Below are 54275 nucleotides of genomic sequence, written 5' to 3'. Positions count from 1 at the left end.
ATAACCCCCAGAGGTGTCATAGCTGATGGATGGATCCTTCCACTGGTCTGGAGCCCTGCATGGGTTTTCCTGAAGATTACTCCTTGTTCCCCAGGTTCTCAACGCTGTGCTGAATGAGAAAGTTGAATGATAATCTGATTTTCTGTTCTTCCTATGGCTTGCTCACAAGATTGGAGACTGCTTCTTTCATTAGACACCACAAGCAAAGAAAGGAGTAACTAAGATCCAAGAGCCTGCAGAAACGAAATCAGGCAAAGAGCCCCTGGTTGAATTGATAAGTTTTTGAATACCTTCACAGCCAGTCCTCTTAGGTCAGCTAGTCATGGAATGTTCTCTCCAAGGCCCTTCCCTTGCCAGTCTCCAGGAAACAGTTCCTTAGATTCCCTGGAAGCATCTTTCATATGGAGATGCTGTTATCAAGCTGATGGGTCTTCACATGTAACAGACTCCCATTACAGAGTAAATCAATACCTCATCAGGTTGCTCTATCTTTTACAAACTACTGACCCTTTTATTTCTTTTTTGTTATTGACACTTTGGCTAATGGTGCAGAAAAAAAAAATTGTGTATGGATTATTTATAGAATTAGATAGATTGAAAAGAAATTCAGGCCCTCAGATAAAAATGCCGAGAGATGTAAACTGTCTTGAGAACCTGAGAATAAACTGCCCCTTACATTAGTGGACTAATCGTGCCTTTTTGAAGGCAAAGCATTGTTTCAATTATAGACGACTTGACTGCAGGGACTTGTGGTCTACTATTTGGCCAGTAGGTGGTGCAGTGGCTAAAGGTCTGGGGCTAGAAGAAGATTTGAGTTCATATCTAGCTTCACACTTACTAGCTGTGCGACCGTGGGCAAGTCACTTAACCCACTTTGCCTCAGTTTCCTCATCTGTAAAAATGAGCTGGAAAAAGAAATGTCAAATCACTCCAGTATCTTTGCCAAGAAAACTCCAAATGGAGTCATGAAGAGTCAGATATTTCATTTGTCAACGTCTGTTTTCAAAGTTTGAAGGTTATAATTGAGAAATTATAAATTAAATAAAAGTTTGGGGCCTTTGGGAATGTTATATAAGAATATGGCAGAAAATGGAGTTTTTTGAGTTATGAGGAGGCTCTGATTTGAGACATTCGTATGGGAGGGAAGCAACTCAATTGGTGATAGACTATTGTTTCTCTGAGCTAGTATCCCCTATACCTAGAGTTTTTAAGCTTTGGGAGGGAAAGACTTTAGACAGATATACCTCTTTTTCACCTAATAGCTAGAAAAAGGCATTTACAGAGTGATACTCTGGAAGATGGAGGTGGCATATATACTATACAACAGAAGAAAATAAAATGCAACTGTGGTAAGGTCACAGGGAAACAGCCAATAGAAATGGAGTGTAGAGAGGAGGAAGAAGCACTAATGTTTATGGTGGAAACGCTATTTACTGATCTCTGTATTAAACTTTTTTTGGTGCTATAAGAAACGATGAGTAGGATGCTTTCAGGAAAACCTGGGAAGATTTACATGAACTGATGCAAACTGAAGTAAGTAGAAACAGGAGAACACTGTTGTAATGGGAATGTAAATTTTGAAGATCTTCCCTGCCCCTAGGCTAAAGTGCACCTGGAGCCTGGGGTGGGAGGCTTGTTTTTCAGTAGATACTTCTTGACTGGCCAGTGAGTCAATAAGGTTGTTACATTCTCTGAGCCAGGAGAAGGCTATATAAGCCCTGATGTGTAACTTTGTTTTGGGGCTCACTTTGAGAAGTGTTCTGTGATTTGATCTGGATTCTAGGAAGCTATTGTCCAGAGCCCCCCCTCGGCTTTGAAAAACCCAGATGTTGAAACCCAGATGTTGATTGGGTATGGATGTAATGGTTGGACAGTTTGGAAATCTGTCTACTTGATCTGTTTCTGTCTTGGTAATTCTGTCTGTATATTCTGAAGTTCGGGGTGCTGACCTCTTTCCCCTGAACTAGATAAACGATATATGTTTGACTGATTAAAGTAAGCTTGTTAACCCATTTTGAGTTGCTTTCCTTTATCAAAGCAGATCCAAGAACCTGTATTGGCAGACACCCCGGGGACGCTGGGGTGCTTGCTGCTACAACTGTACACGGTAACAGAAATATTGTATGATGAAGAACTGTGAATGACTTAGCTATTCTTAGCAATACAATGATCTAAGTCTATTCCAAAGAACTCATGATGAAAAATGCTATCTACCTACAAAGAAAAAACTGATGAAGTCTGAATGGAAATTGAAGCATTCTTGTAAAACTTTATTATTCTTGGGTTTTTAAAATTTTTGGTCTGTGCTTTCTTTTGCAACATGGCTAATATTTCATGACAGCACACATAGGCACTATGTTAAAAATTGCTTGCTTTTTCAAGGAGGGAAGAGAGTACAGAATGAGGGAGAGAATTTGGAACTCAAAACTAAAAAAAATGTTAAAAATTTTTGTTTACAGGTTTACATGTAATTGAGAAAAATAAAATAAAAATTAAATTACAAACCTCTTTCTATGTGTGCATAGTAAGGAAGGGAAGAGAACAAGCATTTATTATACTATGGGCCAGGCGCTGTGTTAAGCACTTTACAAATAATAGTTTAATTATTTCCTTGAGTGGGTACTGCACAATGATTGGAGATAATTTTTTCTTATCTTACTAAATCTTTTCTTACTGATTCTTACGGAATCTTTTTCTTACCTTACTGACCTCTGGTCTGTAAAGATTAGACTTCTTTATAGCTAGGCTGTGAAGGAGTACAGATTTCCTTGTGGTTATACTCATTTCTCTGATGTAGAACAAATACAGAAATGTGTTTGTAGAAAGTGACATCTCTTCCTATTCTTAAAGAACTTTATGCATACTGAGTACATGGGATATATCTTTTTTTATAACGAATTTGAGCAAAATTTTGGCACAAACATTATGATGCTATATTATTTCTCAAAATTGTCAGTGTATTTTTATGTCTCCTCCGGTAGAGTGTAATTTCTGCAAGAAGGAATTGTTTTTTTTTTTATTCTTGTATTCCCCGCAGCTAATAGTAGGCACTTAATAATTTTTGTTGTTGATTGAAAAAAACCTTTAGTGGGGAGGTTAAGAAGCAACTAGATGAAGATAAAAGGAGGAGAGTTGGAGCATAGGAAGAGCTGGGGACAGAAGTCACAGGAGGTGACAAGAAAAACTTATCAGGTCTAGACCAGTATCTACCACCATATCACAGGATAGGTCCAAATGGGTACATGTCTTAGACATAAAAGATGACATTATAACCAAATTATCAGAGCAAAGAAGAAATTGCTTTTATGATCTATGGATATTGTTGTTATTCAGTCATTTCAATCATATCTGACTCTTTGTGATCCCAGTTGGGATTTTCTTGGCAAAGGTACTGGAGTGGTTTGCCATTTCCTTCTCCAGATGAGGAAACTGAGGCAAACAAGATTAAATGACTTGGTTAGGGTCATAGAACTAACAAGCGTCTGAGCTGAATTTGAACTCAGGAAAGTGAGTCTTCCTATTTCCAAGCCCAGTGTTCTACCCACTGTGTTGCAATATTGTAGTCACTGTATAAATTGTTCTTCTACGTCTACTTACTTCATTCTTTGTCATTCACACTACTAAGGATTCTCTGAAATTCTTTCACCTTTTTTTTTTAATGGTACAGTATTGTTCCGTTGCATTCATATATTATAATTTGTTCAGCCATTCCCCGGTAGTCTAAGACACAATATCAGGCATTCCTTTAGTTTCCAGTTCTTTTTCCCCCTTTTCATTCCCTTTTCAGAAGCAGTAAATTTTGTTTTGCTTGAGATTGTTTCCTCCTTAGTATTTTCCCCTTTTCTTATCCTCCCTCCTTCCACCCCCACCTGTTCCCCTATGGAGTCTAATGTATTTCTATACCAAACTCTTTGTATGTGAGTTCAATTTTCCCTTTCATCCATTTCAGATAAGAGTGAGGTTCATTTGATATCTACTTCCCCCTTTTCCCATAATTTTCTTCTTGGAGTTTCACCTCCTTCTTCCTCCTTTCTTCACTATTCTCTTCTTCTCTTATTTCTCTTAAAATGCTCAGAACAGAACCAAGCCATGAGGACACCTGCTTTTCCTATTTATACCTGTCAAGACATGAAGGTTCTGAAGGGACACCTGTTTCATCTTTTAGTGTGAGCACTGCATAGGCACATAGGCCCCTCCAATTGTTTAAACAGGTCTGCCATACTAGGTTTTCTCTGGAATGTGGTGGCATTGTTATATTCTACAAATCCAGGAATGAATTCAGACAAGTGTGTCGGTTTTCAAATTACATTAGAAACCCAAAATATCTTCACATACCAAGTCTCAAACGCTTTTCTATAGCTAACATACCTCATAAACGATTTAAGATTGCTATGAACTATAGTGATTGGACAGTGGGGAGGGGAAACAATGAGGATAAATTTGTATCTATCCTGTCAGCTAGATTTTCTCTTTTGTTGAACCAAGTCAATAAGCATTTATTATATACCTACTATATGCTAGGAATTGTGCTAAGGGCTAGAGATCCCCCCCCCCAAAAAAAAGGCAAGAAATAGCTCCTGTTCTCAAGGATAATGGTTGCAAATAACTATATATAAATATGATACAGACAGGATAAATTCCAGATAATCTCAGTGGGATTCTCAGAGGGAAGGCATTAAGACTAAGGGTGAAGAGGATGAAAATGATTTTATAAAAAATATATTCAATTGTTCATCTTTGAGTTTTTCATTTGGAGCAAAAGCAATTAATAACTTTTGTAGCAATAGTGTATGGTAAAGGACATTAGGTTTCAAGTCAGAATCCAGATTTTGACACAGGCTGTGTATGTTTGAGCAAATAACTTAAGTTCCTAAGTATTAGCTTCTTCATCTGTAAATTGGAGGTGATACTTACATTACCTGTTTTGCAGGGTGGTCTTGAGGTTCAAATGGTACATGTGAAGGGCTTTGTAAAACTCCCCAAACTACAGGCATTATTATTAATAAAACTTCCCATCCAAAGAACACTAGTCCAAGCATCAGCCTTAGTTTCTAAAGTTTAAAATCCTACGCTTAATAAAAATTTGGATTCCTACAAAGAAACTCTAAAGATATTTTAATAGCATGCACTTAAAATATTATATTTAATTATATATGGTAATAATTTATATTTTTAAATTTATTTTTAAAATAGCTAGCATTTATATAGTACTGTAAAATTTGTAAAACATGCTAGCTATGCCAACTCGTTTAATCCTCACAACAACCCTGAGAGATAAGTGCTATTATATTGCTCATCTTAGAGGAGCAAACCGAATTAGAGAGAGGTTAAATGATTCACCTAGGATCAAATAAGAGTGTGAGGATGGATTTGTTTTGAGGATGGATTTAGTTCTAACTCCAAATCCAATACTAACCAACTGCGCCACCTAGCTGCACAAGTAGTTGTTACAGAAGATACCTTTTCGAGATGTTTTAGATTTTAGCAAGGTTCCTCAAACGACATATGAACTCATTCAAAAATTATACAAGTGGTTAAAGAAGTAACAAAAATGTGAAACTAGTTTATTTAGAATAATTTTGATTAAAAAAAGAAAATAGAAGAAACAGGTGGCTGTCCAAGATATGAGACATACTTGGACATTTTTCATAAAAAAAAAATCAAATTTGCTATTTTGTAAATCAGCAAAATCTACCCATTCTCTCCACCCTAATTAAAAATTAAAAATAAATCTCTCTACCCACTCCACCCTAATTAAAAATTAATAAAAACAACTCCCCCTTTGCAAACATATATATTCAAGCAAAACACATTTCCACATTATGTCCAAAAATTTTTTAAAAGCACCTCATTCTGCACTCTGAGTCTTTTGCCTCTGTTTTTTTCATCAGGAATTCTTGGAAGTCCTCTATTTCACTATAGACCTATTTCTTTTTTAAGCAATTGGGGTTAGGTAACTTGCTCAAGGTTACAGTTATTTCTGGGTGTGGTGCTGAGTATCTGAGCCCAGATTTGATCCAGGTCATCCTGACACTGAAGTCGGTGCTCTTACTCACTGAGCCACCTGGCCTCCCCTAAGCAATTGGGGTTAACTTGCTCAAGGTTACACGGCCAGGTGTTTCTGGGTGGGTGCTAAGTGTCTGAGCCCGGGATTCGATCTCCAGGTCATTCCTACATTGGAGCCAGTGCTCTTACTCGCTGTACTACCTGGCCACCCCATAAAGACCCATTCTTTATAACTATAATTCTTTATAATTTCTGTAGGATTATACTCAGTTTTTTTTCCTGTGGAAATCATTCTTGGCTGTAAGCTCATATCTTTTGTCTTTGAGAATATTATATTCCAAGTTCTCCATTCCTTTATGATAGTGGTTGCTATCTGTTAATATGGGCTATATGATAGTGCATAATCCTGACTGTGACTCTTTTGCATTTGAATTCTTTCTTTGTGGATACTTGAAATATTTTTTATTTGACCTGGAAGCTCTAGGTTTCGGCTATAATGGGCCTGGCAGTTTTCATTTTGGGGTTCTTTTCAGAAGGTAACCAATGGATTCTTTCTGTTTCTATTTTAGTCTCTGGTTCTAAGAGATATGGGCAGTTTTCTTTTATTATTTCTTGAAATATGATGTATAGACTCTTTTTTTCATCATAGCTTTCAGGGCATCTAGTGATTCTTTAATTTTTCTCCTCAGTCTGTTTTCCAGGTAGGTTGTTTATGTTATGAGGTCCCTTACACTTTCTATTTTTTTTCTGTCTTCAGACTTTGTTTTAATATTTCTTACCTCATGGAGTCATTATCTTCTATTTAGTCCATTCTAGTTTGGGGGGAGTTTATTGCTAGGACAAGATTTTGAGCTCTTGTGCCAAGTTGTTAATTCCTTTTCTAATTCTTTCTTCCATAAGTCTCATTTCTACTTCATTTTTCCCCCTTCATTACTCTCTTTTCACTTGTAAAGACGTTTTAAAATTCTTGCCTCATCTCTTCCAAGAAATTTAATTGAATTTGTGCCCAAGCTGGATTTTGTTTTGAGGGTTTGCTCATATACGTTTTGGAGTGGTTATCTTCTTCTAGGTTTGTGTGTTGAGTGTCCCTATCACCCTAATAACTTTTTATGGTGGGTTTCTTCTTTAGATTGCTCATTCTTCTAGCCTGCTTCTTGAGTTTGGACTTTATTTTAAGGTCAAACTTTTCCCCCTGAACTAAGTGAATGATATATATGTTTAATTAAAGTAATTCCTTTAGAAAAGCAGATCAAAGAACCTGTGCTAGCAGCCATCCTGGGTATGCTAGGGTGCTTGCTTTTACAATTTGTTCCTTGATGTTGTTGCTTGCTTGGTATCTAGGTCCAGGTCCTCTACTTAGTTCACCCTAGACCTGTGTCTTGGCACTTAGTAATGAGCAGCAAAATTGCTAGTTGGCACTTGTTCCTGAACCCTGTACCAAGTTTAAATGTCTTCATGTTGGATCCAGGACCTCAGATTGCCCTGGTGCATAGCCTCTCCTTGTATCAGCATTCTCTTCATTGTGTACCCCCAGCTAGACCACATCCCCAGAGTCCCTCTCTCTGGCTCCCTAGGCCCCAAAATGGCTCACTATGATTTCTCCTTAGATTTCTTGATCAGTATTAAGTCTGATCTTTTGGAGGAGTTTTTTTGGGGGGAGGGGGCCGGGATGATGGAGAACTCACTGAACTTCCTGCTACTCTGCCATCTTGGCTCTTGGCCATTGGAGGCTCTTCTTGTATAAGCATTTTATAAAATTTCTTAAGGTTTCATTTTTTGAGAAGAATTACACCAATAACATTAAGGGTCCATAAATTATTTTATTAAAAATATGAAAATATAAAAACATTCACATACAAAATTTAGGCTCTTTGTAGCTTTGAAGTTGGAATCCTGTTTTGATATGTTATTCCCTCAGACCCAGTCTCTGTCGCTTGGAAGCTTTCACGCAATAATATATATGGGGATATATTTTGCCTGACCTCATAACACTTCAAGTTGTGCTTTACATCTGTCATTACTCCTGAACTTCATCCACAGGGTTAAATTGATCAGCCTTCACATTTTAGATGCAAGTGACGACTTTAGCATTTAGTACAACAAAAAATCCATATGAGAAAGGTGGTAAAGTCAATGGACAACCAAGGCAGAGGGGTTTGCCAGTTAGTTCTGGCAATGTTTTGTCATCCACCATCTTGAGAATGTGGCCATTCAGTTTCACAGATCTGAAAATAATGGAGGGAAAGGCCAATTTAGTCAAGTAACTCATGTTTCATCTACTCAGAAAAGGTTTATTTGGAGGTTTTTCTTCAACAAATTAAAATTTCTGAATATGAATATAATCTAATTACATATGTGTGACACTGTATTTTATGTTAAAAACCACATATAATTGTTAGCTATCATTGCTGGGTTGTTATTTAAAAGTTATTTCTGTCATTTACAAGGCAAGAAAATCTAGCTGGTTTTATTTTCTAAATCACATTCAACTCTAAAGAATATAAATCCATAGTAAAGCAGATATTAGAGCTAGGTGGGGCGATGAATAACACAACTGAGCCAGGGATCAAGAAGACCTGAGTTCAAATATGGCCTGATGTGATACTGTGTAATTTATTTAATCGCTGTTTGCCTCAGTTTCCTCATCTGTAAAATGGGAATAATGGTAATAATCAGGATAATAACCCAGGGTGGTTATCAGGATCAAAAGAGACAACATTTGTAAAGCACTTTTCATAGTGCCTGACACACATATTGTTTAGTGGTGGCTGACCCTGTTTGTGGTTTTCTTGGCAAAGATACTGGAGTGGTTTGTCATTTTCTTCTCTGGTTCATTTTATAGATGAGGGAACTGAGGCAAACCGAGTTAAGTGACTTGTCCAGGATCGCACAGCTAGTTAATGTCTGCGGCCAGATTTGAACTCAGTATGATGAACCTTCTTGACTCCAGGACTGGCTTTCTATCCACTGCACCACCTAGCCTGATACAAGGTGAATACTATATAAATGTTGCTGCTGCTGCTGCCATAATGTAGTTTATTGGCCCAGTGATAGTGCTTTGGGGCATATATCCCCACAGAAGTCAAAGAGAGGGAAAAGGTGCTGTGGTTATGAAATATTTGTAAAACCCCCTTTTTGTTTGATTGGCAAGTGACTGAACACTGTGGTATGTGAACGTAATGTAATTTTACTGCAGGTTGGGGAATGATGAAAATAAAGAATTGAGACAAGAAGAAATTTTTCTTTGGACTTGAAGCTGGGTCTCCCTGATTCTAAGGTTCTCCATATGCAGTATTCCCTCACACCTTAAACAAAATAGACGCTTCCTAAATATTTGCCATATTGAAGTGAATCTAAACACAGGATATGATACCCTGAACCTGATTCCATGTCATCCAGATGGACTTTTCTTCTGTTCCATACTTTATAGATAACCACTGTTTTAGCCATCCATCTATGGAATTATAAATTATAAATGTTTTGACTTAATTTTCTTGACTGTATTTATTTGTTACATGGAAGGATTCTTTTTTTAAAAAAATGTATGGATTTCATTTGTTTTTAATCTTATCTTTATTTCCAAATGTAGCTGTTCCATTTCTCCTTCCCTCCTAGGGTCACTAATAATGGAGAATTTTCTTGGAAATGACAGAGAGGGAATTAGGAGTAGAGTCGGTGGGAGTTGATTATAATATTTAAAAAAAAATAAAAGGCATTTGAATAAGACATTTAGAGTGGATAAGAGAATAAAACCAGAGCTCATTAGCTTATAATTCTATGTAATTAAAGTGCTGGTTAAAGAAATAGAAAACTTGACCAATGGAACAGAGTAGCTTAACAAGATCTATAAACAACATATTTAAAAGAATGAATTGAATATGTTCTCCCTTGATTTTTTGTAAGAAGTAAAAATGTGTATGTTCTTTGGGAAGAATTTTTAAAATTCTAACCGACGTTGTAAACAGAAAATACTCAAACCTGCTCTTCCCTAGTACAAATACTGGTTTAACTTAGAGTCCCTATTTCCAAAAGGATCTCTTTTGCCTATATTTTTATTATACTATTTAAGATTTGACACAGCAAGTCTGTGGCATCCAAGATCCAAGATGAGGTCCTGAGGCTGAGATGACAATTCTGCTGTGATATCATTTTTGTTTTTAGCACTTACATCTCATGTGGGATGGGTATAAAAGCAAATACTATGACCACCGGCAGGAAACCACAAGCACTAAATGTCATCTCAGCATAAAAGACATGACAGGCTGTGGCTTCACAGAAGAAATACTTGATGAAAGCATTTTGCTAAAAGTTTCAATTTCAGGGAGATGAACATAATTTTTCTGTCTAGTTTCCCAGCAAAGGTGAATTAAACAATATGACTGACAGCATTTGACCTCTATTTAGGTGAAGAATTGTATCTACAATGCATCCCCAATCACCACCACCACCATCATCATCATAACAGCTGTGTGGGGGATGAGATATAGTCTATAGGAGGTGAATAAGGATTATTGTGCAGCAGGGTTTGCTCAGTTGAGATCAAACAGCACACATTCCTAGGCAACCCAGTGACTCTCTCCAGCAATGGCCTATTCCTACAGAGGAGGCAGCTGGGAGTCCCCTAACAATACCAGCTCACCTTCCCATAGTGAGACTTGCAAGGCTCACGCTGCATTTGCTCTCCACAACAAACTTGAAGCAGGTGCTATTAATATCCTCATTTCTAAAATGAAACAGGCTTGGTGAAGCTGTGACTTGTTCAGGGTCACAGAGAAGGCGTCCGAAGCGGACTTCAAGCCCAAGGCTTCCTGATGCAAAGTCCAACACTGCATCCACTCACTGCACCACGCTGTCTACTCAAGTTGCTAATTGTTGTTGTTAGTTTTTTTAGTAGTTAGCATTGATCTAGAACTTGAGGTTTGCTCAATGCTTTACAAATACTATTGCATCTGATCCTCCCAATAAGCCTGGAAGGTGGTTGCTATTGTGCTCTCCATTTTGCAGGTGATGAAGCAGAGGCAGACAGAGATTAGTGACTTTCCCAGGGTCATGCAGCTAGTGAGTGTCTGAGGCTGGATTTGAACTTGTGTCTTTCTTCCTGACTCCAGGTCTAGTTTTTGGTGTATTGCATGGTCTGGTTGCCTCAAGTTTAGGGTTCAAAGGCTGAGAATGAAAGAAAGACAAGGGACTTCAGGCTGAAGGAGAGTACGCCTCTGAGATGGTTCATCTGTGACTAGAAGCTCAATAGAAGAGATAATGAAATCAGAGCAGGGTTGAGTTTGCTCAATTGCTCCCCACCCTCCTCTTCCTCTTCCTTTTTTAATCTTCATTACAAGGGAGTGCTCTCTGGGTAGAGGAACACGAGGGATATATTCAGAAATAAATGTGATGTAAAAGCAAAAGACACAGAAATTATTTTTGTTTGCTTGTTTTTTGGTGAGGGGCAGCTAGGTGGTACAGTGGATAGAGCCCCAGCCCTGGAGGCAGGAGAACCCAAGTTCAAACCCAGCCTCAGATACTTGCTAGCTTCACGACCCTAGGCAAATCACTTAACCCTAATTGACTAAAAAAAAAAAAAATTTTTTTTAAAAATAAAAGGCTAGCATAGACTTAGGCTGCTTTAATGGAAACAAGGTGCTGATAATAGTTTTGTCATACCCAGTCATGATTGAACCACATTCCACTGACTGAGTTTCATTCTGAATACCACATTTTAAGAACAAAACTAAAAAAACCACAGTGGGCTGAATGTAACGCACAAATGTCTAGAATGTATCACATGAAGAAAGTTGTAAGAAGGATGAACGTTAAGCCTGAAGATGTGAAGACTTGGGGGACATACGATGACTGTTTTTAAATGGTTATCACATAGCAGAGAAAGTGAATTTGTTTTTTTGTTGTCCTGAAAGAACCAAGCTCTATAGGTAAAAGTGAAAGTTACAAGGGAGTAGGTTTTGGCTCAGTATTAAAAAAAAAAAGAGTTCTTGCCTTGTGAATTGTTGGGCTATCAATTAAATTGGGTGCTGTAAACAGAGGCTTTTTTCAAGGGTTATATAAAGAACATGAGATAGTAAGAAGAATTAATCTGTAAGACATCTCTAAAACTCTATAAAAACACTTAAGAAAAGTTCTTTCATTAGTTCATTCAGGGTCTTTGGTAAAAGCCATAACTAGTTGCAAGATACTGTTTCAGTCTCTACCACACTGGAAAAAAACAAAGCAGACATACAGCTAGCACTTAGAAAGCATCTGAAAGTGTGCAAAGTGTCTGATTATTCTAGAAAACAGTTGCTATAATTATCCTCATTTTACAAATGAGGAAATTAAGGCAGACAGTGGTTAAATGACTTGCCTAGGGTCATAGAGCTAGTAAATATCTGAGGCTAGATTTGGACTTAGGGCACTGGACCTGGAAGCAGGAAGACCTGTCTATTGCCTCACCTTGCTGCTTAGATGAAAAATACAGAGGTGCAGCTAAGTGGTACAGTGAATAAAGCATCAGCCCTTGAGTCAGGGGGACCTGAGTTCAAATCCAGCCTCAGACACTTGACACTTACTAGCCATGTGACCTTGGGCAAGTCACTTAACCCCAATTGCCCTCCAAAAAAGCAAAAAAAAAATTATTGACTTATAGTCAACAGAAACAACAAATGTGAGGAAATAAAAGAAATGTGGTATGACTTTCAGTGAGTGATGCAGAACAAAGAAAGCAGAACCAAGAGGAAAACACTCACAATGACTTCAAAATGTCAAAGGAAGACACGAAAAGACATAAGGATTCAAAATGAAGCATGGTCGATTGCAGGGGTGGGCAGCCTGTGGCCTCAACCACATGTGATTCTTTAGGTCCTCAAGTGTGGTGCGACCCCAACCATATGTGGCCCTCTAAGTCCTGGAGTATGGTGTGATCTCGACCATATGTGGTCCTCTAGGTCTTCAAGTGAGGGCCACACTTGAGGACATAGAGGGCCACATGTGGTCAAGGCCGCAGGTTGCCCATCCCTGGTCAATTGAATGTTGTGCAAGGCTTTTAGTCAAGAAAATCTGAATTCAAATACTGCCTCAGTTGCTTACTAATTGTGTGATGCTGGGACAGAATCTGAAGCATTTCCATTTCTTTAACTATAAAATGAGCATATTAAATAGCTTTATCTCTCAGAGTTTCAAGGATCAGATAAGAAATTATTTTTGAAGCTCTTTATCTACTTGAAAACTCTTGATAAAAGTAAGTTGCTAGTGCAATGATTAACTGGATCACAACTGGTGAAACATATTTCCCAATAGAGGTGGTGGACTATGGATGTCAAAATCTAATATGCTATTAGATATCGCTTACGCATAATTTTGTTTTGTTTAATTATTCCTCTTGGAAAGAAAGTTGAGTTTTGGGAAATGATTATGTTGTAAAGAAGGTATAAATAATTATTTTAAAAGATTTGGGTCAAATCATATAGCAACTGTAAGAGATAACCATACAATATCAATGCTAGAAGAGGGGCTCTTTGTAAAAATTATTTTTTATTTTAATTAAATTTATTTACTTATTTATTTTGCTTTTTGGAGGGGGGAGGGGAGGGCAATTGGGGTTAAGTGACTTGCCCAATGTCACACGGCTAGTTTTTTTGTGTTAAGTGTCTGAGGCTGGATTTGAACTCAGGTCCTTCTGACTCCAGGGCTGGTGCTCTATTCACTGTGCCACCTAGCTGCCCCTAGAACAGGGGCTCTTAACCGGAGATCCACAGACCCCCTCTGCCTTCCTCTAAGAGGCTTGTGGATAGATTTCAGTGGATCTGTGAACTTGGGTGGGAAAAAACCCACATCTTTATATTCACTAACCTCTAACTAAAATTTATCATTTCCTTCAATTATTTAAAAACATGCTTCTTCAAAAAACATGCTTCAAGTCCATAGGTTTCACCAGACTGCTAAGGGTGTCCACAACATAAAAAAATGTTAAGAATTAGTGCTCAGGAAACCCCCAACACACAAAAAGGGTGCCCTGGAAGTGTGGATATGAACGAAGGAAGCGGCATTTATAGAAAGTGCCAGACCCTGTGCTAAGGACTAAATGGTTTGTGGATGGAGAGATTGCCAATGTGGATCAGCTTATAGATCTTCGGCTATGAAGTACTAAAGGTAACACCAAAAGATACATCTCCAGGCCTTTCTACCTCTATTAACAACAGCAAAATTAGTTTATTTCATAAGAAGCCTATCTCATCGAAACTGAATGGTATTCTGCATGCAGCAGAACATCTACCCTTTCCAAACTGGTATATTATGCTTTATTGAGTGTAAATAAAGAAGAATAAAGACTTTATTTTTGTGCAAAATGTCTTTAAATGCACTAAAAGAAGCTCACAGCCTAAAAGGAATGGATTAATGCCATCAGGTCAATATTACCACCCTAGTGCCTGATCCACTAAGTTCACTTTGGATGTAGAAGTCAGCCCCTGAATGTAGAAGCCAGAAAATCATTCAACTTTCAAACAAATAAAAGCAAAAATGTTGAAAAAGCAGCAAGTTTTAACAGAGCAGCAGTTCTAACAATGAATGACCCCTCGATTGGAGTTCTTAGTAAGGAACAATATGGCAAGATTGTCTGGAAAGACAGAAAGAGGGATCTGATATGGCGGGATGAGGAAAAACCAAAAACCACATGCCTGGGGTTCATATCCCATCTCTGCTAGTTACTACTCAAGTGACCATGAACAAACCACTTATTGTCTCTGGGCCTGTTTTCTCACCTGATAAATGAAGGGATTAGATTATGTGGCCTCCTAGGTTCCTTGTAGACTGAAACCACTATCCTGTTACCTATATCTGTCTCATGTTGATGTTAAGCCTGATGGCTAGCTGTATGCTCCCCTCCTCTTCATTCTCCTCATTACTTGGTAAATCCTTGAAAGAAGCAAACCCCAGAGGGTTCACCAGGAGCATGCTTCATAATTCTTTTCAAATTAGCATACCTCTGAAGCGACAGAATGAAATATATTTCTATAGGTTCGGGTACCAGGGCAACCTGAGAGACAGAATTTGTCAAGTCCTACTGTGACATATGTTTGCTAAATTCCTGTGTAGGATGTTCTTAAAGTAGGGAAACATCTGTAATGCTATAACTTGGCCCAAATTCAAAAGGTTAACCACTTACTCTTCATTAAAAATGCCTCTAATCAAAAGGAAATGTATTTAGAACTTGGAAAGGCTGCACCATTTCGACTGCTAACCAACTGTTAGCAACACTATGACAGGACCCTGTTCAACACTGATAAATTTGATGCATGAGGATCAGGGGATGTTACTTACTGAGAAAGCAGATTTTTGTATCCAGAAGGTTGCAAAATGTATTTTTCCACACGTTTACCACTTAAATGAGGAGGTAACTGTAAGTATTTGGTGTCATTGTGCAGATTCAGAGCGTACAGAGTTAAATCTCCTTCTTTGTACTTTGGACTAAAACAAAACAGATTAAATTATTAATAGCTTTGCATTTCCTAGCTCATACAAATTTCATGAACACACAAACACACAGACACACACTATACAGACTTGGATTGTTCATTCATTTATTTAGTAGGTAGTTAGGGCCTGCCATAAGCAATGCATTGAAGAGAGACACAGGTTACTGATGTCCTGGTTTTGATATTAACAAACAGAAAGGTATAATGAAACAGTGATCCTTTAAGGATGCACAAGTTGCTGCTAGAGATCCTCCCTCTACTCAGACAGAACCCAACACAACATTTGAGAGTGTTCTATATCTGACAAATCCACCCAAATGCTGTCCCGCTAGTGATGTGTATGTACCTAAGAACTCAGCTGGAGCTGGTTCTTTGACAGCAGCTTCAGTCATCCCTAGACTCGGCCCTCAAAGACATCATGATTCTGGGAGACCCTGCCAGAGCCTGTACTCAGATAACATTGCCTTCAAGGACCTAGGGTCAATGCCCTCCAAGTCATCAGCAGCCTACAATTTGTCCTCTCAGGACTGGCACTGTTGGCTTTTCCCAACAGCCTGAACTATCACTCTGGGGCCAAGACTAATACGTAGTGAGCCAGGGTCAAACCATGTTGGTTCCTGATTATATGGTGGTGGGGGTGGGGTGGAGGAGGGCCTCCTGATCACCGTTAGCCTCTAGCTGTCACCAAAAGGTCACCTAAGACTGGCATTTCCTAGGCACTGCTATCTTATCTTATGAATGGTTACAGGAGCAAAAAAAAATCATTGCATTATTACTATCAGTCCCCATTAAAATCTTTTTCTGAGGCCTAAACATGGACTAGAGGTGACTCTGGGGTCTTAAAGGTTATACTAGTCAGTCAATAAGCATTTATCAACACTAGAAAAACCAGGCATATTAATGGACACAAATATTTTAATTCTAATCTGAAATAAAAATGTTTATCCTATCCCTATTTTCTTTGCCTTAAGGATATAAAAAATTGCATTTGTCTATTGATGAAGCTTGGTCCTTCAAGGCATTCTGAAATTCTGGTACTTCTAGTCCCAGTACTTGGTGAAAATAGAGAACATATTCAATCAGGTTTTACCATCCTGGAAAGGTTGTGAATGCAGACCTCACAACAGACTCTGTCATCTAAGGACCAACCTAGCTATGTTTGCAAAAGTTTCATTATTAAAAGGTCGGCCAACAGAAAATTATGGGTTTGGTTTTTTTAGGAAGAGGAAGTGGCCACAGAAGCACGAGACCATCTACTCAAAGGCTTCAAGAAGTTGTGATCTATGAAGATTGAGAGTTTAGCCACCCACTGATCCAATGACAATTCGTTTGTCATGTGTTGTCCCCTGACTAAGGTATTTTGAGAAGCTTGGTGCCTTGCCAAGGGGAAGTTCTGAGAAAGTGGACAATCACCAGTTCAGTTTACTCATATCCAAGTTTTGAAAGGAAGTGGGCTAATATGGGCTTTTATGTCAATTCATATTATAAACCCATTTAGCAGGAACTATCTATATATAGAAGGTTAATAATGAAAATGTAAAAAGCTACTTACCTTCCCTAATCTTACCCAATTGTACCATTCCCCAAACACTTGGCATGATGGTCACAGGAAGTCAAAGCATTGGGCTGAAACTCTCCTTGTGCCATAAACATTCATCACCAACGAGTGATGGAGATGGGATCTGGCAAACTTAACAGGTTTGAGACTGCAACCTAAGGATACCTCATCCAGTAAGAAAGATTTGCTACAGATTTAATCCCCAAATGAGAAAATCAGCCTTTCAAAATGAGGAGGTCTAATTACTTTGGAGGCCTAAGGACAGGATTATGAAATGTCAAGTTTCTTAGCTTTTATAAATGGTAAGCACACTCAGAGAAAAAAAAAAAGCATTTTCTTGGGCAGCTCGACAGTGAGGTGGATTGGGTGCTGGATGTGGAAGCCAGGAAGACCTGAGTTCAAATTTTGCCTCAGTTTACTCATATATAAATGGAGATAATAATAGCAACTTCCTCACAGGATTGTTGCAAGGATGAAATAGTATTTATAGAGTTATTTGAAAACCTTAAAAGTACTATAAAAATGCTAGTTATTATCATTTTCAAATGAAATTTCAAGCACAAACTATAATCCAAAGAGACAAATGCACCAGACTATAATGATTTTTGGCCTTATTACTAGTTATGATTTGGTATTTTCATGCAATAGTATGTGACTTCTAGATGAGATTCTCACAACTGAGCTTGTACATGAAAGAAGGATTTTCCTAAGATTACATAGGATAACAGTAATTGTGACCAATAATAAACAGCTGAATGGAAGGTCTAGCAAATGTCAGATCTTGTGGAGAACTCACAAGATTTGCTCAGAAGTTGAGCTTAAGGTACGATTAATATGGGTTACTAATTGCTGGGTTTGGTGCTAATTCAATAACGCCACCATGGACAGCATTGGGCTTAGTTCGAAATCTATTTAAATTGTGTAACACAGAGAATATTACTGGGCCAGTCACATAGCTGGTGTTTTAATAGGGCTTTGTCATAAGAAAATACTTTTGTTTTCCTTGTACCTGAATCCCATGCTTAGCACAGTGCCTGTCACAGAAGGGACTTAATAAATGCTTGTTGATCTGACTTCATTTTTATTGGCAAAATGAACTACCAGTGAGGAAATTCTCTCTCTCCATTCAGATCAGCAACTGCCCTGCAACTGATAATCTTAGAGAGTCAGCTGGAGCCCTAAGAGGGTAAGTGATTTGCCCAAGGTCACACAGCCAGTTGTGCCAGAGATGGGACTTGAATCCAGGTCATTTTGCCCTTTTGGCCAGTTCTCTGGTCACTATGCCATGCTTCCTTGCTAGATCAGAAGATGCCAAGAATAATGCAGACGAGGGGGATTGATTGAGCCTTCATAACACTTACTGGTTGTTGTTAGTACAATGGAGGTACAATCGAAGTTTCTCTTTGTCTGGACTTTTCACGCTAGCTGTTAACACCTTGGTGCCAACCAGTTGTTTGAAGAGTAGAGACAGCCAATAATCCTACAGGAAAAAAATCAATAAATTTTGTTTCTTTGTTTTGTCAAAGTTAAAGTTAGCAGGCTGATATTTGAGTCAGGTCAGATAAAGGAGCATTTATTAAGCACCTACTGAGGAACAGGAACTGCGGGGATACAAAGAAAGATAAAAAACAAACACCTCCCTGCCCCTCCAAAAAAACCCTTGCAAAAAATTCTGTGCGTACAAGACAGACAGGATAAATTGGAGATTATACTAAAGCAAAGGCATTGGCATCAATAGGCTCCTGTTAGACTCAATAAACACTTATTAGGCACCTACTGTATGCCAAGCAATGTGCCAAGTGCTCAGAATAGAAAGGCAAAAAATAGTCCCTGCCCTCAAGGAGCTTAGAGTCTAAATGGGGGAGATAATAGGCAAACAACTACGTATAAAGCAGCTATAGTCAGGATAAATTAGAGATCATCTCAGAGGGGAAGTGCAAAGATTAAGGAGGACCAGAAAAGGTTTCCTACAAAAGAGAGGATTTGAGCTAAGACAGGAGAGAAGCCAGGGAAACTGAGAGGAGGAGATCACCAGGATCCTTCCAGGGGTCCCCTACTTAAGCCAAGGATATACCTTAGTTGTTGGAAGAATCTGAATCAATGTAATAAGCAGCCAGTAACTGTCATGGAAACTTCACTGGATATAAGGATTACCTTCTAGGTTTGCCTGTTAATGTCAACCATATTGAAATTATGTAGGGGTGGCTAGGTGGTGCGGTGAATAGAGCACCAGCCCTGGAGACAGGAGAACCTGAGTTCAAATACGGCCTTAGACATTTAACACATGTGACCTTGGGCAAGTCACTTAACCCCAATTTCCCTACCTTCCCCCTCCAAAAAGCAAAAAAATAAAAAGAAATTATGTGCCCTTCTTCTATATTGTCCATGGAAAGCCAAGCATTCAGAGATTTGGAGTACTGTTTCAAGGAGCTAGTCACGCTTGGTTTAACTATAGAGATAACTCACAATAGGCATAGGGGAAAGGAAATGGACCTATAATTTCATTAGCATAGGAAACTGTCAAGTGAGGAAATCCCCTCTATTAATAAAGGTTGGCACCTTCTCTACAACTTATGGTCTTGGAGAATGGCCCTGGAACACTGAGAGGGAACTTGTCAGCATGTATAAGAGGCAGTATTAGAACCCAGGTGTTACTGGCGTTGAGGCCAGCTCTCTGCCACTATACCAAGCTGCCTCTTGATTAAGAACACTTGTAGGATGAGGCCAGGTAGCACGACGAGTAAGAGCTCCGGCTCCAGTGTCGGGATGACCTGGGGATCAAATCCAGGCTCAGATACTCAGCACCACACCCAGAAATAACTGTCCATGTAACCTTGAGCAAGTTACTTAACCCCAATTACTTAAAAAAAAAAGAATACTTGTAGGAAATAGATAACTTCCACTTTTATAAGGTCATTGGTCAAAGAAGGACAGGCTCTAAATTACAATTAGACTTCTCGAAATGCATAGACCACTATAGATAAACAGCAAGTTTTCCAGGAAATCTACCCACAAGCCGCAGTATACTGACCTCAGTGTACTATTGATACCTGCTCTTTACTCTCTCTGGCATCTCTTAGCATTGTAGCAGACATCTTTACTTTTCTAGTTTGGAGAACTACAAGAATGGTCAATTGGGAGGAAGGTAAGACAAGACTAGAACTACATTTCTTACTTAACTTTAGATACAGTAATCAAGGGTTATGAGATTTTCAATGGCAAAGCCAAGGCCATGAACCATTCTCTAGTAAGTAAGTTGTCAAAGCATATAAATGAGCAGTTTTCAAGGGGAAAAAAATGCCGATAATTGACAATCATATGAAAGCCACTGAAAATCACTAATATGAGAAAAGTGAAAATTAAAACAACTCATCTCATACCTGTCAAACTCATGATAATTTTAAAAATGTAAAGCCAAGATTAGGGGGACTCACTTGCATACATGTGATTCATCTCCCTGACAAGACTCTAAGTTTCATAAGGGCAGGGGCCATTTTATTTTTCTTTTCATTTCTCTCAGCACCTATAACATGGGACACATATAAGCATTTAAGGGAGAAAAAAAATATCATGTGGCCTGAAAATGTTGGAGGGGCTGTGGAAAGATAGGTACACTAATGCATTCACTGTTAAAGCAGTTGTGAATTAATCCGAATGTTCATAAAACAGTTTGGAACTTTGTGAAAAAAGTGGTTAAGAAGTTAAAATGGGGGGGGGGGGGTGGCCAGGTGGCTCAGCGAGTAAGAGCACCGGCTCCAGTGTTGGGATGACCTGGAGATCGAATCCCTGGGCTCAGACACTCAGCACCACACCCAGAAATAACTGGCCATGTAACCTTGAGCAAGTTACTTAACCCCAATTGCTTAGGGGCGGCCAGGTGGCTCAGCGAGTAAGAGCACCGGCTCCAGTGTTGGGATGACCTGGAGATCGAATCCCTGGGCTCAGACACTCAGCACCACACCCAGAAATAACTGGCCATGTAACCTTGAGCAAGTTACTTAACCCTGATTGCTTAAAAAAAAAAAAAGAAGTTGAAATGGTTAAGATACCGTTAGACCAGTCCCTGCCCTTGGGGTGACAAATAGTGGAGGCTCAGTGGCCCGTGCAGCCCCACTACATGGCTTCCTCAGGAGCTCCTGGCCTGCAGATGTAGAGGAACCAAGTGACCATTCAGAGAGTAATTGCTTTTGCTTTAACCTGCTTGGATATGGATCATGGTCTTGGGTGGTCTTCCTGGAGTGTGTGGCCAGTTAGCCAGATCTTGTGGGGGCTGCAGAGAGGTGCCCTCCTAATAGCTCCTGCAGCTGTGGAAAAACCCCAGTGATTTGGGACAAAGCTCTCTCCATTCTAGAAGCAGAGTTTTACCATGGCAAAGAAAAAGTCAAGTAATTGACTGGCAACATGAGCAAGCAGAGGAAACACACACAGACCATAGAATCCCTTTTTGGGGACAAAAAGGATCAAAGCATGGAGCAGGAGGAAGATAGTGAAGTCAGAACTCCTGCATCAAAAGCCTCCAAGAAAAATATGAATTAGTTACAGGCCATGGAGGAGCTCAAGAAAGATTTTGAAAATCAAGTAAGAGAAGGGGAAGAAAAACTGGGAAGAGAAATGAAAATGATGCAAGGAAATCAGGAAAAGCCAGTCAAAGGTGTATTGTGCATAAACCCCAATGGAACAGGGGCTGTTTTATCTTTGGATTTGAATCCTCAGGGCCTGGTACTTAAGGAGTATTTGCTAATTGGTTAAATGAGGCAAAAGGCAGAGGGCAAGCTTCTGCATATACTAAAATATTCATAGCAGCATTTCCTGTGGTAGCTAAAAATGGTGACAAAATATGTATAACTTATATAAGATTGCTTGCTGTCTTGGGCAGGGAGGAGGAGGGAAAGGGAGGCAGAAAAATTTGGAACTCAAAATCTTTTAAAATGCTGAAAACTATTTTTACATGTAATTGGAAAAACTAAAGTACTACTAAGTGGGAAAAATTCAATAAAACCACCCATCCATCCATCTATCATCTATCTACATCTTTTTATGTAATTAATAAACAATAAACAGTGTGAGATCTTGAAAAAAATGGCAATAAAGCAGGCACTCATTGATTGGGGAATGGCTGAACAAACTGGTATATGAACACAATGGACTACCCTTGCATACAAGGAATTTGGAGAACCTTGGAAAGAATGATGCAGTCATATAAACAGAACCAAGAGAATAACATACACAATGACCACAAAATGTAAAAAAAAAACCAAAACATGAAGACACCAAAGTTCAGATCAATGAAATGACCAGTCATGATTCCATACCAACAATGAACCATATCTCTTCCTTTTCTTTAGAGCAGTGGGGGGTTACAGGTACGGAATGAGGGATAGGTTGTCAGACACAATCAGGGGGTCAGTATGTTTTACTCTACATCTTTGTTACAAGGAAGGGATTACTGGGAAATTACAGCAAAGTTGTTGTTTTAATCAATAAAATGCTAAGTTTTGTTTAAAGATAGAAAATCTGAGTATGATTTTTTTTCTGACTTGAAAATGTGGTTTCTTATTTTTGGAGATGGTTTTCAATATTCTCTTGGATTTACCTTATGCCAGTTAAAAACTATTAATTCTTTAATTTTAACAGAGGATAAACTTCAAATCACAAATATATGAAAAATACATTTCTGTTTCAAGTGCCTTCACAATTCTCTTTCACAATGACAACTCAGATAATCATGATGTGGTTACATGTTACTGAAGAGCTCTTTCTTAGAGTGGCTAGCTGCAATTAATTCACAAAAAAATGGGGAAGCAACAATCACTTACAGGTAAGGGATCAAAGTTTCCATCAACTAAGTGATAATTTCCAGCTCCAAAGAACACTTGTCTCATTACCACATCAATACCCATTTTGGCTGACAGACCTAATTTGTCCAACCACCTGTTGAAGAAAAAAACAAAGACTATTTTAAATAAATTAAAGAAATAAAAAAGACTTTTAAAAAGCAGAAGAAAAAAGAAAAAACTTGGTTTCAGTTATAACAGGAACAGAAAAGAAGCTAAGTGATATACATTATAGCTATCATTTGAATGATTAAATGCATGGAGAAAACAATTCAGTTTTGATTATGGCAGGAATAGAAAAGAAACTAAATGTTATAAATTACAGCTATCATTTAAAGGATTAAATACACGGAGATTTTAATTCTGATTTTTGTGTCATTTTCCTTTACATTACTGTGATCATTGTATATATTATTTTCTTGGTTCTTTTTACTTTGCTCTGCATCTGTTCATGTAGATCTCCCTAAATTTCTTTTAATTCCTTGTATTCCTCATACAAGGTCATTAGAATTACCTTTTCTCATTCTTTGATATTTCAATAGAAGTAAAAACTTTCAAGTTAGTGGATAAACTTTAGATGACTAATAAAAAGAAGGGGAATTCACAATTAGGGCCAGTCAATTGTCTACAATGTAAGTTGGGCAAATTCCTATATCTGGTAAATAGGGAAGTTCCCTCTCTTACCAACCCTATCATGATGTGAATTGAGTTTTGCTGCATGCATCAGCCAGGTAGCCAGTGGAGCTATGAGATGGTTAAGCCTGTCTCCCGGTGAGGAATGGAAGGGAAAAGGGAATTGCTTAGTCCAGTCAAACCTTCTCAAGCAAACAGTAACCTAGACCTAATCAGAGAATTTTAGAACTGGACAAATGGACTTTAGAGCTCATGTAGTTGCTTTTCCTCATTTCACAGGTAGAGAAACTGAAACTTAAAGAAATGAAAGGGAAGAATGGGGATTAGAAAAAATCTCTTGGGGGGCAGCCAGGTAGTACTTGTAAGTAAGTAAGAGCACTGGCTCCAGTGTCGGGATGACCTAGATATCGAATCCTGGGCTCAGACACTTAGCACCCACCCAGAAACACCTGGCCGCCTAACCTTGAGCAAGTTACTTAACCCCAATTGCTTAAAAAAAAAAAAAGAAAAAGAAAAAATCTCTTGGCTCCCGGAGCACTTTTCTCTAGTTACACATTTTACCCCAAACCACATTCTCTCAAGATTCTTTCTCTGATGAGAGAAGTCATTTTAATTTCAACATTATTTATGACTTTTATTTTCCACGACTTTTCCTATCAGTGGTATTGTTAGCATTCTTTGGCACTCAATAGAAAATTTCAGATAGGGCTTCCTTATTCATTTTAAAACAAATAATCTTGATCTCCCTGCATGATTATTTGTCCTGTTTTTAGAACCTAAAAAGAAAGTAGTACTTGGATACTTTGTCCAAGGACAAGAGAACTGTGATGGATTAACTCTTGGCAGGAATAATGACCCTCCAAGGAAGAGGAGTCCTTTAAGTGCAGAGGGCTTAGCTGAAGCCCATTTTATGTAAAAACAGTATTTTGTGGATCTTTGATCTTTGGGGGCCTCTCTTAACATTTTCTAAGACGATGATGGCACGATCATTATATTTGCAGTGTCCTGACACAATGGGTGACAGTAAGGATCCAAAAGGATGTTAGCAGGTTCAAACTGAATGTAATAAGAGGAAAAAACACAGATCAATTTAGTCTCATAGGGCATACAAAGAATCACCAACATAAGCATTAAATGGGGACAGGCATGGTCCTGAAAAAGATGGTGACAAGGAGAAGCAGTGGTTTAATGGATTGTAAGCTCTATAAGAGTCAACAGGGATTCCAAAAAATAAAATGGGGTCTTGGCATATATTAAGAAGGGCATAATTTCCAAGAATATGAAGGTGCCAGTTCTACTTTCCTCTGCCACCATCAGGCCTCAGCTGAAGTATTGTTCTGGGTAACATGGGTTAAGAAGGACATTGGTAAGGTGTGGAGTTAGCAGAAGAGGGCAACCAGGAGGGTGAAGAAGGGCCTTCAGTCTATATCATAAGGCAATCATTTGAAGAAATGGGACAAGTTTAAGCTAGAGAAGTCAAGTCTCAGAAAGGACATGATAGACATGCCCAAATATTTGAAAAGTCAGCCCACAGAGAAAAGATTTGAATGGTTCTGTATGGCTCCAGAAGACAGAGCCAGAAGCAAAGATCTAATTAGTGGGGGATGGCTGATAAAGTGCTGGTATATGATTATGATGGAATACTATTGTGCTGTAAGAAATGATGAATGTGATGCTTTCAGAGAAGGCCAGAAGACTTGTATGAACTGATGCAGAGAAGTAAGCAGACCCAGGAGAACAATTTACACAATAACAGAAATACTATAAAGACAAACCACTCTGAAAGACTTGAGAACTCTGATCAGTGCAATGACACACCATGATTCCAGAGGACCAATGATAAAGAATGCTTCCTGCCTTCTCACAGAGAGGGGATGAACTCAAGGTGCAGAAGGGGATACATTTTGGACATGGCTAATGTAGAAATTTGTTTTCTCTCATTATACACATTGGATAAAACAGGTTTGTTTGTTGTTTTTCAATAGGATGTAGAAAGGAAAAAACAGATTTTTGTTCATAGAAAAAAACTGAATTTAGTTAAAAAATTAAAGAGATCAGTTTGGGGTTGTTATCAGTTAAAACTTCCTAATAATTAGAGCTATGTCCCCCTCCCCAGTGGAATACCAAGAGAAGTTGGAGAATCCCTTGCTAAAAATATAATATCCTTTCATGTGTGGGTTGGACTAGGTGTCCACTGAGGCCCCTTCCTGCTTAATTTTTGTGATTCCATGATTCCTTGTTCAATGTCAGCCATCACACTATGAACTCTGGGTTGTTCTCTTAGAGAATACTTGGGTTTCTGGGCTCCTAAACCTTCTAGAGGTAGAGCAATAAGCAGCACTGGTCCTGGAGGCAGAAAAAAACTTCAGTTCAAATGCAGAGATTTACTAACTTGTGACCCTGGGCAAGTCACTTAATTGCTGACTGCCTCAGTTTCCTAAACTGTAAAATGGGGATAATAGCACTGACATCCCAGGGCTGTGAAAATGAACTGATATAAGATTTGTAAAATGTCCAGCATGTAATAGGCACTTAATAAATCTTATGTGTGCAGATGGAAACATTTTCTTTCACTTTATTTTTTCTTTTGCAACATAGCTAATGCAGAAATATATTTTGCATGACTTCACATATATAATGCATATTGTGTTTCTTTCTCAATGGGGGGAGGGGTGTAAAGGAAGGGAATTAGGAATTGAAAATGATTTTTTAAAATGTTTATTTCCTTCCCTTACCTCCAGAAAAGAGGCTTTTTAGCCCAGCACATGCATCCCAGGCATAGACCTTTTTTCTGTGTATACGTGTATGTGTATGCATATATGATATGTTTATGTATATGTACATATATGTATATATGCATACATACCCCACCCACCCCACAATACATGCATATAAGCAATGTTCTCAAATTCAAAACTTTTAGATACACTATTTTTCAGTGCCGTTACTTAGAGGAGTGAATCTTTTGCTTATATATGGCATATATTAAAGCACAAAAATGTTTAAAAGCGTGGATATTTTTCTTGTAATAACTAACTACTTTTGAATCTATATAATAGGTACAATCAATCCATTGTCCCCATCCAAATCTGTGATTAAGCATATTGCATTGTCCTCCACCATAAAGGGCACCCTTTGTACAGGTTTTTTGGCAGAAAGGGTAGGTGTGGGAACATAGTGTAATTTGAGACCTGGCAATCTTGGTGTTTGTCCCTAACTTGCAATGAATGAGCCTTGTCATACTCACATAAAACCAGCGGTGTAAGTATCAGACAGCTTGGGAGCCCCCCCTCCGTAAGCTGAGCTTGTTTCTCCCAACCAAACCTTCTTGCCAGGTCTCGTCTCATTCACGACCTACAGAACAGAAAAATCAATGAGGTGACTGCAAATAAAAATAACTGAGGTCTATGATTTATGATATGAAACATCCCTGTGGCACATTACATAAGCTCTAATATCATGAATTGCAGGCTTTTCAGAAACACTGCTTATAATACTGTAAGAAAAAAAATATCCTGAAAATACTCTGTTTTGGGGTAATGTTATTTGTAAACTACTCACTTTTATTTCATTACTTAGGAATGGGGAGAAAGGGCATATAAAGGAACTTGTGTTACAACCCACAATATAATTACAGTATCACAGAATTATAGGATATTTTAAAATTTTTTCTTTTTATTTTGAGTTCCAAATTCTCTTTCTCCCTCGAACTATAGCATCTTAAAGTGGGAAGGAATATTAGAAGCAGTCCTAGCTTCTTTCTCCCTCCCTCCCTCCCTCCCTGGTTTCCTTCAAGTTTCAGCTTGAAGGCATTTTACCACAGTTTTTCATAAAGCATTTCTCGATCCCCCTTAATGCTAGAGCTTTCCCTTTGTAATTATCTCTAATTTATCCTGCCTATATCTTGCCTGTATGTAGCTTCTTGCAGATTGTCTCCCTCATTAATCTGTCTTCTCAGCTTATCACTCAACTGAAATTGCTAGTCATCTGGACTTTTGTCTCCCCACTAGACTTCCATGACTCTGGAGGAGAGAGTGAGGCTGGGGACTTTGCACAGCTCTGCCTCAGTGAAATCCAAGTCATGTGCAAGTCAAGACATGGCCTCCAGATGTCCTTGATCTTCTTTGAGAATGAAGGATGAATATCACTAGACTGTGAGCTCCTTGAAGACAGGGGCTGTCTTTTGCCTTCCCCAGTCTCCCCATGTCTCAGCACAGTGCCTAGCACATAGCATGTCCTTAAAAAAGGCTTGCTTTGGGGCGGCCAGGTAGCACAGCGAGTAAGAGCACTGGCTCCAGTGTTGGGATGACCTGGGGATCAAATCCGGGCTCAGATACTTAGCACCACACCCAGAAATAACTGGCTGTGTAACCTTGAGCAAGTTACTTAACCCTGATTGCTCATAAAACAAACAAACAACTCAGAGATAGCTATTATGTCCTCCCCCTCCCCCCTCCCCCCCACTTCCCAGTCTTTCTTCTTCAGGCTAAATATCTCTAATTTCTTCAACTTGTTCTCCTATGGCATGATCCTGAGGCCTTTTGCCATCCTGCATGTTCTCCAGCTAATCAATGTCTTTTAAAAATATTTTATTTTATTTTTAATTTATGAAATAAAACAAGCATTTCTATAACATAGTGGAAATTTAAAGATGATTGCACATGAAATTGCAAACCTATTATGTATGATTTGCCATTCCTTTTAAATATATAATAAAATTATCATGTACATTTCTTTCTATTTCTTCTCCCTGGCCCCCTGTCCCCCAGCCTAGAGATGGCTCCCATTAGACACAAATATGCATATCCATGTAAAATTATTCTAAACATACTTCTAATCATCACGGCTTTCTCTGGATGCAGATAGCATGTCTTTTCTACAATGTCATTTCTACAACATGGTGCCCAGCCCTACAGATGGCATCTGCAGGCACGGCAGTGCTAGCCCCTCCCTAACCCTTCTTCAATCATGCATTCAGTAGGAACAAAGACTCTCTGAGGAACTTGTTTTTGTAGTGAATCAGGGAAAATTTGACCTATGAGTGTATTAGGCAACCATCTGATAGCAATGTTGGAAATATTTCTTGATTTGTGAGAAATTTGCATTTTTAACCAATAAACTTAGAATATGCAAGTCTACAAAATACAGACCGTTTTTGCTTTCATTCTATAAGAGAAAAAAGTACCTGAAAAACTTTTTGAACTGAGAAAATGAATGTATCCAACACTTCAGGGTTTAAAAAATCCTCCTGGGTAGCATTTCGTCCATCCAGATAGTAGCTGAAACACACACACACACACACACACACACATACATGTAATGTATGCAGACAGATAGTAGCTGAAACACACACACATACATGTAATGTATGCAGATTTTTTAAAAAGTAGAGATATTTTTATTTTTACAGAAACCAGCCATGTTTACCCTTCTACTTAATATCAGAACGTGGGCATTTCATAATTTTTTCCCCTAATTTAGCACAAGGAAGAGACTGAGACTTGGGAAAGCACACTCTATTACATCCTATTACCTGGAAAAAATTAGCTAATTTTTAAATTCTGAAATGAGATAAAGATATCATTGTTATAAAGGATGTCCTGCCTGAAAGTCTTGGTGCGTTTAAAGTGGTTAGAACTTAAACACTCTCATAGCTTTAAAACACACTAAGACTTTTGAGACAACCTGTATAACTGCTAAGCATCCTTTCTGATAAGAAGATGATATTGTGGCCATCCATGTATGACCAGCCAAGTCACAGGAAATCACTTTGGGTTTAATTTAAAGCACAATTATCTTTCCTAACCTCATTATTTTTAAATTTATTAATCATTTATTCATTTACCAAACATGTATGAAGTGCTTTCTATGTATGAGGTCCCATTCTAGGCACAGAGGGAGATACAGAAGTAAATTAAAAGGCATAGGCCTCCAAAAAGCAGATGAGAACTTCCTCCTTTTTTCTTGGAGATGGGGACTCTGGGTCCAGAACACTGAAGGTGCTCTTGGTTTCCACTGACTGGCTTAATTGCTGTTTCTCTTTTTGATTCTTTGCTATGGGGGATGGTTCTCAGGATGGGAAAGGGAGGAGGGTTATATATGAAAATGAAGGTGCTGCTGCTGTTTGCTGTTTGTCCTTCATGCTCAAAGAGGACCGTGACATCATGGAGGTGATGCCATGATATGCAATTGAATAGGATTTAAGTGAGGAAGGCTGTGCAAGGTCACCAGCCTCACTTTCTCCTCCAGAGCCATCTGGGTCCAATGGTCAGATACAGATCAAGACAACTGGAGATGGCCCAGGATACAGTGGGTGGCCATGGCCTTTTCAAGCTAAAGTCTTTAACAGGTCTCAGTTCGACTGAGGCAGCACCCATTCAGTGATTAAGGCTTAAAAAATGAGGCAAAGAAGAGCCTCTTTAAAACAAAATAAATCTGGGAGGGGAAGACCCTCAGGAAATGAAGAGGAGGCAGAAACAAAAGACATGGCCTTTGCCCTTGGAGAGTTTCTAATCTTTCTATTCTTCCTAAGCCAAGGTACTGCACTGGGTACCCATGACATAGAAAAAGGCACAGAGGAAAGCCTCCAACATTCTGGATACAGACGCCATGGCAGTTACAGGAGGGGGCTGTGGGATCATGGATGCGCTGGAACACGGAAATACCCTAGCACTTATCATGGTGCCTTGCAGACAGCAGGTGATTAATAAGTGTGGAAACCAAAATGACTAATATGGAAATCATATTTTCACAGTGTAACCTATAGCAGATTGCTTGCATTTCAGGAAGGAGTGTGGGAGGGAGAGGGATAGAATTTGGAACTCAAAACTTTCCCAAAATGTTAAAAATTATTTTTATGTACAACTGGAGAAAATAAAAATATTATTAAAAATAAATGTAGAAGTAACTTCTACATGAAATATAGAATAAAAGATTAGGATCACAGATGACAAGTAATCTTTCTTTAATAGTAATAAGAATAGAAATTATACTTACTGGTGCCACGTGATTGCATCAATTACTCCTCCCCCGACATTCAGGAAGCTAAAAGCAAATAGCCATCATTATACCATTTCTCAGCCCTCGTGTGAAATGCTGGAATTGGTTTCTAATGATATTGATTAACAAATCCAGTCAGTGAGTTGGTTATTAAATCTGAAAATAGAATCAAGACCATTCCAGAGGTATTGAGGCAGCTAAGCAGTACACAGTGCATGGAGGTTGGACTTGTAGTCATGAAGTCCTGAGTTCAAATCTGTTCTTAGACACTATCTGAATGACCCTGGGCAAGTCACTTAACCTCTGTTTGCCTCAGTTTCCTCATTTGTAAAATGGGTATAATAATAATAGCACTTTCCTTCTAGGCTTGTGAGGAGCAGATGAGATAATATTGGTAATTATTTCGTAAACTTAAGGGCTTCAGTAGAGAGAAATGGCCCTAGGAATTTGGGGACAGACACTCTGTATTAATGTTATTGTGATGGTGATTCTCTGGTGATCTCTGTAGACTTGCCAAAGCCTGGCCTGACCTCAATTGTCTCACTTCAGCAAAGTCTCTAACTGAGGAGGAATTCCCATATGCTTCTCATTTCCTCCAGCTCTAATAAAGTGGAGACCCCTGTACTCCCTGCAAACAGAGAAGCCTTCTTACTTCTAGCAAATGGTTGCACCAGCCTGAGCCTGGGTCTTTGGTTCCTCTAGGCAAAAAAGAAAAAAAGCCTTTCTTACCTCCTTAGCATCTTCTCATTGTTCTTCCGAAGTTGACTGATATCAGGTCCAAAGAGTTTTGTATTTTTAAAATATGTTTTTAGAAGTGAATGAAATTTAACAAAGTCTTTTCCTAGTTGAGACCCATTAATATAAATGCCAGATTTCTTCCTGAAACTGTTGGGTTCTGAAAGACAACAATTCTCCATATGTAACTGCTAATCTCCAAAATGTATATCTTCCATAAAGACAAGAAGATTTCTAGATTTTAAAGACTATAATCTCTTTTTAAAAAATTGTAACACAACATAGTCAAAATGAACTACAAAGAAAATATTATCTACCTGCGAAATCCAATGTATGACCAGGGAAAACTGGGGAGTAAAAGAATGTTCTTAGGTCCCCAAAATGGAAAAGAATTTGAATTTAAAAGCTTCTATTCAAAAATGCATAAACTCTTTAAGAGGACTAAACCTAATCTCTGGATTTCATACTTAGCATCTACAGTATAGTCAAAATTGAGTTCAATCATCTAGCTAAAAGGTTGACCTTAAGAGTGAGTTGACTGATTGTTTGGGGGTTCAATAAATTAAGGGTACTCGGAGGGCTGAAAAGTTAATTTGGAGTAGCATACATCATTATTCCTCTGGCATCATGTTTGGTCATTGTGTTGATAAAATTTCCTAAATCTTTCAAAATTATTTGTTTTTATAATTTTTTGGGGGGGGAGAGAGGGTTAAATTTTTCTCTTAGTTCTCAGAACTTTCTTTCTTTTGCTTCAGTTTATACAAGTCTTCCCAGGCTTTTGTGAAACCATTCTTTTTATGATTTCTTTTAATATTCCTTCACATTGATATATCATAATTTTTTTCAGTCATTCCCCAAATGATGGAGATCCCCTTAGTTCCTTTCTCTTTGCCACCACAAAACATCGATGAATACTGTTGTGCACACAAGTCCTTGTCCTCTCCAATCTCTTTGAGGTATAGACCTGACAGTGGCATTTCTATGGCAAAGGCTATATTCTATCACCTCCTAACAGAAAGGTGATGGATTAGGTATAGAATGAAACATACATGTTTGGTCATGGCCAATGTGGGAACTTGTTTTGCTTGACTATTTGTTACAAGGGCTTTTTTTTCTTCTTTTTTTGAGTGGAGAAAAAGGAGGCAGGAGTGAGAGAAAATAAACAAGTATTAGTTGGAAAAAATCAATTAAAAAACCAGTTTGGGCACATGGAGAAAGTAATGGGCAGGGATGTCAGAATCTTTGGAAAGAATACTGGACATGAAATCAGAAAAAATCAGAAACCCAAGGTTCCGTTTCTGGCTCAGACATTGGGACCTAGATTCTGTGTCCCAGTTTCCTTATAGGGATAATGGAACACTACCTCCCTCAGTTTGCTATTTGGAAAGTCTTTTGCCAACCTTATGCTATGAAAGTGCTTTTACTTAGACAATCAGGATAACACGAAAGTACTAATGGCTGGGAATAATGGGAAGTTTTTGGATGGATGGGGAAAAGGGAGGGGAGGAAACGCTCAATTAAACTTCATCTATTTTTCCCAAGGAATGTGATCTGATATCTGTCACTCCTGGTTTGGGCCACTACAGATCAACTTCCGGCCTAGGTCTTCCATGACTGACCTATGCAACATGAGAGCATAAGCTGCATTCATTTCAGGGTATTGGGTGGTGGAAAGAACATGAGGTAACAAATCAGGAGGCCTGCATTTTCTTCCTAATTAGGTCACCAATTGGCTTTGTGACCTTGGTCAAGTTCAAACCTTTCTGAGGTCTCCAAGTGTCTCTCATCTGTAAAGTGTGTGTGTGGCTAGAGTAGATGAATCTTGGGTTTATCCCACTGTTACCCTGATTAGCCACATTATATAACAGATAAGTGTGACGCAGTATACATTTTTTTTAACCACAGGCATCTGCTGGTGTATTACCCTTCCCGTGCTGGCATTGAGCCCTCCCTTATAACAAAGAAAAGTAGGCAGGCAAAACTAACCCACAAAGCAAGTGCATCTGATAGCTTATGCAACATTTTGCATACATAGTTCCTCACTTTGCCCTCAAGAGATGTGAAATATATTTTCTTATCTCTTCTCTGAGGGGTACCTAGATGGTGCAGTGGATTCAGAGCTGGTCCTGGAGTTGGGAAGACCTGAGTTCAAATCCTTGCTCAGACACTAATTGTACGACCCTGGGCAAATCATTTAACCTCTGCCTGCCTCAGTTTTCCCAACTGTCAAATGGGGATAAGAACATAGGGTTGTTGTGAAGACTGATGAATTTAATATCAGTAAAGTTCTTAGCACAGTGCCTATGAAAATGTTTTTTCCTTCCATTTCTTTCCCCACAAAGATTGGACAGTGCAAGTGATTGGATTTTGACTCTCAGTATTGTTTTCACCAATATTATCATCATCATGATATAAATTGGTCTCTGGTGCTAATTTTTTCTTTTTTTGCTGTTTCAATTCCTAGAATTCTTCCCAATTTTTTTTTTCAGTTCCTCATGTCATCTTTTATGGTATAATAGTGTTCCATTACATTCATACACCATAATTCGCTGAGCCATTCCCCAACTGAAAAGCATCTACTTGGTTTCCTTTTTTTAAACTACTACAAAAATGCTGATATGAATATTTTGGAGATATGACCCCCTTTTCTGTCTTTGACATCCTTGATATACATGTTCAGGAGTGGGATCACTGAGTAAAAGTGGATAAACAGTTTAGTGACTTTTCTCACATAATTAAAAATTATTTTCCAGAACTGTTGGACCAGTTCCCAGCTCCATCAGGGTATTACTGTGCATGCCTTCTGAAAATCCTTCAAAATCAATTATTTCAATTTTTATTATCTTTGTCAATTGGATAAATATGGGATAAAATGTCAGGGCTGTTTTAATTTGTATTTCTGTTATTATTAGAGATTTGGACTTTTTTCATGATTGTTGTCAACTGATTGGATATGTGGAGTGGATGAGACTGAGGAATTGAAGGAGGCACTGGTGTTGTGAGCCTGGATGACCCAGAGGATGGGGGTAGCCTCAAATTGTAAGAGAGCTTGGAATGAGGAAGGAAGGAGTTGGAGTTTTGTGTTTTTTTGGCCATGTTGAATGGCCATGGGATGTCTACTTATCTATTTTGAAAGGTCCAACAAGCATTTGGAGATGTGGGATAGGAGCTCAGAAGAGAGATTAGGGCTGGATAAATAGATATTGGAATTATCTGAATGGAGATGATTGTTGAATCTATGTTTGCTGAGTGAGAGAGTATAGAAAGGAAAGAAGTGAGATGGCCCAGCATAGGGCCTTGGGGACACACCTAATTAGTGGGCCCGTCATAAGTGAAGATCCAACAAGAGAGATTGAGAAGGAATGGTCGGACAGGAGAAGAGAGAGAGAGACAGAAAGAGAGAGAGAGAGAGAGAGAGAAAGAAAACCAAAGGAAAAGAGAGAACAAAATAATCAGCAGTGTTATATATAGCAAATATATATCCAAGGTATATCAGCAGAGAGGTCAAGGATAAGAACTGAGAAAAAGTATTTTTTTTTTTGTTAAGAGATTGGTGACTTTGGAGAAGCCAAGTTTAGTTGAATGATGAAGTGGGAAGTGCTGTGGGTTCAAGAGAGTGAGAAGAGAGGAAGCAGAGGCATTGAGTTTTCAAGGAGTTTATCAGAGAAGGAAAAGAGAGGAATGGGATGAAAGCTATCAGGGATGTAATCTAGGTGCAAAAAGCCAACACAAAGAATCAGCAGCAACTTCTTCAGGCAGATCAGCACAGTAAACACAGAGGTCGGAAAGTTATGCTCAACTGAATCAATGCTGTATCTTTGCTGAATACCTTTCTGCAATGTGACTAAGTAAACATCTTTTTGGATGGAGTCCATTCTTAGGAGGACTACAAGTGTCTCATTTTGTTCCAATTCCAAATTTAAGCACTGGACTTACCTGAATCAGGCTGGATCTGTAACAGAAAAGCTAACCATTAACGTAATATCTAGAACCAATTCCCTAGCAGAGATCAGGGCTTTCTGGCATATGCATATGCTCCTTTGGAGGAGAGAAATAAAGCATAGGATGCCATCTGGCCCTAAAGAAAGAGTGAATTCATACTAAGGACCCCAAAAGGGGTCCTTAAGAGCAGGAGAGGATCAGGGTACTCAGGTTTTCAGGTGCTGGGGGTGAGGTAGGGAGTGGAGGATGCCATGTCAAGGAGGAGAAAAGATGGAATAATGGAAATAAACTGCCTACTTAAAAGTTTTGTTGAGTGTCAGCTATTAGTGGCTCTGAAAACCAAAGGATCTTTCTAAAAATAGGAGATGTGGAAGTTGCTGGTCCCAGCTAAGTAATTCTCCAGCCAAGCAGAACATAAAATGGGGTCAGCAGTGGTTCCAAGAAGATATAGGGAAATTGTTTTCTATAAGCAATTTCAAAAGGCATCTCTATCCAACAGAAAGGAAAATTATATAAGCACCTGGCTGGCACAGTGGATAGAGCGCTGAACCTAGAGGCAGGAAGACCTGAGTTCAAAGCCAGTTTCAGACACTTACTTGGTGTGTGATGACCTAAGTCACTAAACTGCTGCCTGCCTCAGTTTCCTTGTCTGTAAAATGGATACAAAAATAGCACCTTCTCTCCAGGGTTTTTGTGGGGATAAAATGTATAAAGCACTTTGTAAACTTTAAAGAGCTATATAAGTATTGGCTATTATCATAATCAAGCAAATTGTGTTGTATGATGCCAAAGAATACTCCCTGAGGGAGGGGGAAACAAGGGAGGGAGGAAGGGAAGGATAGAATTTGGAGCTCAAAACTTTTTTTTTAAATGTTAAAAAATCATTTTAAGATATAATTAGGAAAAATAAAATATTATACATAATAGTAATATAAAAAGAATACTCCTTGATTAATTAAATGTTCTGTGTACTTACCATTGCCAAGTTCCCAGAAAATGTCATACTTCTGGGAGGTACAATAATCCAAGAACAATTTGGCATTCGAGCTATCCCACTGCAAATTGCTTGTCCTTGTTAAGGCATTGATGCCAAAGATCAGGTCCAGGCCCGAACACTTGGCAAAGCTGTATAGCATATCCACTGTGCTTTCTGTATCAACAAAAACATAATTTAATAGTGAATAATCTGGTCACTAGAGTAAAAAGAACCTGAAAGTATGCCCTACATAAGGCCTTATTTCCATCATATCATCAAACCTTTTGAATTACAGACCCAATAAGTGATAATAATCGCTTATAAGAAAATGATCACTTGGGGCAGCCAGGTAGCACAGCGAGTAAGAGCACTGGCTCCAGTGTCAGAACGACCTGGAGATCGAATCCCGGGCTAAGACACTTAGCACCCACCCAGAAACACCTGGCCGTGTAACCTTGAGCAAGTTACTTAACCCCGATTGCTTAAAAAAAAAATGATCACATTGGATTGGCTAATATGGCTTCACCTTCTCCACTTGCTATAGCCTATCTAAGGATACACAGAAGGAATCCAGAACTTCTGACCTGGACAATTAAAAGACCTCAAGGGAAAAGGACCAAGTGAACATGGTGCCTTGGTGTCCAGCATCTAATGCCATTAAATGCAAGCTTTGTAAGATAAGGCAATCAAAATTTCTCTTGACAATCTAAACATTTCTACGGCGTTTTGGATTTGGGATAGGGCACTATATGAGGCAAATTAAAAATTTTTAGATTTCCAAAGACTTTTACTGAGTACTAAGTTGAAACTATAAAAAAATGCCATATGGAATAATAGTACAGCACAAAATTTTAACATAATCATTTACTTATATAATTATATATTATTACAATTGGTTCATAAAGGTAATGAAAATTGAGGGTTTTGTGGGGTGGGCTCACCCAGAGTTAAGTATTAATATATTTGATTATGCATTAATATAAACATATATTAAATGAATATATTGATATTAATGTATCAATTAACATCCATCATCTTCACTAGTTTCCTTTCTAAAGCAAACAAAACTGCTCCTAGAACTGCTCTAGTTTATACTCATTAAAGACAAACCAACCCATTCCACCTCATTCTTTAGCCTTTCCTCAATAGCTGAGGGGAAATAAATTACCTGAGTAACTATAGGTGTGATGACCCGGGCTTAATGATGAGAAAGGCAGAGAAGCTGAACCTAATCTACGGGGTCGTTTGGTGCGTTCTAGGTCCTCCACATGTTTCTGACTTCCATAATGTCTGCAGCCTATCAAGGGATTATAATGAGTAAGGATTGAAAAGCCCTCTTGGGAAGGGCTGAGTTGGGATAGTAGAGTGCCATTGAGAACAGTCAGCTTCTCCACTAGGCCTCCTCCACCATGATCTAGAAAATGCTCCAGACTGAGACCTGATGGGAAACCCAAGGAAAAATGTATAGTCAGTCATTGTGGGTCAGAAACCCAAGTCAGGCTAGGCTTGGAGATGTTGAAGACAGGCTTAGCCAGGACCTCACCTCCCCACATGGAACTGTCCAGCACCCAGAGACCAGGGCAGGTAGAGATCCTGGGAAGTCCCTGCACTAGTGCAGGACGCAGGAAAGGGGAGGGACCAAGTGGCAACTCTGTCAGTCATGACCCAGTTCCTGGTCAGAGATCTAGGGTGGACTGGATCTGTGACTTTGTTGTTCACTAGAGTCTGACTCTTTGTGACCTCTTTTGGGATTTTCTTGACAGAGACGCTAAAGTGGTTTGCCATGTCCTTCTCCAATTCATTTTACAGATGGAAAACTGAGACAAATAGGGTTAAGTGACTTGCCTGAGCTGAAGCAAAGGGAAATGAGCAAAACTCAGAGGACGATTTATACAATAATAACAGTACTGTAAAGACAAACAACTTTGAAAAGCTCAAGAAATCTGATTACTATAATGACTAATCACACTTCTTATGAAACACGGTACCCACTTCCAGATAGAGTGGTTATGACTCAGAATAAATGAAAGCATACATATTTTAGATACGTATAATATAAGAATTTGTCTTGCTTGATTATGTATGTTCATAATAGGTTTTTCCTTGCTTTCTCAATGAAGGAAGGAAAGAGAGGTGGACAGGAGAAATTTGGCATTGAAAATAAAATAAAACTGAATTTTAAAAAAGAGAAAGAAAGTCCTCTTGTATCGAGAAGCTCAGCTAGCTCATTCTAATAGTTTCCAACTATAAAATCAGAATTTTTCAGCCGCATAAGACTTCAGAAATTTTTTACTATGACTCACTGTTTTCAAAGATAAAGAATCTGAAAGGGAACAAGATCTAGTACAGGGGTTCTAAACCTGGTGTTCCTTTAGTGGTTTGTGGATTGATTTCAGGGGATCTGTGAATTAAGTAAGACCTGAGTTCAAATCTGGCCTCAGGTACTTACTATGACCTGGGGCAAGACACTTACTTCTCTTTGCCTCAGTTTCCACAACTTTGAAATGGAAACAATAGCAGTTACCTCACAGGATTGTTGTTAGGACCAAATGAGATCATATATGTAAAGCACTCAGCATGATGCCTGGCACAGAGTAGGGGCTCTATTTGTTATAAAGTTGTTTTTCTTTTTTCTTCCCCCTCCCCCTTTTTTTTTGGAGAGAGGAAGGTAGGGCAGTTGGGGTTAAATGACTTGCCAAAGGTCACACGGCTAGTTTTGTGTTAAGTGTCTGAGGCCGGATTTGAACTCAGGTCCTTCTGACTCCAGGGCCAGTGCTCTATTCACTGCGCCACCCAGTCGCCCTGTATTAAGTTGTTTTCCAACTTGTCTGACTTTCTGTGACCCCTTTTGGGGTTTTCTTGGCAGAGATACTGGATTGGTTTGCTAGTTCCTTCTCCAGCTCATTTTACAGAGAAGGAAACTCAGGCAGACAGGGTTAAGTGACTTGCCCAGGGTCACACAGCTAATAAGTGTCTGAGGCTGGATTTGAACTCAGGAAGATGAGTTTTCCTAACTCCAGGCCCAGTGCACTATAGTGCCACCTAACTGCAGTTGGTGTTATGTAAGTTATTGCCGTTATTGAATGAGAGGTATTTCCATCATTATTCTCACTAACTACTAACTGAAATCTAGCATTTCCTTCAAATACGAATGGAGGCAACAAAACATTATTCTAAGAAGTGTTCCTTGGGCTTCAGGAGACTGCTAAAGAAGTCCATGACACTTTGGAGAGTGGAAAGGACATTGGCCATGTAGTTGGGGGACCTGGATTCCAAATGTGTGCACTTCCATTCACTAGATCTGTATATGTAACCTTGAGCTAGTCATTTAATCTTTAAGGGTTGTTTCTTCACCTGCAAAATAAATTGGTTGGAATAGAGGACCTTGGAGGTGCTTCAAGCAGTAATCTGTGCACCCTGAGCTCCAGAAGGGTTCACCCCAAATCCCAAGTCCAGTGAACAGAGAGCCAAGACAATGCAAATCCTGCCCAGAAACAAGAGTGTGTTTAGCACCTAACCCTTTTTAGAACTGCAGAATCTTCATAGCTGACTCCACTATTTTAAGCATTAGGATATTTAGAAAATGTTCCTGAATGTAGAAAGTGCATCTTTCCTTCTGAATAATTTAATAAGAATGAAAATGGACAAGCTTCTCCATAAAGTTAAGTAGCTGGGATACACTAGCTTGGAGTTAGGAAGAACTGAGTTTGAATCTTGCCTCACACACTTACTAGCTATGTGACCCTGGGCAAGTTTCCTCATCTGTAAAATGGGCATAATAATAATACCTACGTCAAAGAGTAGTTTCTGGGGATCAAAGGCAACAACATATATAGTGCTTCGGAAACCTTAAAGGGCTATATAGAAATGCTACTGAGCTTTTACCTCAAAGGGTTGTTAACAACAATAATAATACGTAGCATTTATAGCGCATTCTCGAAATGTTTTACTAACATTATCTGACTTGATCTTCACCACAGGTCTGGGAAGCAGATGAAATCGTTATCCCCATTTTACAGATAAGAAAACTGATGTAACACAAAGGTCACATGACTTGCCAGGGTCACAGAGCCAGTGAGACCAGATATGAACCTAGTTCTTCCTGATTCCCAAGCCAGTACTCTCTCCACTCCACTCCAAGCTGGTTGTTGTGAAGGTCAGATGAGATAATATATGTGAGATAATTAGCAAGCTTTACAGCACAATGGAAATTCTAGTTATTGTTATACATTTATAGTTCTACATAGACGTATACACATATACCGTGTTTCCCCGATAATAAGACACTGTCTTATTATTTTTTTTTTGGAAAGAAAAACACAAGAGGGCTTATTTTCAGGGGAGGGCTTATGTTGTCCTGCCTCAGCTCTCCTCCGTGGCACTGCTCTCAATGGCGCCAGCAAGCAAATCACTGGGGAAGAACAGGATGACGCGCTCACTGTTGCAGCTCTGATTGGATGCAGCTCGGAGCGTGGTGTGCATTTCACCGGGGGGAGGGATGGTGCATACAGAGGGTACTGTAATGTAGCGTGTAGTGCAGGGGATCACCTTCACTACAGTAGCAATCTCAATAGGGCTTATTTTCAGGGGAGGGCTTATTTTAGAGGAATCTTACACAGTAAGGGGAGGGCTTATTTTCGGGATAGGTCTTATTATCGGGGAAACACAGTAGGTATGCACATATAGACAAACATCTTTTTTCCTAATTGCTATCTCACTGCCATTTTCAATGAGGCCTTTTTGAGATGCCTCAACACATGAGAGAGGAAACCTTGTGTTCTTGAAGGCTGTGATGGAGGAACGTGAGCTCTGGCAGGTACCACCAAGCCAGATAAGCCCAGAAATCTGTCACTTGAGTATGGAGAGGTTCATTAGCAGGTGAAGAAATAATTTTGTTTGTTTTGGCCAATGCAACTCATGAAGACTTTTTTCAGGCCCAGAGCAATTACAGAACTATCCCCACTGAAACTGAGGATGTTTGGAAGTATTACTACAATCATGTGATAGCATGGATATGTGGACAAATCCTAGACTGATGAGAAGCAAAATCACGAAGCTGAGCATCCTGAAATGGCCTCTTTGTTCTGCTACCACCCCCGAAGCTGACTCTTAGGTAATGCATGCAGGTTTGTTTCCCTGGACCTATCACTATTAACTCTATTGCTGGTGCTTTAATGCCTGCAGAGCCTATGTGCTGGCACCGTGTCACAAGCAGAAGCAAGTCTTCCAGATACTTCTGGATATTTCCCTAGAAGGCTTCTATGGCAGACCCTACCTTGTGCCAAATGCAAGGTAACAGTGGATCAACTAAACTAACACTTTAAGGTTTACAATATGCTTTACAAATATCCTCTCATTTTATCCTCACAACAATCCTAGGGTTTATTATTATAATAATAATGTATTATTATTATCCCCATTTTATGGATGACAAAACTGAGGCAGACAAAGGTTGAGAATGACTTGCCCAGGGTTGCACAGAGAGCTAGGTTTGAAATCAGGTCTTCCTGCCTTCAGATCCCAAACTCTTCCCTAGGTGCAATAGAATTAAGGGATTGAATTTGTGATTTCATCAGGAGAGGGTGAGGAAACTCCCTCCCTGCTGATCAGGTCAGCACATTCTCTGCAGTTGATGGTCTTAGGAGCTAAGTAGAACACTAAGAGGCGGAATGACTTACTAGTATAGTAAAGGCACACCCAGCCCTACTAATCAGAGACAAGGTTTAATCTCCCAGGTGTTTAGGGACAGCTGTCTATTTACTAGGTCCGGCGGCCATTCCAAATACTATTATTAACCCCAAAGATTATTGTTCTAATAACAGAATCTGCCTTGGGGCGGACACACCCATGATTACATTTGCTGTTTCTAGTAACTTGCCCAACCCAGTCTGAGCTAGATGAGGTCACATCCTGTTTCCCCATGTTTTTGTCACTTACTTGGCTGTCCAGGTCATCTAAAGAGAAAGAGCCTGAATGAATACATGTACTACTATTGCAGTTCTTGTTCTAAGGGTGAACTGACTTTGAGCTCTACCCAAAGGTCAACATAAGAAGGTTATCTCTACTAACTCTTACATCTTAGAAGCTTTACTGAACCACTGACATCCTCAATGGCTTTGTGACAATCCTGGAAAGAGAAACCAAGTGGAAAAATGCCCATTCACTTCAGTAACACACTGCCATGGGGAACGGATATGCAAAGAGGGAAATGTATAAAAGAAACAGGAAAGCTTTTACAAATTGAGCTAAATCCTGATGTTTTTAAATATCTGATTTTGGTGTAAAATTCATTATTAATACATGAAAGTTTCATTTTCGGACCAGTTATCAATTGTAGCAGCAGACATAGTGGAGAGAGAGAAGGATGGAGGCAGAGAGACATCTGTCACCTGCATCTGACATCAACTGACCAATAAGCATTTATTAAGGGCCTACTATGTGCTTGGCACTGTACTGTGCTGTCATCAGTCAGCTTACTTTACCTTGCCCAGTACTCCAGCATACTGATCTGCATTGGTGGAGGGTGAATCCACACCAGGAGTTCCCCATGCCCATGAAATCACAGGCCCAGATCCCTTCCCACTCCAAAAATAAAGTTTTTAGCCTCATGTTTGGTTTCTTGTAAACAACACCACAGTAGGAAAATTGGGGGAAAGGGGAATCTTTTCATCTGCTGTTAACTTTGAATGAGGAAATCAAGTCTTTTCACAAACCAAAGTTAAACTATTTGAACACTGCCTAAAAACATCGGAATCTACATTGCTTCCTCCAAACTAGACCTGGAAACCTCCCTCATAAACCACATTCACTCAACAAACATCCATGAATCCCCTACTGCCCACATAGCATTACAATAGGTACTGGGCACGAGGATGGGGAATACAAAGCTATGTAGGTATTTTGGTAAGACCCAATTAGAGCTTCTCCTCATGGAGCTAGGACACAAATAACAATAACATACAATGTTACCTAACAGGGTCATTACAGAATTGGGAAAATACGAGACTGAGCGGAGGCTCATCAGAGTCTACTCCCTGCCATTATGCTGTAGGTCAAATCATATTATAAGGATTTTAATACTCCCAATTTTAATACTATTGTTGATACTGACTTTAATGCTACCATTTTAATACTACTGATGATTAAATAGCCAGGATGGGTCTGCAGCTGGCCCACTTATCTTATACCAATGGAGGCTCTTGCAAAACTCTGATAGTTTTTCGTAATGGTCATGCTTTTTGGGGCTAGCTGACAGGAACCTCCAGAACACATTCTAAAGAACTTGGGGGTCTAGAGACTTGAGCTCAAGTACCATCTTTGCCACATACCAAAGACAACTAAACATGGACAAGTCACCGAGATCTCCTCATCTCAACTTCTTCACCTGTAACATAGTAGGCCTTTCCCCTCATGACTTACAATGAAATACGGATAACGATGCATTTCCAGCCACACAATATTGAAAGCATCAATCGAAACCAGATTTTCTTTAAGTATAGACATTATGTAATTGTATGCCATTTAAGTCCAATCCTCTGATTTCTGAAGGAAAACATTTTCCCCTTGGACCTCGCAAGGAAAGAAAATCCATGGCAGAGGTGATAAACCAACTCCTTCATTTTATGGAGAATTCAAAAAACAGAAAAACCAAAAGCATCATACGGCCAACAACATAATTAAAGTGCTCTCCTTTTATAGAGAGATCAATACTCATTTTGGTTATTGTGGGCACGGTGTGGACAGCCAGCATTGATGATGTGTTGTCTTCAGGAGGACATAGACTCTTCTTAGTCTGAAACATTAACATCTCATTAAAAAAAAAAGATTCTCTGAAAGATGTAAGGGAATTTCCCCCTAATTTGAAACCACTCTTAGAGTCTCCTAGCTTTAATCATCATCCCATGACATAGATCCTAAGGACAACAAAGATAACAATATCCTTAGATCATAGATCAAGCACTGGGCTAGGCCCACCCTTTGTTTTACAGATAAGGACATGGTGGCCCAGAAAGACCATGGAGAAATACACTGCAGTCAAGAAGAAACGAAGGACTAGAATCTAAGGGGAGGGGCACCCATTAATTGGAGAACGGCTGGAACAATTTGTGAAACATGAATGTAATCGAATAGTACTAAAGACGAAAGAAATGATGGCAGAAAACCTTGGGTGGCATGAACTGATATGGGTAAGTGGGTGGAACCAGGAAAACAAATCCCACAAGGACAACACTGTTGTAAAGAACAGCGGGGAAATATGTAAAAACTCTTATCAATGCAATGACTAGCCATGTCTCCAGCGGACTTCTGATTAAGCATGTTGGCCTTCTCCTGAAAGAGAGACAATAGACTCAAGGAGCAGAAAGAGATAGACATTCTTGGACATGACCATTGTGTGCATTCATTTTGCTTGACTGTACTTATCTGTTTTAAGTTTTATTTTTTTCTTTCATTTTTTTTAGTTGGGAGGAGAGAGAGAGTTAACAATACTGATGAAAAAAATAGTGCCATTGAAACACTTAAAGATGCACTGGAAACTCAAGAGAAAGCATAGAAAAGCAGTGTAGTATTGAAAGTGATGTGTAGCTTAAATATTATATATTTTTAAAAATGTGGAATGAAACAGAGATTCTGTTTCATATCCTCTTTTTGTGTTCTGCTATATCAAAAGGCTTTCTTTTTTGGTGATTAATTTAAAATAAAAATCGTTTTTTTAAAAAATATGGGTTGTTTTTTTTTAAAATGTTAATCTTAATAAAAATGTTGGATGCCTCAAACTAGTTGACTTCAAAGGTCATTTCTCCCCAGTCCCTTGTGTTTTATATTAATGAAGTCTTCTGTTGACTGAAAAGATAAAATACCCATACTTAACCCCTAGATAAGAATATCATGTTAAAATGACGCTGATATAAAATGTTATCTTGAAATATGGCCAAATGACTTTTTTTTCAGAGATTCTACTATATGTCATTTGTTATATTAGCTCTGCAGATCAAGTCTATAGAATATAAGTAATTCCAGGCTAGTCAGAATGTTAATTATTTGGGCGAGTCCCACATTTGCAAAATCCTGGGTAATTTAAGGCATAGAAGAAACAAAAAAGAAACCAGTTTGGTGGGAGAACGTTTCTGGTTTGATCCAAGCCTCTCCAACCCCTTTGATTAATGCCTGCTTACCCAATGAAGTCCATTAGTCAATCCTAGCTCGTCCCCTTTGACTTACTTCCCAGAAACCTTTGTGACCATCCAGCAGTTTCAGAGGTGAAGGATGATTGTGTGTTCTAGATTAATAGTAGCATCCTACCTTGCAGAATCAATCGTGTCTTTCAGGCTTATGTGGCTGCCTAATCCTAGAAAGCCCATTGCTTCTGAGACCAGAATACCCTACCAAACACCTTGCATTTCTTACTTGTGAATGTGCCATTTTCAAACTTGTTCTGCTGTTGTTCTTTGAGTAGTAGCACCTCCTGGATGGGCCACTCCAATTCCAAGTGCCCCTTCACAGCAGAGGGGATGGGACCCAAGCTGCAAGTATCTACAGTGGGAGAAAAAAGTTTGAGTTAGCTTTGATGCTTTTCAGATATTAGGGTATCTACGAAGGACAGCTAGGCAGCAAGGCTGTTAGAGGTTCAGACCTGTAATCAGAAAGACCTGAATTTGAATCCTCTTGCCTCAGATATATACTAGCTATGTGACTTTGGGTAAGTCACTTGCCCTCAGTTTCTTCCTCTATGAAATGGGGATAATGTTATCCCCTATTGAAGCAACTATGTGGCACCATGGATAGAGCTCTGCGCCTGGAGTCAGGAAGACTCATCTTCCTGAGTTCAAATCTCAACTCAGACACTTACTAACTGTGTGACCCTGGGCAAGTCACTTAGCCCTGGTTGCCTCAGTTTCCTCAGCTGTAAAATGAGCTGGAGAAGGAAATGCAAACCATTCCAGTATCTTTACCAAGAAAATCCCAAATGGAGTCAAGAAGACATGACTGAACAATAAGAGTAACATAAAGAGATTTAAGGTTGGCAAAGTGCTTTGTTATCTCATTTGATCCTCACAAGAACCCTGGGAGTTAAGTCCTAGCATTCCCATTTAACAGATGAATTTAAATAATTAGTCCAGACCCATGGAGTTAGTTAGCAAGTCCCAGAGGTAGAATTCGAACTCAGGACTCCAAGGCTCTATCCTCTATCCTACAATATACTACCTTTCTTTCAAAAGAAAACCACTGTGAAATCCCAAGTTTGCATGTCTGCTCTCTCCTGAATCCGATGCTGCCATGGCAGAGGGGACAGTAGAGATGGGAGAAGGGTGGGAATGTAAGGAAGGCTGACTCTTTAAAAGTTGGTACATTTCTTGGTTTCAAAGAAATGAACAGGATAAAAGAACCCCACCCCCACCCCCAGACTGCCCATTAGATTGTGATGTTTATTCTAAGACAGGAAAGGGGAAAAGGGAATAAGCAAATTATATCATGCCTACTATGTGCCAAACACTTTTATAAATATTATCCTGTCTGAACCTCACAATAACCCTGAGAAGTGCTATCATTATCCCCATTTCACAATTAAGGAAACTGAGGCAAACAAAGGTTAAGTGACTTTCCCAGAGTCACATAGTAAATATCTAAGGAGAAACTTGAATTCAGGTCTTCCTGACCCCAGTCCCAGTTCTCTATTCACTGTGCCACCAGTTGCCTGCAGTCATGTGCACCTGGAAGTAGCTGATGTTAGGATGACTTCTTGTCATCAAAGCTACATAATCTAGTCCTTTGGCTACTAGCCCAGATCCCTGGGACCAAAAAGAATAATTCAAGAACAGCACAAACATTACTAGTGACATCAGCACAAGTAGGAAGAGAATACCCAGGGTTTCTTGATGAATAAAAGATTTTTCTCTTTAAAGTAACAACAAGTATTTTTTTCCACAGTATTTTTTTTTGGTCAGTTAGCCAAAAGTTTTTTAAGTGTTTGACTGATTGGGAAAGGACTAATACAATCATTATTTTTTTAATTAATTTTTTTCAAATCAGTCCTTACTTTCTCATAGCTGGTCCCATTTCCCATGTTCCCAGTCTTCCTATCTACTTCTTGAGAAAAGGGCTGAGGTACTTAAATGAAGCTATAAAAACATTTAAAATAAATATTTATCTCAAACATATTTCAAAGTGAATTCTTCCACTCACTGCTTAGCAAATGTAATTTGGCAGTGGACACATATGTGAAGTAGAAATACAGTCCTTGGCACCTCCATTTTGATCACATTTTTAAAATGACACATTGTTGACCTTTCATACATAAAATTGCATCTTGGGTACTTTAAACTTTTAATAAGTCCTCCTTCCAACCCATTCCTATTTTTATGCTTTCTCCAAGAAAACATCATTCCCACACCTGTATTGCACTGTTAATAGGCTTTGACACATACCACTGTGTACCTTCTAGAGCTGGAAAAATTATCAAAGGATGCAAGGAAATGTGAGGCATTTCCCACTTGGTTCTAGGCTCCTGCAACAGGTCAAGTTGTCCTTGAGGTGTCCAATGAGGTGTCCACATTACAATATGTAAACCAAGGCAAATACAGGAGTAAACCAAAAAGACATGACTATACATTGAAAATATCATATTTTTTAAAATCACCTGGGTTGATTTGAGCTTCCCAGTAACTTTTTTCCTCAAAGGTTGATTCCTTCTTTGGGTCAAAGATCAGGAAGTCAGTCTTGGTGCCACCAAATCTCAAATAGGCAGGAGATAAACCTCTGGCTAAGGTTCGAAGCCTTTGAGAACTGAGAAGCAAGATTTTCTCAAATTAGTGAAAAGTCCATTTTCACCCAGAAAATCTGGTTGATGGGTCAGTGGGGCTGTTTTTAGATGTTAGTTAAAAAATGTAGTTTCTGCAGAAACAGTAATAGAAATGGAGAATCATAGAATCTGGGAGTTGGAAAGGATCTCAGCAGCCATCTAGGCCAACCCACATATGAAAAATTTCCCACTATAACATATGTTGTTTGAGCTCCACTCTCACATACCTAACAAATGATCATTCAGCTATGGCTCTAAGATCTCCAGGAAGGAGAAAGCCTCCACTTCTCAGAGAAGCCCACTGCATTCCTGGACAGCTTTAATTACTAGGGAAATTTTCCTGATATCAACTACAAATTTGCCCTCTGGGACCAAACTGAATTTGAATCCCTCTTTATGAGGACAATTCTTTATGAGGATAATCCTTCCATTCTTCGGATTATATATCCTCTATTCTTTCAACTGATTGATCCTCCTATGACATGGACTGAAGGCTCTTCACCATCTTGGTTACTTACACTCTCCAGTTCATTAATGTCCTTCTTTAAGCCATAGTGCCCAGAATACAACATTCCATATATGGACTGACTAGTCCAGAGTATAAAAGGACTCATTCCCAGAAAGCGAAGGCTTTCTTTATGCATCCCTTAATACTGTAAGGTCACATTAACCTTGTCAGCTGCTCTATCCTATTGCTGACTCAGAGTTTGGAGTCTACTAAAGCCCTCAGATCTTTTTCAAACCTACTGCTCTTTAACCCTGCCTCTTTACATTTGTAAAGTTGATTTCTTAGGTGGCTCATCCAGTAAGAGCACTGGCTCCAGTGTCAGGATGACCTGGGGATCAAATCTGGGCTCAGATACTTAGCACCACACTCAGAAATAACTGGTCGTGTAACCTTGAGCAAGTTACTTAACCCTGATTGCTTTAAAAAAATTTTTTTTAAAAGTTAATTTTTTGAGTCCGAGTATATGACTTTACATTTATCTCTGTTGAATTTCATTCTATCTGATTCAGTTCAAATGCTCTGGCCTGTCAAGATCATTTTGCTTCTTGACTCTGTCACCTACTGTTAGCTTTCTTCCAGCTTTGTGTCATCTGAAAATGTGATAAAAAAAATTTTAAACTTCCCTGGGTTTAGTTAGATATGGTGGGAGGGGGGAGGCTAGGTGGTGCAGTGAATAGAACATCGGCCCTGGAGTCAGGAGGATCTGAGTTCAAATTTGACCTCAGACACTTGACACAAAACTAGCCATGTGACCTTGGGCAAGTCACTTAACCCCAATTGCCCTACCTTCCTCCCTCCAAAAAAGCAAAAAGAAAAATCTTAAAAAAAAAAAAAAAGATATGACAGGAGAGAGAAAGACTTCTACATGAGTGCTTTTCTGATCACATTAGCTGACAGAGAACACAGCACAGTGAATAGAGCACTAGCCCTGAAGTCAGGAGGACCTAAGTTCAAATCTGGCCTCATACTAGCTGTGTGATCTGGGCAGGTCACTTAACCCCAAATGACTCCAGACCCCAAGAGAGACAGAGCCAGAGAGAGAGAGACAGAGACAGACAGACAGAGAGAGAGACAGACAGACAGAGAGAGAGAGAGAGAGAGAGAGAGAGAGAGAGAGAGAGAGCCTTCCTGTCAGGAAGACCTGAATTCAAGTTCCATTTCTGAAATATTTTGGCAGTGTGACTCTGGGCTAGTTACTTAACCCTTTTGAAAAGGGAAATGAGGTTAATCTGTCCTGATATGATCTGAGCTTCTTGATGAAGCTTGGCTCACTCTTTGTAACAACTATTTCCCTTTCTAGATATGTGCTATCCATCTCTCTAACAATACATTTGAGAATTCCCCAAGGAATCAAATTCAAGCTCACTGGTTTGTAGACTTGATTCTTTTCCCTAATCTTCAGAAATTGGGAAAATAGTTGCCCATCTCCAATTTTGTTGCACCTCTCCTGTTTGCCTTGATCTTTCTGAAATTACCAAGAGTGGTTCAGCCATCACATCAGCCATTTCTTTCAGTACCAACCAGAGGATGTGTGTGTGTGTGGGGGGGGGGGGGGGTGGGTATGTGTGTGTGTGTGTGTGTGGTGTGGTGTGTGTGTGTGTGTGTGTGTGTGTGTTTCATCTCAGCCAGGTGACTTGGATTCCTCTAGGGGAGGTAGAGACTAGAGACTTTCACACTATCTCCTTACTTTTATTAGGCATCAGTTTCCTGCTGTTTCTGTCCTGTCATTTGCATAAAGGTTTTTCTCTTTTGAAGAGGAACTCAAATGAATGAACAATTCTGCCTTCTTTGTGTGTTCAGCTATCCTCACACCATCCAGCCCAAACTCATGTCCTATTCCTTCTTTGCTTTGCCTTTTTTTCTCCCAATATAATTAAAAAAACAAACCACACCCCTCTTTTGCTGGATTTAGCTTTTCTATTGCCATTTAACAATCCCAATGTTGCTTCTCTGAATCACTTAACAGTATGTCCTCTAATTTCCCAGTTGTAATTGAGGGTATTATTAACTGTAGCCAGTATTAAAATGGTAGCAGAAAACACATTTTTCCTTTAAAATTCCTTGCTCCTTCATTATGGAGAAAGGGAAAAAGAATGGGGTATAGCTCTTCCTATATTGTTCTTCAATCATATCTGATTCTTCATGACCCCATTTTGGATTTTCTTGGCAAGGATACTGGAGTGGCTTGCCATTTCCTTCTCTAGCTTGTTTTACAGATGAGGAAACTGAGACAAGGCAGGGTTAAATGACTTGTCCAGGGCCATACAACTAGCAAGTGTCTGAGACCAAATTTGAACTCAGGGAGATGACTCTTCCTGATTCCAAGGTCAATGCTCCACCCACTGTACCACTTAGCTGCCCCTTCCTACATTAGGCCTTTCCCAAGTCCCTTCAGCTGCTAGTGCCTCTCACTCCTGAAATTAACTTGGATTTATTTTGTCCAGGCTTCCACATGAACATGCTGATTGATAGAATGTAAACTCCTTAAAGGCAGAGACTGTTTGGTCATTCCTCTCCCCTCTTTTTTCCACAAAAGGCTACCACAAGATCTGGTATATCAATGAATATATCATATAAATAAGTACTGTCTATCTGGAAAAGAAAGTGCTTATTACTTTGACAGCTGAGAGGAGCATGGATTGGAGTAAGGAGAGACTTGTGGCAGGCCCTCCAACCATCTGGCTATTGGAAAAGTCCAGGCATGAGGTGATGAGGATAGTGGCAGCATCAGAGGAGAGAAGGGGATAGTAGGAGATGTTATGAAGGTAGAATCAATAGAACTTGGCAACAACTAGATTCAAAAAAGTGAAGACCAGAGGATGGCACCGATTGAAAGTCTGAGTGAAGATATTGGTATCTTTCTTGCTGCTTCTGTTTGTCCTTCATTCTTGAAGGGGACCATGCCATCAGGGAGGTGATGCCATGACATGCAAGTGGATCTAGTAGTGGTTTTGTTGGCTCAAAGGATATGAGCAGTTTTACAGCCCTTTGGGCATAGTTCCAAATTGCACAAGAAGAAAATTTTACAACATTCAGACTATTACAAGTGATAACTTTAATTAATGTAATAAAACATGTAGGGAAACTTGCCTAGCCAATGTACCCTCAGAAGCATTAAATAAGTAGCCTTAAGTGTTGTAAATATTCAGCGAGTAAATATTGTACATACAGATTCACAAAGCTTTGAAAAATTCATATAACTGCCATCTGGCAAGTCAGCCAAACTCATTAAACTTCAGTTTATTTAACAGTAAAATGAGGGGATTGGATTCAGTTATCTCTGTTGATATCTTTAATAGAATAGGGAAGATGGGAAGGTTTTGAAGGTAAGATCATGAGCTCAGTTTTGGACATGTTGCCTTTAACTCTAAAAATCAACCTGCTTTTCAAGAACTCAACTGGAAAGTACCCATTCTCGCAGGCAATAACTCAACAATTATTTATTAAGTTCTTCCTTTATGCAGCACAATCCTAGACATCAGAAATAACCAGTGCTCCTTCTGGCCAGCCATATTCCTCAGGGAAAGGACTAATGATGATAACTGGTTACTCATAGAGACTAGTTCCTTCCATCTTTAGTGCTAGAGATTTTCTAGGGGTGTGTGTGTGTGTGTGTTGGACCCTTTTGACAGTCTGGTGCAACTTATGGACCCCATCTCAGAATATGGTTTTTAAGTAATTGAAGGAAATGACAAATTTCAGTTAGAGACTAGTAAAAATAAAGATGTACCCCCCCCCCCTTTATCCAAGTTCATAGACCTGCTGAAATCTATTCAGTACCCCATGAGGGGAGGGATCCATGTACCCCAGATTAAGAAACCTGTAGTAACACAACCCTATCCTGCACATTAAAAAAAAATGGGGGGGGGGTGAGGCTAGGTGGCAAAGTGAATAGATCACCTGCCCTAGAGTCAGGGGGACCTGAGTTCAAATTCAGCCTCAGACACTTAACACAAAACTAACCGTGTGACCTTGGGCAAGTCACTTAACCCCAATTGCCCTGCCTTCTCCCTTCCAAAAAGAAAAAAAAGAGCAATTCAGTCTGGGTTATCTCACCTAGGACATTAAAGGCAGTCAGAAAGTACCTAGAAACGCGATTGGAGAACAAAACTGTTGCTGATTAAAAAAGAAAAAAGCAAGTATTTACTTGTGGAGAGACCAGTGGACACTTGTTCAGGGGCAGAAAAGGGAAAGGAAGTAGGAAACAAGGAGAAAGCAGGCAGTTTCGGAAGAAAGGGGCCCGCAGCAACTTACCCTAGGAAGGTGATGTATCTGGGGTCTGTAACCAGGCTGGCGTCGATGGTAATAGAGAGGAAAGCGGGGCTCACCTCCTGCACCTTGACATCGGTGCGCAGATGGAGCTTCAAGCCTTCGGCAGGCGGCTCTGTTACCGCCAGGGGGAGCCCCATCAGATGCAGCGTGAACACCACGAGCAGCGACACCGACACCCAGCCGCGGGCGTGCATCTCGGACTCTGGGGGCCGCTCCGCCCGCAGCAGCAATCCAGCACCGGGAGCCTGAACAGCGCCTCCTCCTCTTTTCCTTCTCCTTTTACCCCTTTTCCCTACTCCCCTGAGTCCCTTTTGCCTTTACCCCTCCTCCATCCTCCTCCTTTCCTTCCTCCTCCCCGCTCCTCCCCCTTCCCCTTACTCTCCTCCTCCTCCTCTCTCTGCCTCCTCCCACTTCTTCACCTCCTCCCCCTTCTACTTCACCTCTTCCCTACCCTCTTACCACTCCTACCTGAACCACAGGCGCATCTCCTTTCTCACTTCCCTCTACCTCCTAGAGCCCCACCCCTCCTATCAGTTACTCCCATTTCCTTTTGGGTTTTGACTCAGTTCCGAGCCTTGCTGTTAACAAACGAAACCAACCACTCACACCCGTCTGTTTGTTCAGCCAGCCTGAGCCGACACCCTTCTGGCAGAGGACCGCCTAGGTACCTAGAGCCAATTTGGCCGTAGGCTGCCGTGCCTTTAGGGAAAGGCTCAAAGTGTGAGGATGTAAAGGCGAGCTGCTGCAGGTGAAGTTAGCCTCGGACTTGGGGGCCAGCTCTCCAGCCATTGAACCACCCTGCCAAAACTGTGGTGCCTCAAAGACATGGAACACTGCAGAGCCATTAAAGATGATAAACAGAACATAAAGAGATTTGGGAATACTCATAGGAAATAATGAAAAATGAGGAGAGCAGAGTCAGAATAATGTACACACAGAATGCAAGTGGATTTTTTTTTTTTGCTTGTCTTCCACTTAGCACATTACCTGGCAGTACCTGGTAGGCACTTATAAATGCTTGTTGACTGACTGGTAGGGTAGGTATGTGAAAGGACAGAATGTGTAACTTAATATGGAGGGGAGTGAATAGATAACAGAAGGAGGAGATGGAGAGTAACTAATAATCTTTTAGGGACATATGGTCCATGTTGTTCAGTCCTTTCCCACTCATTTTGACCCCATTTGGGGTTTTCTTGGCAGAGATACTGGAGTGGTTTGCCATTTCCATCTCCAGCTCATTTTACAGATGAGGAAACTGAGGCAAACAGGCTTAGGTGACTTGCCTGGGGTCACACAGCTAGTGTCTCAGGCTGGATTTGATTTCAGGTCTTGCTGACTCCAGGCTAGGTGTTCTAATCATTCTGCCACCTAGTTCCCCATATTGGCCAATGAAATTCGTTTTTAAGTATTGTCTTAGTTGTTGTTAGTGAGTCATGTATTCTTGACCCCATGGACCATAGCATGCCAATACTTTCCATGGGGTTTTCTTGGCAAAGATACTGGAGTGGTCTGCCATTTCCTCTTCCAAGTAGATTAAAGCAAACAGAGGTTAAG

The 54275-nt window shown here is 39.5% G+C and overlaps 1 protein-coding gene across 2 annotated transcripts; it reads right to left on the bottom strand.

Annotated features, from left to right (window-relative positions):
• Nucleotides 1–7806: 7806 nt before the first annotated feature.
• Nucleotides 7807–53135, bottom strand: HPSE (heparanase). Of its 2 annotated transcripts, XM_069092225.1 has the most exons (13): nt 52704–53135; nt 47780–47925; nt 45550–45675; nt 37313–37582; nt 36145–36318; nt 31221–31386; nt 30489–30536; nt 28678–28771; nt 26740–26846; nt 22842–22956; nt 18387–18505; nt 15313–15459; nt 7807–8231 (listed from the first exon to the last, which is right to left on the bottom strand). In XM_069092225.1, the coding sequence occupies exons 1-13, from the start codon at nt 52913–52915 to the stop codon at nt 8072–8074; spliced, it is 1884 nt and encodes a 627-aa protein (XP_068948326.1). In that variant the 5' UTR covers nt 52916–53135; the 3' UTR covers nt 7807–8071. The 2 variants fall into 2 exon arrangements, with proteins under 2 accessions (XP_068948326.1, XP_068948334.1); XM_069092233.1 differs by lacking the exon at nt 37313–37582 and having other exon boundaries at nt 52704–53129.
• Between the last annotated feature and the right edge of the window lie 1140 nt (nt 53136–54275).

This window comes from Petaurus breviceps, unplaced genomic scaffold, assembly GCF_028583685.1.
Source record: "Petaurus breviceps papuanus isolate PSGF00001 unplaced genomic scaffold, PetGlider_PUasm1.0 126, whole genome shotgun sequence".
Taxonomy (NCBI): Eukaryota; Metazoa; Chordata; class Mammalia; order Diprotodontia; family Petauridae; genus Petaurus; species Petaurus breviceps.
This window is presented reverse-complemented; position numbering and strand designations above follow the sequence as displayed.

What these genes read in the sequence shown, in the direction of transcription:
- HPSE (XM_069092225.1), bottom strand. Translation starts at nt 52,915, where the DNA reads ATGCACGCCCGCGGCTGGGTGTCGGTGTCGCTGCTCGTGGTGTTCACG. An exon ending in GGAAGCTCAAATCAACCCAG is followed by an intron (nt 45,676 to 47,779) that starts GTGATTTTAAAA and finishes CTCCCACTGTAG; the next exon opens with ATACTTGCAGCTTGGGTCCC. An exon ending in GATGCAATCACGTGGCACCA is followed by an intron (nt 28,772 to 30,488) that starts GTAAGTATAATT and finishes TGTGTGTTTCAG; the next exon opens with CTACTATCTGGATGGACGAA.